Genomic DNA, 72,089 nt, shown 5'->3' on the forward strand with positions numbered 1-72,089 from the left:
ATCTACCACAATTATTATGAATAAATAACAAACATAGTCCCACGTTTTTGGACTTTTGGAATAAGAAAAAAAGAATAGTGTCACTGAGTATTTGTGAGTCTCTGCACTTTGAGAAAAAAAACAGAACATTGAATTTTTTTTTACTTTATTTAGGAATGGCATAAAATGCTAGAAGAAACTTTATGTGCCTTTAAAATAATGAATATATATATATCAACAAACTTATTTATCTAAAAAATAGCAAACACATTGGTACATTTCAATTTTTTTTTAAACTAACCATTACACTTTAACCATATGCCCTGTGTTAAAATTTATCGACTTATGTGCCGAAAACTAAAATTTAGTGTGGACACTATGGAGAGGATAGAAATATGCCATATCCAGATGTGTAGAACAAAAATTTTCTACCACAATATGTATACAGCAAGATGAAAGTGGTTTCTCTTGGGTGTTGAATTTGTGAGAGAAACATGCATCTTCATTTTATTTTCTGAAATGGGTCTTATTTTAAATTCGAAGGGAAGCTTGTACATGATGAAGGTGTTGATTATAAAGTTGGTTGTGTGGTTGGGATGGCTATCCTGTGTTGCTGTGGGGTAGCTTGAGGTGAGTGAAGCTGTGACTGGTTTCGTTAATTTTCTAGAGGTGGGAATATCTTCCATCAACAATTTAGCAGAGTTTATTACAAGTATCTCCAAAGGGAGGCTACATCTGGAAATGGGTGCCAGGGATGTTCTGGCCACCCTAAGAGGCCGAGAAGTCAAGAGCTTTCATGGTATTGGACTCACCACGTGTAAGAATAATAACAAAGTTTCTTATGTTGTAATTTTGTCATTTGACAATCCCAATTATTTGATGAAGTAATTCATGAAGTATGTGTCCAGTGCCCACAATGTGTAGTCCATCCTTTTGCAGTGCTTATCTTCAAAATATCTTGCATCCATTCCTGAGATATGTCATTGTAATGATGGATGAAAATTCATTGTAATTTCACAGCGGAAGAGGTTAGGAATTTTCTTGCTCGTCCGATGCCTGGAACACTAAAGTCACTTCCTGATTTCAAGTGCCTACTGCCCTCTCTGGGCTACCTGACAAATGGTTTCCATGGATGCAATGAGGGTATGTTGTATGTGGAGCGATCGGGAGGGGGTGAACCTGAGAAGACTGATGACTTTGAAAGCCTTACATTGAAAGAGGGTAACCCCAAGATAGGATTGCCTCCTCCAGTCTATGAAATACTTGAGCATTACGATACCCAGAAAGATAATTCTTGCATTTGCATTCCAGTGTGTCTACTAGAGAAAGATGACTCGAAAAAGTTGTTGAACACATCTTTTAGGACAAAAGATGATGAAGAAATAAGAGTCAGCGCGAGGGCTTTAGATTCCATGGAAAATTACACGGCTCAAGAAGTCAAGGACACTTGCATGGCTTGGAATAGAGGACAGGAGGAGCTGAGAAAAGGATTAATAGTAAGATTTAGCACTCCCTCCCTAATATTGCCAAGGTTAACAGAAATATTAATCAACCTTCTTCTAGTTGGATGGTTCAGGGTAGATGGTTTCTCTACTTCTATGGTGGCAAGAAAGGCAGTCAAAGTTTATGTTGTGGGCAGTAAAGAAAGTGGATTTGCTACCAATGCATTTCTAAGGACAACCCTGACTGAAGTCTAAGAATACCAAGTCTGATCATGATGATATCAACTCTACTAAAAATGACACCCATATTTTCCAAGTGCTAACCTTTCGAGGTCATCTTCTAGGTCCCAATGAGAAATCATGTTGCTGCTTACCTAGTTTGCCAAAAGGGAAAGCACATGGTCCTATGCTTGAATAGCAATCCATGCTCCATAATTCCTTAACCCCTAAATGATAAAACCCCTATTCTAGCCTCTTTAGACCATTGCAGAGTAGTAAGGTTTCTTCATCATAACACACCTTAGAATCCAAAGTCTTAGTGGTTCAAGCATTGTTCGTGTGTTATGAATAAAATATATATAAATAATATAAATATAAGTAACGAGGATAATTGTAATAATGATTAGTTAATAATAATTAGTAGTTAGGTTGAAGAGGCATGTGTAAATAGGACATTACTCTCCATGAAGAGACACTTGCTTGATATATAAGCAAGCCTCTCATTCTAATTGTAAATTAATATTATTCACACACTTTAATATAATATTTGTATCCTCATGGATATCTTTATATTCCAAGTCTTCTGGAGTAATTAATTTGTAGAAGGAACTTTGTTCGCTTCATTTTGTTTCAGAGCAGTCGACCCTTTAGCCACTTCACTGCTGCACAATTCTCGTTCTCCGAACACCAGCCCTTGGCCATCAATCGTCATTGTCACACGGAATCAGTCGACAGTGCGGACACAACCGACCTTCCTAGAAGTCTAAGACTTTCTAATGACAAACAAGACAAAAGAGAGCAATCCTTCTCTAAATATGCATTATAATATGAGAAATCAAGTGTTTAGCTCTTAACTTTAACCCAACGCTGTTGTCGTAGCCCAGCTTCGTTGATCCGGATGAGCTCCTCCTTCTCTTCAAAACCTGCATTCACCAACAGTCAAACCATTAAATAGCACCTCATTATAACATAAAACAAAGCATATTCAACATATAGACCAAGGAGTATATGAAACAACTCATAAATAACAAGTTATTGAGAAGAATGGACTAATTTGTATTAAAGGTAACAAAAGGAACCATTACAACCTCAGCCTTGGTGTTGTGCAAGCTCCTCCCAGGGTCCACAAGAGTCCTCCTTTACTCTGATCAGCTCACCCACCTCCGAATGGAAACAAGTAAATATGGTAATCTCTCCTCACAAGTTCTCACAAGGAAGTCCTAATTCCAGCAACATCTACCCTTAGGAATGTTCAGCTTTCAACCTCCTTCCCTCTGGCCCAATGCCTGTATTTATAGTGTTCTAGAGGAAGTTAATTAGCTCCACCATGGATGGGATAAGCGCCTCTTTCAATGGGATAGGCTCCCCTCTTCATGGGATAAGTTCCTCTTTCTTTGGGTACATGAACCATCTGGAGGCGCTTCATACACGTCAAACAAGCTTCTAGAATGCTCTAGAAATGACCACAAGTAAATTTTTTAAGATGAAACTCGCGCCTTTTGACCTTTATAGGGGTACGCACCCACCCCTTTACATACAGAGCGTACATGTACGCAGGTATTGTGAACTTGGGCTGCGTACCCGCAGGTAAGGCTAAGAGAAACTCTGTACTAGAGATAATTGACTTTAAATGACTTTTCTCTTCTTTCTGGAGTTTGACATGCAGAGCAGAGGCATAACACTTGCTAAGGAGGATAGTATGACAGTGGATGGAGCCGTACTAACTGCAGATAGTCATGGTGACATTTTTTAGTGTAACAGATTGCCCCCTAAAGTGCGAAGCCTGTAGTAGATTAGGGTTTCATATGATCTAGGAAGGGTGAAGTACTTTATCATTTCAAGGAGTATCTTGCGGAGAGCCTGGTCAGAACCTGCAATTATTCAACACAAAAGACATATATAAGATGATATCATCACTGAGGTAGGCATTCCCATACTCAGATTGAAAACTTTAACTAACAATCTAACTACTGCTCTGATACAAGAATGATTTTGCAGTACATTGTAATCATAGACTTTTGTAGACACAGTATGGACGCAGCCATCTGTTTATGATAAGTCTACTATATAATGAATACAAAACTCCTCGCAGCCTGGATGGCGGAAACTAGATCCAGGGTCTTCATCTCTACTTCTCGAATTGGTATGATTCTATCCATGCGAATAAATGAGTTGATGTCGAGCATGGTAGAAACCACTTGATTATCGATCAATGATGTAAACCGTTAACAAGTGTGAGAGAGACCACCAGTGATGTCAATGGTTCTCAAAGTACCCAGTACAATCCATGAAATGTTAATAAATGAGTTGATGTCGAACATGTCACGGAATCCCTTGATCGAAAGTCAATGATGTAAACCGTCGTCAAAGGCGAGAAACCTGCCATTGATGCATGCAGACTTCAAGGTACTGACGATTTCTAAGTCATCTTTCTAGATAATGTGCTGATGTCGATAGAAAGCGACCCGTTGCAGGCAAGCCCACAACACGAAATCATTGTTCAAGTTGAAGAAATGTTGCTGTAAGGACTGACTCAGGGATGGTCAAATGGATGACATGTGTTTTGCGTATGAATGGTTTATTTGCAGAGACCTCTTGAACACATAATGAAATGACAGATGGCTTGGAGACGATTGACCCAAAGTTAATACCCAAGAATGGTTGAAGACTTTCAAAGAGGTTTGATCAACTTTTAAGGCAAAGGATTTCCCAACCCAGGTGAATGAAAAGTGTCGTGTTCAAGAGCGGTGATAAGGTTCTTCTGTAGCAAAGGACAACAAATAGGTTCATTCTTCCCTCTTTTCCCCCATCATTTCTGGCAAGTACCTCTTTATTTTTTACAAGCTTGAGGAGGATAACATATGCTTGATTATAAGCTCATCCTTTGGATGACTCCAACTTAGTTTAGATTCGGACCCTAAGAAGGAGTGGTCCGTTCCTGTTTGTAATCGAACAGGTCCTTTACTGTGAAATTTTAACGAGTCTAGTATAGGAGAAACTCGGTGTTTTTCAATTTTAGAGAGTCTGAAAAAACTAAAGGAGACTCCAAGGTGAACTTTTTCGTCAATTTGTGTCTCTCAAGCCCGAAAAAGTATAAAATCATACCAGAGAGAACCGCTTGATGTTGCGACCAAGGAGTACTTTCATGTTTAGTGTCGTTGACCTGAAAAGTAAAAAGCGATCAAAGACACGTCGTTTTATTTCCAATATCGAGTTTGAAACGACAAAAACCCGGCAATCTTTTTGCGTTTTTACGGTCGGAAAAGGGCTATAAGAAGACCGTCTTTTAATTCCATTTTAACGAGTGTAAAAGAAACGCTCGGCAATCTTTTCATGTTTTAGGAGTCAGAAAAGGGCTTAAAAGATGACTCTGACGTGAAAAATGATAATTTACCCTAAAGCCCCTTTGTCCTGCACAAAAACAACACATTACTCATACCTGTTTAAGATGGGCAAAAATACATTGAAAAATATCCTTTCACGGTGAAAAATAAACAAATTTAGCATTCATTTATCCAAAAAACCTATAAAAAGACTTCTTACCATGTCATTTTTACCATTTTACTGTTGAGGTTGAGAAAAGGGCTTTTGGCAAGAAACTTCCCGTGGAGATTGCGGAGAATCCGACCGTCAGAATCGAACGCCGTTTCATCAGGTATTTTACAACATCCCTCTCTTAATTTCCATCCGTTTAGAATTCATTTTTAAGTTTTTATTTGATTTTTTGGGGGTCTTGGGGTTTCAAGATGCGCCCTTTGGGGTACGCAGGTCATGCACTGCTGACCTGCGTACCCCGATATTTTCTCAATGGGGAAAATACCGGGTGTACGCACCCGGCCTTAAGGGCAGCTGCGTACAGACGCTCTGTTCCTAAAGGCCGGGGTGCGTACCCCGCAAAACGCATTTTGAAACCCTCATACCTCCAAAATAGACCAAAATTTTAAAATTTTATGGACTCTAATAGATGTTTTATGATGTGCAGGGAGCACACCATGCTTGATTGGCATGAAAGAGAGCACGAGGACGTTGATTTAGCCACAATAAATCATCAACCCTCCATTGATGCTTTGAAGGCATGCGGACTATACAAATACTGGGCCATAGCTGGCATGAGGGCACAGGTGCCATTCTTAGAGTGGCTGGTTGAAAGGTGGAATGTCCAGGAACAATGCTTTTACATCGGAGAGCACCAGCTCGAGATAGAGCCCTCTGACATATACTTTCTCACTGGTTTGCCCAATAGGGGCGAGCAACTGACTCTCTCCGGGACTAGGCCGGGTGGCCAATCCCTTGCTAGCCTCCGGCTAGAGTGGTGCAACAATCAGAACCATGAGAAAGGGATAGAAATCAAATATATATCCGTGCCTGAACTTATAGTAATTTCCTTTTCAGTTACCAGACTCTACGCCGCAGCCGCCTTGCACATTGCCACCTGGTCCCAAATGCGGATAGCGATAGATTGCTACCGAGGCACCATTTTCAACTGGTGCGATGATGTGTTGGCCAACATGAAGGGCCAACTGACTAGGGTAAAGAACGGGCAACTAAAGACCTTTGGATATGGGCCTTTGGTTGTGAGCTTTGCCCTAGAGAGAGTTCCTATGTTGATCCCCCAGCAGCTTACTGTTCCAGTTGGGGCTCCTCGGGAGCCTAAGTTGACGAGATGGGTTGTGCTAATGGCCCGGCATCCTGACGAGGGCACGACAGTGGTTCTATTTCCTGATGGTTACTTTCACTGGCTAGAGGGCCAGGTCTTTGTGATTCAGGATTTTCCTTATGCCGGAATGGATTTTCGGAATGATCCGGACATGGTTCTTCCACAGGGAGAACAATGGGATGACAGAGGTACTTCATTTTTCACAAGTTTTTAAATTATCTATTTTTTTGTTTTTTATATATATCATCTCAAACTAACAGTAAAAATGTTCAAAATGCAGATGTAGGCCCACGGCGTCCAGCCAATCTCCGGGCTTTTGAGAGGAGACATCCAGCTGTACCGGCACCGGCCCCACAGGATGCGGCCGCAGAGACGCTAGCTGAGTTGGAGCAGGATCTAGAGCGTCTGACGGTGGATATACCGGAGACGACTATAGATGATATTCCTATCAGACTGCAGCGTTATGTAGTCGCAGTCCCGGGACCTTTTAGGAGATTTCTATGTAGGGTAGCCCGTGCAGTGGTGTCTTACAGGGAGCATCACCAGTGACTGGATGGTCACTTTTGTAGTCACATGTGACATTTTGACTTTTTGTACTTATCATTTTGCCGATCATAAGGTGTTTTAAACCTATGATCGAAGACGATGTATATTTTTTGACACACTCCTATCTATATATATCATTATTACCGGCTTATTTTGTTTAACATGTATGATGAAATGTTTATAAATTTGCATTTATGATTGTTACAAATGTCTATTTAACATTCGAGACGCCATTGCATCTGCTAATGTGTTTAAAGACCTTGGAATATGTTGATATTCAATGTAATCAAATTCACGTTCCAAGAGACGCACCCTCAAAAACAATCTCAGCAACACTGGATTCCTAATGGCATAGACTCTATTAAGCTGTAATACAACGAGTTCAGAATCTAACCTCACTATCAAACTCCGAATCCCAAATGAAATAGATTCAGATAATAATTCAATCACTGCACTGTATTCTGCAATGTTCTTTGCTGTTTGACCGAGGCTCACCCCATGCATAGAAACTAACTCGTCAGAGGGCGAATAGATAACCCAAGCTGCGGAAGAGATATTCCGTGTACTACGACAAGCACCATCAGCAAATCCAATGTACGTTTGGAGAGGCGTCGACATCTGCAATATCAAGAGCAAAACCAAGATAAGCCAGAATAATGACGAAAACACACTCTCTACATTAAAGCACATTGTCTAAACTAAGCACACAGTCTAAACTAAGCACACATACTGGCTAGAAAGAGAAAACTAAACTAACTAAGATCTCCATACCCATCATTTAAGCATAATACCTCTTTAGGTAAAGTCCATTTCTGGGTTTACCCAAAGAGTCCCCGTCAAAGTCTACCAGCTCATAGGCCCCTTTTGCTAGCTTTCGCTTAACAATGTAGGGCCCATGCCACATAGGAACGAATTTTCCAGCACCTAGCTTATCATTAGCTAGATCATATAACAACACTAGGTCTCCTTCCGAAAAACTTCGAGGGGTCATATTCCGGTCATACTGAGCTTTCATTCGCTTTGCGTGAGTCTCGATTGCTAAAGCAACTTCACGTCGAGTCTCATCTAATTTAGCTAAGTATAACAGACACTTCTCCTCTTCAGAAGTAGCTGGGAGTAATTCAATGGCCATTTGCAGTGACGGGATTTCGCATTCAATGTGCAGCATGGCTTCCAAACAATAAACTAGTTGGAAAGGAGTGAACCCTGTTGATGTTTTCACTGAGGTTCGGTATGCCCATAGCGCCGAAAATAACATGTTGTGCCAATTCGACCGATGAATACCAATGATCCGTCGGATCATGATAACTAGAACTTTGTTGATAGACTCAACCAGACCGTTCGCTTGGGGATAATAAGGAGTAGAACTATCATGACGTAAACCAAGCTGGCCTGTAAGTTCAGTCATCATAATGTTTCGAAAATGGCGCCCATGGTCAGTGATTATTGCTTGTGGGACACCAAACCTAGCTATAATGTGATTGAATACGAAAATTGCTACTGTCTTGCTGTCTACCTCGAATGTAGGCATCGCCTCGGCCCACTTAGTAAAATAATCAACCGCAAGGATGATATACGCATGCCCCCCGGCCGAGTGAGGGTTACAAGTAATAAATTCGATACCCCATTTGGTGAAAGGACCAACGGCAATTATAGGGTGGAGAGGAGTAGGTGGCGCACGCATCTTTCGATCAAACACCTGACAGTTGTGGCATTTTCGGACCGCAATAATACAGTCTTTAAATAAGGACGGCCAAAAATAACCAGCGCGCAATATCTTTTGGGCAGTGGCATACCCAGACATATGACCGCCACATGCTCCAGAGTGACAGTCATTCAAAACCCTCTCAGCTTCCTCATGAGTTAAGCAACGTCGAAAAATCAAGTCCGCCCCACGACGATAAAGAGTATCTCCAATGATTTTGTATTGTTGGGACTGGAACCGAATTTTCCGACGTTCTGACTTTGAGATTTCGGGCCGAAAGGATTGGGTCTGGAGATAGACAATTATATCCCCATACCACGGATCTAAAGTACTGATAAGAAACAAATATTCGTCCGCAATGGGCTCCTCTGCCACAGTCTCTGTATCAGCACGCGGGAAATCACACATCAACTCGGCAAAAACTAAGGATTTCTTAGACTTGGACTTCTCGAACTCCAAATCGAACTCCTGCAGGATAACGATCCATTTGGAGTACTTGCCCCCTAGCAATTGTTTAGTCAAAATATAGATCATAGGGTTGCAATCCGAAATCACTGTAGTTTTGCGGAGAAGAATGTAGTGACGAAAACGCTGGACAGCTTGAACGGCTGCCAGTGCCAACTTTTCCACATGTGAGTATTTTAACTCGGTTGGATTTAAGGTCCGACTAAGATAATATATCACATGTTCCGTTCCGAATTCATCTTCCTGAACTAAGACCATTCCAATGGTGGAGTGGGAGGCGGCGAGATACAAAAAGTAATCCTGGTTGTAGTTGGGAGGATGCAGCAACGGTGCATGGGTCAACGCGTGCTTAAGTGCATCAAAAGATTTCTGAGCTATCTCATCCCAAGAGAATTGAGCATTTTGTTTCAACAACCAGGTGAAACCCTTTGTAACCTCGGCGTAGTTAGGAATGAATCGACGTAAAAAGTTTGCTTTCCCTTGCAAACTTTGGAGTTGGTGCAAACTCGAAGGCGGAGGCAATTTGATGATAGCTTCTACCTTCGAGGGATCGACGTGGATACTGGCTTTTGAAACGACAAATCCTAGCAATCGTCCCACTTCTATGCAGAAGACACACTTGTGTGGGTTCAACCGAATTCGATAATGCCGACACCTCATAAAAATAGCTCGTAAGTGAACAGGGTGATCAGCTCGACGTAAAGAGTGAGCAGGAAAATCATCGAGATACGGTTGCACAATGTGCTTGATGTCGTGAAACGCGTAAGACATTTCCCGTTGGAAAGTGGCTCTGGCATTCTTAAGTCCAAAAGGTAATTTGCAATAAGCAAACGTCCCCCAAGGACAAATGAAAGCCGTTTTTGGTTGATCGGCAGGTAGAATATTGATTTGGTTGTAGCCGGAAAAACCGTCCATGAAGGAAAATATTTCACTCCCGGCACAATCATCAATTATTTGATCGATATAGGGCGTGGGATAGTTGTCTTTTGGACAAGCAAGATTTATATCCCTATAGTCGATGCATATTCTTATTGTTCCTTGTTTCTTGTTAACTGGAACAGTATTCGAAACCCTATCCGTTAACGAGATCGGATAAATGAAACCTGCTTTCAACAGCTTCTCGACTTCTGCTTTAATTGCAGCCGCTTTCCTAGGGTGTATCTGACGCAGACGTTGCCGAACGGGTTTAGCATCCGGGTAAGTCTTAATCTCATGAACAACAATGGAGGGATCAATTCCTGGCATCTCCTCATAAGACCAGGCAAACACGTCGCGGAACTCTTGGAATAGGGCCTTGTAGTTTTGAATTTCGTCATCTGTACACGAGGCACCTATATGAATGTTCTCAATAGTTCCGGTTTTGACTGAAATGTCAATGGCAATAGTTTGAGAAATGTTTGCCAAATTCAACTCTGAATCAGGATGTTTCATGGGATTCTGAGCGTCCTTGACATATTCAGCGGTAAAAATGGATGAAAAATCGTTTTCAAAGTCATCATTCTCAGGTAAAAACGAAGATCTGTGATGGAGATCTTCCCATGGTAGATCGTCTACACTTAGGATTTCGCGAAGTTGTTCGTCAGATGACACAACTTCAGGAAATGCTATCCGTTCCGAGGTTGATGTGAAAAGTGACTCTTCACCGACCACATTCATTTGGTCAATTTGGGTTGAACTCGAGTCGGAAAAAGACTGCACGGCTTCATAAGAAATTTCATATGGACTCAAAGGCATAGCATCACCAAATGAGTCTATCTCAGATTCAGATGGGACAATCCAAGGATCATCATAAATAATAGTGTCTGAAGTAATCATATGAATGAAAGCAAATGAAGGGTCTGCGTTGAGTGGAGGAAAGGGAAAAGTTACCAGTAAACCGGAATCTTTGACTAATCCTACACCAACATCCTTGTAAGGGATAGTCGTTTTACCGACATGCTGGATACTCTCTGAAGAGGCTGGGTCGGATGAAAAGTAAGCCAGCTGGTCTATGGTCACGATCTTACCATTATGTGGAAATTTTATAACTCTAAAGACCGATGACACGACCGCTGTCATAGCGTAAGACCAACTGCGACCCAAAAGAAGGTTGTATTCTAGAGGGGCATCAACCACTTCCACATCTAGACTAACGGTTTTTCCTTCAACCCCTATAGGCAAATCCTGTAGAATGCCAAACGGATGGAACCCACGGCCATCAAAGGACTTAAGAATCGTCGGGGATTGGTTCAATGAAGGAGAACCAAGTGATCTCCAACATTGAATCGACATAATACACGTAGAAGCTCCTTCATCAATTACAGTCCGATGAATGGGCCTGTTTTTGACTATCACTGGGATCTGGAAAGTCATTTGATGAGGGGGACGCGGTGTACTTTTTTCTAGATCGAAGATTATCAGGTTCGGGTCCTAAATATCAACAGCTCCTATAGCCGACAAAAGTAATTTGCGTTGTGCTGGACATGATTGCAGCACTTCTAAAGCCGACATTGCTGAGGGTGAAACAGCTAAATCCTCAACAATGTTATAATTCTGAGCTGCTCTCGCATGTGGATTGAAAGCAGACTTTCAAAGTATACCCTTAGCGGGCGGTTTGATTACTAAGTCTAGGTTAGGTTTCTCGATCTGTAGTGGATCAGAACTGGGAGCTGAAGTTGATGGATTAGAATGAGAAGATTCTGCTTCTTTACCATCAACAGGACCCTTACTACCATAATCTTGCGACCGAGTTGCAATCCGTACATGAGACATCATCAATATGGGTTCTTCACTGGCACTCGAGGAAGAACCTATCATCTTACTCTCCTGCTTTGGAAATGGATCTTTCAAAACAGCAGGAGTTGGGGAACCTTTAACGATCTTCACAACCTCCGCCCGTTGAGGGAAATCTCTTGTGAAATGATCTTCTTCACAAATTAAACAAGGATATCAAGGTTTGCGCTTCTCGTCATTAGATTCTGACTTCTCTTTTTTCTCCTTTGGAGCCTTATCTGCTTTCTCTTTCTTCTTACCTTTCTTCTTACCACCGTTTTTGGATTTAGCCGTAGATGACTCTACAACGTGAACTTCGGTGGTAATTTCAGGAGAAGATTCTCCTGTCGGGGAGTCTGGTAAGGTTATAATTGGAGAAGAATTCTTTGAGGATTTCTTCTTACTTTTAGTATTTACCGTACCAATCATGCCATCAGCAGCATGAGACCCCGAAGGAGCAGCAGCGATTTGATTCGACTTAGGAAGATCTGGGATCTTCTCGTGCAACGTACCCGACTGAGTGTAAACTAAGTCAAGGTACTGGGCTTGAGCAATGACTTTCTCCTCAGTAACTACTCCGGCCTTAGCTACGTCTTCAGTAATCTTCGGTAATAATGATTTTACAAACCATTCAGCTAAGATTTGGTCCAAGATAAAAACTTTCACTAAGCGTCTTCGACGTCGCCATTCATGAATATGGTCGGAAATATAAGTGGACGTCGATTGTTTTAATGAAGTTAATAACTCAGTACCGTTATCGTATCTGACCGGCAACTGAAAATGAGTAAGGAACGAGGTAGCTAACTGGCTGAAATTATAAAAAGAGGACCGTGGCAACTCAATGTACCACTTGGCCGCGAGACCAATGAGCGTACGCTGGAAAAGACGTAAACGGATCGAATCATCCGAGATAGAATTTGAAGCACACCAGAGGTGGTAAGTCATCACATGATTTGACGGATCCTCTCCAGACTTACCTTCGAACTTAGGTATATCACTGGGCAACTTATTTGGCATTGGCGGCCAAAACGGAAGATAATTGATTGGATCGTTCGTTAGGCACGTCAAGTCGGGTAAATCTAAAGTTGCAATAAATGGCAATTGCCGGTTAGGATCTCTAAAACTCTGGATCACAATACCAGTTCCAGGAGGAGGATATCCAGGATAACTAGGAATAGGAATCACATTCGGGATATTATATCCTCCCAGAAAACCAGGATTAACCGGACCGTACTGGGGCTGTTGAGGTTGTTGATAAGTATACCCAGGATACGGTTGATACTGGTAAACCGGTTGTTGGACAGCAGGACCGAGTTGATACTGCCCCTGGTACTGTTGGTACGTAAATTGAGGTTGACTTGTCACAACAGTACTTAAACCAGGCTGCCCTACAGGCATCTGGACCATGGTTTGAATCGTAGATCCAGACAACGGTAAAGATGTCTGAGGGGTGGTTGCAGAGACAGTAGAAACTGGAGCTGTCGATACTCCAGAAGTAAGTGCGGTAGACTGGACAGATGGTGCAGTAGTTGCAGCAGTCATTTGAGATGGAGTACGAGGTGCAATTGGCGACTGAGTAACTACCGAAGTTACAGGAGTTTGAATAGTTGATTGGATAGGTTGTGGTTGCTGGGGTGTACCAGAAACTACAGGTTGTCCAGTTTGAGGTAACAACTGTATACTTGGCTGCATCACCTGCTGACCTTGTGATGGATCCCACACTATCATTCCGGGGTATTGACTCGTAACAGGTTGAGGATACTGAGATCCGTAACCAGGTTGAGGGTAGGATTGATAATTGACAGGTACATTCCCTATACTTGGAACATAATTTTGACCTTGAGGTGGTAGATAACCTTGAGTCGAGTACTGACCCTGGGGTTGATACCCTTGGGGTAAATACTGATAGTGGGGTTGACCTTGACTCGAGTACTGACCTTGGGGTTGATACCCTTGAGGTAAGTACTGATACTGGGGTTGACCTTGAGGTACATATTGAGGCTGGGGTTGACCTTGAGGTAAGTATTGTACCATAGGTATATACTGTCCATGAGGTTGCCCCCCAGACACAATTTGCGTACCTTGAGGTTGCCCCCCAGGCATTACTTGAGGTTGGACCCCAGGCAGTAACTGCCCACCTTGAGGTTGAGAACTAGGAGTTGAACCTGACATCATATAGATGTCACCTACACCCAACGGCTTATTACCATTGTTTCCAGCTAATAACCCATGTTCAATGGGTTGAGGAGATGCTCCTGCAAAAGTACCAGAAAGTGACTGATACACAGTAGGAACAGAAGGACCGCCATGCAAAAATGATTCAGGTGATTGAGAGAAGATGGATGACTGACCAGACATATTTACAGGACTATATATACCTCTAGGTGGAAAAGGAGTACGAGGTGGAGAAAAACCGGTACCTGAGTTGTCTAGATAATTAGTTGACGAAAGATACCAAGTAGTACTCATAGGAGGACTGTAAAAGATAGATTCACGCTCTCTTAGATCAATGGTAGGTTGATCTTCAAGAACAGGGCCTACTTCTTCTTCTGGAACAAGTTCTTCAATAGCTATCAATCCAGAAGGAATATTTTCGGTTATGACTCTTTCTACCCTAGGTGAATCAGGAACACTAGAAGTTGGAGTAACAGGTTCAGATATTTCAGGTTCCTCGCCTATGTCACTAGCAGATGAAAAACTACCAGCAAGCTCAGAAACTGCAACAACGTCAGGATTATAACCTGTCTCTATACTTTGGTAATCTTGATGGACTACCAAGGAAGACTCTCCTTCTTCAGGTGAACCTACTCTACTGCCACTAGGAGGAGTTACAAGGACTTTCAAACCTTCGTAATAACTTGGAACCTCTTCGGGAGATAGGCCTCGAAGTCTACGAGACCTCCTCAACAAATCGGCTATGGTTACAGCCGCAGGAGACTTGCCCCGAGATTTAGGGGACTGTCTCGGTAATTCCGCCACAGTTAAAGATTTTTAACTACTGCACACGCAAACAAAGTAAAATCTCAAAGCAAACTTCCTAAAGTCTCTAAAGAACCAAACAAATTTGAAGCACACGCCTAAAGAATCTAGGGCATCAAACCAAGCACAAACAGTAGCCTTCCGGACCGAAAGTGCTAGTTGGTGATGAAGTCCAACATCGCCGGATTCAGTACAGAAGTGGCGGGTGGAACAATTACCCCGGCAACCTGCTTAATGAATAGACCGGCACAAGTTCCTCCACTTTAACCGTCTCGAGTGAAGTGAACCCCCCGGAAAATCCAAGTGAGTCTAGCCGACGTCTGCTCCAGGTACAGTGGGATCTTCCCTCCACCGTCACCTCGGTAGAATCCTAAAGATTATGGTCACTAAGGTTACCAACAGCAACAAGTACACCTGGGGGAACAGTCTACACTCCGACAGCACGCAAGGGCAGAGTATCAAGCTCAATCCCCTTGCCGGCTCCTTGACAATAATCCAAGGTTTACCGACAAGTGACCCCTGGCTCCTCGACAATGGTTAATCCGAGGTTTACCGTTTGTAATACGTGTGTGTCTGGCGTTGTTCCCAACGAGGGAGGATTGATCCCCTCACTGGTTCGGACACGAGCTCGTGCTTCTCCTTTAAGAGGAGCTTTCCCAGAGTATAAATGAAACAGCTGGATTTAATCTATCACAAGATAAGCTACTTGTTTGGTTTTGTTGTCTTGGAGAGTTTATTACTCTCCTACTCCAAGACACTAGCCTGATCTATATTGGTGTTTCAGAGCCCTAGTAAATAAAAGTTACTACGTTGATTTTACTTTAAGCGTTAATTTTATGGCTTCCTTAAGACAAAAGGTAGTGGAGATGAAACTGGTGGTGTGTAGACTCGACTCGCAACCACTACAAAGATGCACCTAAGATGATTTACACTACTTTTCTTTTTCAATGAATCTCTTAGCTAAGAGAGTTGAGAGAATGCAATTTTATAGAAAACAACTTTCTTAACAAAGACAATCAAAGAAACAATTCTCTTTTATCTTTTCAAAACATGCACTCATGACCACTAATTATTCACGAAATTTCCTTTTCTTCAAAAGACAACAAATGCTACCAAAGCAAACTTGATTCCAAAAGAATTTTGTATTTTTCCCTATATTAATCAAGCATATAAAACTATTTACCAAAAATCAATTTTAACAAATCTAAGGCAATCAAATCAAAATCACTCAAAAGCAAATTAAAGGGAAATTTACCTAAAAGCAACAAAATAAAGAGGACAAAAGCCTACAAGGATAATTCCCGGATGTTTTACTTAGTCAAAAAGCAACTAAGGATCAGTCTATGCAGAATCATAAACTAATCGAAAAACAAAATCGAAATCTTTTTGTTCTTTTTCACAAAAATGAAATTCAAAGCTTTAATCAACAAACTTTTCGAGATTTGCAAAGAGAAGATACAAAGGTAGATCTCTCACAAGGGTGATCTCTATGACAGGCCCGACTCCTAAGAGGGATGAACAAAACCAGGGAGATCCAAAGTTTGACAACCTCTAACGCCAAAGTCACTACAGGACCAGTTAAAAATCAAACCCTAAGGCAAAAACTCTATGAATTCCACCAAAAACTCTCGACACTAACGGAACAAGTTCAGGTGAAGATCTTTGATAGTAAACCAATGGATCTGGGCAGGAAAAACCAATTAAAAGAAAAATCTAAAGAGCAAAAAGCAAAAATTTGAAATTTTCTTAATTTTAACAGGGTACGCAGGCAACCTGTTAAGACAGGTGCGGGTACGCTCTGTGCACACAGTAACAGTGCGTACAAGTACACACTGTGCTGAACTCAGAGCCTGCGTACTTCGACCAAAACTAAGAAAAAAGAAAAACTAAATCAACCCTAAGCTAACCTACCCAAACACACAGTTCAACAGCCAAAAACCAGAAAACAAGCAGTGTTTCTCAGATCAAAATATGAAATCAAAAAGAACTCAAACAAATCCATGGTTTCCCCAGTGGAGTCGCCATTTTGTCACACGGAATCAGTCGACAGTGCGGACACAACCGACCTTCCTAGAAGTCTAAGACTTTCTAATGACAAACAAGACAAAAGAGAGCAATCCTTCTCTAAATATGCATTACAATATGAGAAATCAAGTGTTTAGCTCTTACCTTTAACCCAACGCTGTTGTCGTAGCCTAGCTTCGTTGATCCGGATGAGCTCCTCCTTCTCTTCAAAACCTGCATTCACCAACAGTCAAACCATTAAATAGCACCTGATTATAACATAAAACAAAGCATATTCAACATATAGACCAAGGAGTATATGAAACAACTCATAAATAACAAGTTATTGAGAAGAATGGACTAATTTGTATTAAAGGTAACAAAAGGAACCATTACAACCTGAGCCTTGGTGTTGTGCAAGCTCCTCCCAGGGTCCACAAGAGTCCTCCTTTACTCTGATCAGCTCACCCACCTCCCAATGGAAACAAGTAAAGATGGTAATCTCTCCTCACAAGTTCTCACAAGGAAGTCCTAATTCCAGCAGCATCTACCCTTAGGAATGTTCAGCTTTCAGCCTCCTTCCCTCTGGCCCAATGCCTGTATTTATAGTGTTCTAGAGGAAGTTAATTAGCTCCACCATGGATGGGATAAGCCCCTCTTTCAATGGGATAGGCTCCCCTCTTCATGGGATAAGTTCCTCTTTCTTTGGGTACATGAACCATCTGGAGGCGCTTCATACACGTCAAACAAGCTTCTAGAATGCTCTAGAAATGACCACAAGTAACTTTTTTAAGATGAAACTCGCGCCTTTTGACCTTTACAGGGGTACGCACCCACCCCTTTACATATAGAGCGTACATGTACGCAGGTACTGTGAACTTGGGCTGCGTACCCGCAGGTAAGGCTAAGAGAAACTGCGTACTAGAGATAATTGACTTTAAATGAATTTTCTCTTCTTTCTAGAGTTTGACATGCAGAGCAGAGGCATAAGACTTGCTAAGGAGGATAGTATGACAGTGGATGGAGCCATACTAACTGCAGATAGTCATGGTGACATTTTTTAGTGTAACAGTCATCAACCTTGTTGCTGTCATAATTGAAGCATTTCGTTAGACATTGGGAGATTCTCCATTTTTCAGGTCTTTGGCAACTTGCTAACAAAAAAAAAAAAAAAACATAGCACTTATGGATGGGTCATTGTCAGATATATTAAACAAATAATATATATTATTAAACAAAACAATTACCACCACTCTTCTTTTGTTTGCACAGCCCCACTGTCCCAGCGACAGCCACATTTTGTAGCCACAGCCACTTCCATTAGGGCTACTATTCAGAATTATTAACAATGGGCACAAGGTTGCACAGTCACCAAACCTACAACCCTGCTACCACCACAATTGTCTGTGAATCATTCCTCGTTGATCAGGCTACCGACAACCACCCAACCATCGAACATTACCACTTTCGCCTCTTGTCCTCCATAGACCACTGGCTCTGCACAATCATAGTTGTCAACTCCACTAATCAACGTCATTTGGTTGTCTTTAGCATAGTTTTAGACCACCATCACCTAGCCACCGCACCATCGCTACGTTTCGACCATACAACTCCGCCGCTGACAAGTTTAAATAAACTGTTTACAATTTGCAAGAACCGTGATGTCCGTCCCTAAAACACCCCGTAATTCACCTTTCGTCCCTTGAGTGGCCCTTCACCCTTTGGCCAAGCACATTCTCCCAAGTCGTTCATAGCCTGGGTACCTTCTCGTCCCACCTGCCACTGCAAGCGGCTAACATTTTTCTCCCTCACTGCAAAGTTGACCTTCTTGACATAGCCACTGTAACTTGCAGAGTACTGAGCCCTGCCAATGCTTCCTATCAACTACTTGATAGTCATCGTACCTTTCATATGGGGTTGTCCACCCACAAAGCCAGGAAGAACACTTCTCATTCCTGATTTTCCAAACATGGCAACCGCCATTTTTACCAAGCCATCTTTACAATAGGACTACATCCCTAAGATTTTATTAAAAAAGTGTAGTAAATAAACTGTGGAGTAGGGGACGTGACTATTGGTAAGAGATTAATAAATTACTAAGTAATAACTGCTAACTAAATAAAAAATAAAAAATATACGTAACGCTAAAGATTTATTAAGTAGCAAGATTTTAATAAAATAAGAGATATAGAAAGGAGCGGTATTAAAATAGTAAAAATTAAATTTATTATAAAGAAAAAAAGAAGAAGTGAAACTATTATTATTATAAGATGATAAAGTTTTTTCAAAAGGGGTCTTAATATAAAGAAAGACATACATATATAGAGGGAAAAAAGATAAAGGAATATTTTTTTAATAAGAAAAAGGTATTCAAGTTTTTAACAATCCACATTAAAGGAGAATATTTGAAAAATATATATAGAAAAAAAAGGGATTTATTTAAAAAAAAAAGTGATTTAAAAAGTATTTGATATTCAAAAATCAAAATGGAGTCTAATACAGAAATGAATTCCAAGAGATTCCCACAAACTTTACCCAGAGATGGTAATGTGCTATTTAACATTAAGGGAACTCTTGTAGGAAAAGATATTATTTCTATTTCTCTGGCAGAAGATTCAAATTATATAACACCTAAAATTGCAAACCAATTAGTGATCCCGGAGTCAGATATAACTGAAAAAATAGATTTTTTTGGCAATAAAATATATGACATAGCCAATTTACAGCTAAACATTGAAGATTATACATTTGTATCGCAATTCTCAGTTCACACCCTATGGAACAATCAAGGTGTAATTATTTTGGGATCACCCTGGATGGAAGCTCTAGGGTCCTTTATTCTAAATACAGAAAAGAAGTTTTTGACATTTTCCCACAAAAAGAAGAAAATAACACTCCAAGACATTACACTGAAACCAAATTCAATAACACCAAAATATATATCAGATATTTCAAAAGTAATTTCTCAAGAAGGTAAAAAAGTATTACAAAATATGCAAAATGAAATTGACAAAATCATTGTTGACAAAAATGAAGAATTTTCTCGACTTAAAAACCATAGTGAAAAATTATTGATGCAAATTAAGAAACTTAAGAAGGATAAAAAATTAGAAAACAAGGTACAACAACTTATCAAGAAGGAAGCATCAAATGTAGGAATTCAAGTTGATGACAAAACAACAGATATCGATCCAGTGAATGTCACAACTCAAGAAGAAGACAAGCAAGTTGAAGAAAAGACGTGCTTGGATGTTGCAGTTCAGATGATAAACACCCCAATTGAAGATTTGGTAACGAACTCAACAACATCATCCCGTGAAGTATATCAAAAAATTTCCACACACCTAATAAGGGAAAGTAAAGTCCCATATCGACATCCGAATCATGAGGGTAGACAACTCAACCATGCTACGTATTAGGACCATTCAGACCAGAAAGAACAAATTGATGTTTCAAAGAATAATGACATAAAATCAATCTCGTCTTATGCTAACAAGTCGTTACAAATTCCAATGATCAGAATATTCCATAGAAAACTAATCTAGGATGGTCTGATCCCTTCTCAGTGCGACAATTTTGTTTGTCACTTAGAAGATCATATCAACTTGTATTGACGAAGATGATTGTTCTGAGAGAGAAATTCATTTGAAGCTGGAAAATAGATCAAACCTTTTTCGACAAGCTTTGGGGACAAAGATTTTTGAGGAAGAAGGCAACATTACAGATAAAATGTACATAAATAATATAAATATAAGTAACAAGGATAATTGTAAGAATGAATAGTTAATAATAATTAGTAGTTTGGTTGAAGAGGCATGTCTAAATAGGACATGACTCTCCATGAAGAGACACTTGCTTGATATATAAGCAAGCCTCTCATTCTCATTGTAAATTAATCTTATTCACACACTTTAATATAATATTTGTATCGTCATGGATATCTTTATATTCCAAGTCTTCTGGAGTAATTAAAATTGTAGAAGGAACTCTGTTCGCTTCATCGTGCTTAGATAAGTGGCCCCAGTCAATTCTCTTTTTAACATGTCCATTCATAGGGTTAGGGACACTGATTCCACTAGTGATATCCTTATTCCATTAATCTCCAGCGTGACACCCATGATCCTAAGGTGGTGCTGCAAGGTAATTGACTGTGGGGCTCCTTCCACAGGGCACTAACTCACTCAAACATAGAAGAGATAAACCTCAAACCATCCTAAGGGTCGCAATGGGGGCACAACGGGCTTCTTCCTTAGAAGTGTACTGACCCTTAGGACTGTGGGTTGACCTTGGCCATGGACAACCTTGTTCTTTTTCTCATGCACATGCCCAGATAACCCTCATGCTAGTGATGAATCCACACCATTTTTCAACTTCGGCTAAATCTGACGCTACAAACATGATATTCTATGGAACTCTAATTAGTCAAGCGGGAAAGGTCCTATGAACCATTTTTAATTTAAAATAATTAAAAGATAAATAGTTGGGACAATTTGATCATTTTAAGAGGAAATGGTAATTTTTTCTTAAATGTCTTAAAAACCCCTTGGTATAGTAGTGAGTGGCATATTTGTCAAAAAGAGGATAGAATAAGAAATATGGAAGTTCCATGTAGTTTAAAGGTGCCCAATTTCTAAATTATTAATGAGGAATTGCATGTCATTGTCTAGTATAAGGCTTGCATCTTTCTTACTTTGTTCAATCTAGCAACATATTAGGAATATTATCCAAGTAAGTTGTATATGGTGGATGGAAGTTTGAGGGATTTTGTCGAGGAGACATAATTTTACTCATCTGTTGTTGAGGAGACATAGTTTTACTTATTTTTTGATCCAAACTAGGTGCATGAGTTTTTTTTCCTAGCTTTATAATATGCTCACAGTAAATGCCTACAACGTTGGTCCAAGAAAACAATGAATGCATCTTCTCTATGTTGTTTCCATTTTTTTAAAGATGGTTTATGTTCTTGTGGGGATTACTATTTATGGACAAAAAACAATAGTAAATCTATATTTGCATACAATCAATTTTGCACTCCCAGTGGTAGACAATGAGATACAAATGAAGAATGATGAAGTGTTATATAAGCTATATCATATGGTTACTTGAGTTGGTAGCACCATTATATAAAAGTGGATGGTAAACCATGTTGCATGGGTACATTTGAGTGTAGGTATGGGAATGTTGCACACTCTATAAATCATAGTTACCTGCCAACCTAGTAAGTTACTAAGAATTAGTAGAGAGAATGGATTTCCAGTACACACATTGGCATGTAAGCAAGTCGAGATATTGGTGTTTGGAAAAAAGTTGGCCTGTGATTATTGTTACAAGCTACAACCTCTTAAGGGATGCATGTGTAACTGTGGGGCTAGTAATTGTTGTGAAAGGTTGTACTAGGTGGTGAGTTAGTAGTTACAGGTTTATTTATGGCAGGTGTAAATGAACAATAGTGGTGGCTAGTTCAACTGTCTAAATAAGTATACATGCATATTCGTTAACTTGTTTGGACTCATGAAAAGTGCAAACAACATATATATGCAACAATGAAGGGGTATATCTAATCTAAAATGGATCCACATGATACCATTAAATGGTTATGCAAGGTTCTAGAGGATGCACAACATATATTAACAAAATATCGCAAAGAGATGTGGTTTCATGGAATATGATGCTTGCAACATTTCTAGTGTTCTTCAAGTAAGTGCAATGTTTGGGGTGTTAGAACTAGGAAAATAAGGGTAGGAGAACTTGAAAATGAAATTATATGGTACTAAAAATTGAAAACATCATCTTGCTTCAGAATAAGTATTAGGGCATTGAATTCTGCAAATACAACATATTTCTAAATAGAGGATAACCAATATTCTTCTTCAATAGATCAATGAAATGCTATGGTGAGTGGGGCAGGATAGAATGATGCAATTTCCATAGAAACTAGAGGCAATATTGGTAGTTGTAAGTGCATTGTTATATTATTTCAACAGTGGTCAAAATCTTCCAGTAGAAATATTTTAGATGGTGGTGTTCCCTTAATAGACAAGGAGGTAGATCAAATGTTTTAATCCATTTTTCACTGATTATGTGGAAGAGAAATGTTTGGTTGCTAGAAAGGAAATTTTATTTCAAAAGTGACAATAGCCACGGGCTGACAATCTGACTTGTTGTGATGTTACTTGTATCATACCTTGCAGTTTTTGCGGAATGTAATGCATGCATTGAAACTCAATGTTTCCACGAGCGATGCTCTTGGCTTACATATACAACACACTCTCGGCTCCTATGGTTTTATGGGGAGACTACCTACCTTGTGGGAAGCTTTTGGGATATCTCTAACAAGAGATATCTGCACAGAACACCCCTACTACTCTGAAAATGATCCTCATACTTATTATATTTATTTTATGTATAAATCTATTGGACATAATTTGAAGTTAACATCGTCAAGTTACATGGTCTGGTATTTTGGGAATTATGTAGGGGCTGAGTTTATCTGGGTAGAAAATCCAGGAATTCAATGGATAAGGTTTATTTGAGGTCGTGAGGGTTCCCATAGCCCATATTCAAGCACAATTTATTTTCAAGGTTTGCTTCCTATACAATTTGTGGATTTTTTAATTTTTTTATCTTCTATAGAAGAATTTGTGGTATCTGGGCGAGAAAAACCATTTACTTTAATGTTTGTTGATTGGTATATTCATCATTCCCAAGGTTCATTCTGAAGGGACTTATCACTTGTATTTGGCATTTTCTTAAAATTTAGGGTCTGACTATCAATCAAATCCAATTCATACGCCGAAGAAATCTATGTAATATCAGTCATCAATTTGATTTAAATGCCTTTTTTATGTCAAAAACTTGAGTTTACGAATTCTCATCTACTAAGTCATATACTAAGATGGTTTATAATAGGGTTGGCAAAGAATATGATGGTAGAGTGGATGATTGAGAATATGGTGGCTATATAAGAAGGAGAGAAGCTGATGGGAAATAAGATAGTGGATAGATAAGAATTTCTTCATGGGTAGACAAACCTATAGAGATTGGCACAGGATGTTCTTTATTAGTACTTCATCTCTTGATCAGTCAATACTTCATAAGAGCACGAGAGGATGTTTCCCTTTCCTGTGTTCTTTAAGAGTTGAAGCATAAGATGAATGATTCATAGATTGTATGATGGATAGCTCTATGCGGATTCCTAACAGACCCTTCCTAAGCCAAAGCCATTATTTTTAGCTATAGATGCAAATTAGAATTCCATTCTTGAAATGGAATTCCTCCCATCATTTCCTAAAATTCAATGAATAATCACCTATTGCAAGCATATAATTTCTTTCAGGGTGATGCTTTATGGAATTAGAGGAACTATAGAGATTCAACTATGAATTGGGATAAACCATAAATATTATAAATCCATTAGATAACACTAGGAAATGAGAATCTTACCATAGCTATCAAGATTCAACCCTTTTTCACTAGGAAATCCCTACCAATTTCTCTCACCTTCATGTTAGTGGATGCTCATCCATATGACAATTAGCAGTGCAAGTATATGAGTGTTACCCATTTGAGGATGGATAAATATGTTCCTATAATACATGGAAATCCTTGATTTCCCTCCATAACCTTGAACCCTCAGACAGTTGTAGTCCTTCCTTCCTCAAGGTGTCTGATTCACCATTTAATTCTTTGTAGACATTCAAAGCACTCTAAAATAAAAGCAGACATAAATTTTGAATTCATATTCTACTACTTTCATTCATCCAATTAATTACTAAAAACTCATTAAATTTAGTAACACTTGGTAAACAGATTCTTCTCCCACGGGAATCTAGCATAATTTGAATTTAAAGGCTAATCAAAACTGTAATATGAATCTTGTTTTAGCCTATAAACAAACATAGCTAGAAAACATACACAGAACATGTAGATCACTGTCGAGAACCCCTGTTAGTGCTATTCCATTATCATTGAATAAAAAACTAATAGAAAATTAGATATGTTGAATTTTTTGTAGCATAAATAAAAGTAAAACTCTCAAATATTGATTCAGATCTATTGATCTGGATTTAAACAGGAATGCAACAAATTACAGAGATAACCATAAACGCAGAGATAATGCTTCATTTCATTACCGTAAAATATTGAAATATGCTTTCAAATAGAAATGGAAATAAACTTGCTAGGACGAAGGTAGCTTATCTCTAAGAAGAGATGTGGTGGCTACATTCCTCTGAACTATGTTACAATGAGACTCGAAGGCCTATTTATTGTTGAGAAACAATGGAAATTCCTTAACATCCCAAAACATAACTGTAGAAGATGAAACGCCAAATTCTGGGCCCCGTTTTGGGTAAGTTGCTACGTCAACTTCCCGAGGTCGTAACTTCGGCACCCAATATTCATTTGACACGTACAATAGCTCGTTAGAAAGATCTATCCAGGCACTACAACTTTGGGAAGAGAAAGATCAATCTGTGGATCCATGTTGCTCCTAGATTTCCCAAAAAACGTCGTTTAGGGCCTCAAAACGGCTCCGGATGTTGACGACCCAAAAACTGCTAAAAATAGTGAATTGTGCTACATATAAGGAAACTTAAAAACTGAAAGAAACAGTTGTGGGGGTCCAAATGGGATAGGTGGGTGGCCACCAACATCCACTTGGATCATTCCTCCCCCCTTAGGAAGCAATGGTCCCCATTGCGTTGAGTTCCTCCATGAGATGATGAAACTTCTACTAAACTTGGTCCCTGGTGAGTTATTCTGTAACCGTTGTTGTGTCTAGTAATGGTGGGAAGCATGGTCAACAGTGGTCCATATTGAAAACTCGGTGCAAGTGAAGGAATGGGGGAATGTTGTTCTCTAAAGCATTGTTTCCCACAGCCTTGGTAATGGTGTAAGGACCATGTCAGAGTGGTCAGAGCTTCTGATGGGCTCTTGTAGGGCGTTCTTTCTACAGATGCTACCAGACTTTGTTGCCCACCTCAAACTTGTGTGGTACCCCTGTGGGTGAGGAGAAGTTGTTCTTGTGTTCTTTCATGACCGTATCCCTCTGTTTCTGCTGCCGTTGTGTGGAGGAACCCTTCGTTGGGGTCATGGATGTGGCAATGATCTTACTTTGGGAGCGAACCTGAAAGAAAATAAATTTCCTAGTCTGTGAGATGAGCTTGCTGCCTTTCTTAGCAGTGATCAAAGAGGTGGTGGTAGGAGGTGCTATCTTAGGTATCCTGTATAATGAATTATACAAATAAATAATGACAACAAGAGGCCTTGACTCATACACATCATGTCCCCTCCACGAGTATGGCTGACCTAATAATACATCACAAACATCCAGAGGTGTAACATCACACAATACCTCGTCTATGAAGGGTTTGATGCTGTAGGGAAGGCGACAATGCTTGCGAACTTGGAAATCTCGTCCTTAGTGAAGCCACCCGATACTGTATGGCTGCGGGTGTGGTGTAGTCGGTAGGCCCAACTGCTTCATGAACTCTACTAAAATGAGGTTCTTTTGGTTGCCACTGTTGACAATGAATTGTAGCGGTGAACCCTTCACCCACATTTGTGAGTGTAAAAGATGCTCCCCCTCCTCTGGATCTTCGGGCTCATTCTTTTGGATCTTGGTGGTGGAAACAATGGTGTTGGGCTCTGCATCGATGATCTGATTCTCTTTTCCATTCCCCTTGTCAGGTTTTGACTCAGGGTTGGAACATGCATTTGATTCAGAAGCCTTCAACTCGGCCACCAACTACTGCTTGGTCTGTCACACACTTGTGTTATGAGTGGGGCTATTATGGAACTCACACCACTTTACCATGTCCTTCTTCGACTTTGTGGTGTTGTTCTTTTCTTCTCGCTTTGACGGGTTGTCTTCGGTCACACCGCTTTGGATTTGTCCTTTGTTCTTTAGATTTGCAGATCCAAAGTCTTGTTTCTTTTGTTTCAACTTCTTCTCGATTTTAACAAGATATCTATACACTGTGCAGAGCAAGGAGATGTTCAAGAACTCCATCTCTTCCTGGATGTACGTTTGTAGGCAATCACGGTATTTGAGTACCAAATGAATCTCAGAGTCCTTGACACCCAACTATGTGTGAAGGGTATGAAAAATGTTTGTGAACTCTAGCACATCTTGGTCCCTTACCTATCACAGCATGGTCCACTTTATGTATTTATCCTCATAGTTTTTGACAGGGTGTACTACTCTTCATGGCATCCTAGAATGAATTACAAGTCGGTGTGGCTAAAAATAGTGAGCCTATACTTTCATCCTTCTGCTCACAGTAGGTTTCCCACTAGTCCTTGATGTGGGGGCTGCTTTGAGAAGAGCGAAAATAATCTTTTCCTGACTGGAAGAATTATGAATAGAAAAATACCATTCTAGCAGATTTAACCATTTATCTATGACATCTACGTCTATTTGACCCTTGAAGATGAGGATTTCAAAATTAACTTGTACCTTAAAGGGTGTGGCATTTCCATAGTCGTTGTTGGAAGTTGATGCATGGCCCTTGGGTAGCCGTTGAAGGATCTATGCAATGTTGTCCATCATCTCATTCCTTTGCCACTCAAGGGCTTCTTCGAGCAAGATTTTGATATGATCTCCTGCCCCCTCATCTCTCTTTTCATCCACCATGGGAGGCTGTCAGGATTTACGAGGCTGGTCTTGCAAGGGTTCGACCAGTTCAATCCCTAACTCCTTATTTTTGCACAAAATATTGTCACCATGACATTCTGCAATTGGTGTGAGTCTATCACCACTCATGCTTTCCTCCTTTGCAAGTCTTAAAGCTCAGTTCTTCATGTCAAGCCTTCAAAAATAAGAGAAAACCCTTAAAAGTCTCTAAAACTCCGGTTCTACACTTTCTCCTAGCGTTACATGCGGTCCCGCACCTACTGGTCATGTCCCCTGCATACTTGACCACTCTGTTTCTATGTAATGGGTGTGGACCCTTGTAAAAGTCAAAAGAGAACAAGTACATTTTTAAAAACTCACTTTGAGTCATTTCTGGAAGCTTCTAGAAGGAATCTTGAGGTGGCAAATTCGCTTCTTTAAGGTTCATGCATCCCATACCTTAAGGAGTTAACCCCTTGATGTGAGGAGCTTATCCCTTTGAAATAGGTCTCTATCCCTTCATAGGTGGACCTGTAACCTCCTTCCTTTGCACTATAAAATGAAGCATTTGGTTAGTTATTGAGGAGGTTGAAAGCTGAATATTTTTGAGGTGAAATGCTGTTGGAATTTAGTCTTCCTAATTGAGCTTGAGAGGAGAGATTACATACCTTTTTTGATCTCATTAGGAAGAGTGTGAGGCTTGTCAAAGTAGAGGAGATTCCTGTTTGGATCCTAGGAAGAGCTTGTACAACATCAAGGCAGCAAAGGTTGTAAAGTTCTTCTATTTTCAAAGTTAATACAATCAAGTTCATTTTTCTCAATAAGTTGTGCCTTATGGTTCATTTCATGGATTCCTTGATCACCATGATGAATATGATTTATTGTATTAGCTATGCAGGTGTTATTTGATGTGTGCTTGTTGGTGATTGCAAGTTCTCAAAGGGAAACTCATTCGGACGGTCAAAGTGTGGCTGCCACAAACTAGCGTTGGACTTAAGGTAGGGTCTAAAACACCTCTTAGTTTTTTATTAATGAATCGCAATATATTTAGAGAAAGGTATATTTACTTGTCTTGCTTGTTGCTAGATATCTGTTGATACTAGGGAGATTGGTCTTCTCCACAAGAACGATTTATCTGGCCAACAAATTGGCGACTCCACTGGGAATGGAATTTGGCTTTTTGCTTTTCCTTTTTCTTTGACTTGGGAAACTTTTTCTTGTTTCTGGTTTTTGCTTGATGTTTGTGGGATTGGGTAGTTTTTAGGATCTAGAGTATATTTTTTTTTTTCTGAAATTTTGAAGAGGACCACACTTTCTTTTACAAGACAATGCGGACATCCCCGCACTGTTCCTTTAGTGCACAGAGTAGTACCACATCTGGTTCTACTGGAAACCTGTATACCCTATCAAACTTTTTGAAAAACCCAAAATGTTTTCTTCCAGTTAAGCTTAGGATTTATTTACGCTTTTTAGTCTCTACCCAGATCTGCATGTGTCCTGTCAAAAATTTCTTGTAAGTAAGTTCCATTGGCATTTTGGTTTTAGGTGATTTTCTAGAAGTTTTGTGTGCCTGGATTGATTTTCACTTGGTCTTTGTAGTGACTCAGAGATTAGAAGCCTAAGAAACCTTAGATTACCCTAGTATTTTTGGCTTTTTTAATGAGTCTGACTAATTTGTGAAATCTGCCCTTGTTGAGAAATAGATTTCGTTTTCTCTTTGCAAAGCTTTGAACGAACTTGCTTGAAAGTTTTGAATTTCATTTTTATAAAAAGAAAACATAGCTGGGTGTTTTTTGATTAATTTGTTATTCTGAATGAATTAATCCTTAGTTTGTTGAATAACTAAGTAAAACGTCCTCAAAAGATTTGAAGCTTTTATTTCCATTAGGTTTTTAGAAGTTTTTAGATCTCAAGATTGATTTTTATAGTTTTGAGTGTTTTCTAGAAATTGTAGAATCTCTTTTGAAAGAATTTGTTTTTTGTAGTTTTTGAATGTTGAAAAAGAAAGGGATTTTTTTATGAGCATAATTAGTAGTCTCGTTTTGAGTTTATTGAAAAAGACAAAAAAATATTTTCTTTTCATTTACATGTTGAAAGAAAGAGTTGTTTTTCAAAGAATTGCATTCTCAACTCTTTCTTTTAGCTAGAAATTCATTGAAGAAAAAGAATTGTTTATCATCTTAGGTGCATTTTTAGTGTTTTTGGAGTCGAGTCTTCACACCATAAAGTTTCATCTCCATTCCTATTGACTTAAGAAACAACCCATAAAAATAACGCTTAAATTAAAATTGATCTAGCAATCTTTTTATTTCTAGGGCTCTTATCACCAATATAGCTTAGGCTAGTATCTTGGAGTAGGGAGTAATTAACTCTCCAAGATAGTTAAAACAAACAAGTAGCTATATCTTGCGGTAGGAAATAAATCCAATTGTAATTGATATAATCTGGGAAACTCCTCTTAAAGGAGTCAATCAAGAGATCATGTCTGAACCTTTGAGACAATCAAGTCTGTCTCATTGGGAAAGATAGAAGATTTGCGCGTATTTAAAACGGTAAACCTCGGATTAGCCATTGTCGAGGAACCTGGGGTCACTTGTTGGTAAACCTCGGATTGATCATGTCAAGGAGCCTTCAAGGGGATTGAGCTTTGTTACTCTGCCCTTGCGCATAGATCGGATAGTAGACTGTTCCCCTAGTTGTATTTGTTATTGCTGGTATCCTTAGTGACCATAATCTTAAGATTCTTTCCTAAGGTGATGGTGAAGGACGAATCTCACTGTACCTGGAGCAGACGTCGACTAGACTCACTTGGAATCTCTGGGGGGTTCTCTTCACTCGAGATGGTTTTGTGAAGAAACTTGTGCTAGTCTGTTTCATTAAGCAGGTTGTTGGGGTAATTGTTCCAACCGCCCTTTCTGTATTGAATTTTGCGATGTTGGATTTCATCACCAACTAGTGTTTTTGGTACGGAAAGTTACTGTTTGTGTGTGGTTTGAACTCTTAGATTTTTTAGGCATGTGATTCAATTGTTTGGTTCTTTAGAGACTTTAGGTAGTTTTATTGAGATTTTCTTTGTTTGCGTGTGAAGTAATTAAAATATTTAATCATGGCTAAATTACCGAGACAATCCCGTAGACTTCGGGGGCAACCTCCTGATTATACACCAAGCCAGATTGAAGGGCTATGAGCTCTTGTAACACCTAGTGATAGTAGAGTTGGGTCACCGGAGGATAGAGAATCTTCTTTAATTATTCATCCTAATTATCAAGTTCAAGCAATAGAGTATATTTCTGAACCAATTTCATTTTCCGAAGTTACTGATAGTATTTCTTCTACTAGTGAATTAGCTGAAGAACCTAAAATTTCTGAGCCTGAAACTGAACCTGCTGCTACTCCATCCTCAAGATTTGCTTCTCCAACTTCTAGTGGTCCTAGTTCACCCAGGGTAGGAAGGATCATTACCCAAAATCTTCCTTCGGGATTCATTTCTATTGAAGAACTTGTTAGTCTGGAAGAAGATATAACTTTCCCTGAAAATAAACCAACTTTAGAACTTAGGGAGCATGAATCAATTTTCTACAATCCACCTAGGAGGGACGCTTGGTACATCTCATTGACCAACTTTTTAGAAAATCTGGGTCTTAGTTTTTCACCACCTCGAATTCATTTTCATCCAACACCTAGAGGTTATTATCCTCCTTTGAATATGTTGAGACAGTCATCCATGTTTTCCCAATCACCGGAAACATTTTTATATGACGGTCCTCTATTCCTTCTGGGTATCAATCACTCACTGGTACTTTTTCAGGAGCATCTCCTGAACCCATTGAACATGGAATATCAACTGGTAATAACGGAACTCAATTGATGAGCGTAGAAGAAATTCTTATGATGTATGGTACTATTCCAAATCCAAAACCCCAAGGTAGTCAGTTACCGCCTGGGGGCAACCTCAAGGTACTCAATTACCACCTGGGCGGCAACCTCAAGGTAGTCAGTTACCACCTGGGGGAAAACCTCAAGGACAGTACATACCTTCGGAAAGTACATACCTCAAGGTCAACCCCAGACTCAGTACATACCTCAAGGTCAACCCCAATATCAATCTATACCTCAAGGTCAACCCCAATTTTAGTACGTCCCTCAAGGTTATCAACCTCAAGGTCTATACCCAACCCAAGGTTTCCAACCACCTTCTGGTCGATCATTCGTACAAGGAGCTGGAAATGTACCTTTTAATTATCAGCCCTATGCTCAATCAAGTTATGGTCCTCAATATGTTCAACCTTCTATGGGTCCATACCCCGGAATGAACATGGTGTGGGATCCATCTCAATCTCAAAAAATTTTGCAACCTAATGTGCAGTTTTCATCTCAATTTGGACAACCTTTGGTTTCTGGTTCAACCTAGCAACCTGTCCAACCTACTATTCAAACTTCTGCACCTGGTGTAGCTCATCAGTCTGGGCCTAGTTCACCTTGAACTCCACCTCAAATGACTGCTGCAACTACTGCAGCTTCTGTCCAATCTACCCCATCTACTTCTAGAGTATCAGCAGCCCCGGTTTCTACTATTCCTGCATCAACTCCTCAAGCCTCTTTACCTCAGTCGAGACCTACTTTTCAGACTTCGGTTCAGATGCCTATAGGACAACCTAGTCCAAGTATGGTTGTCACAAGTCAACCGCAATTCACTTATCAATCGTACCAGGGACAGTACCAATTCGGTCCTGTTGTGTAAAGCCCAGTTTACCAGTATCAACCGTACCCTGGATATACTTATCAGCAACCTCAACAACCCCAGTTTGGTTTGGTTAATCCTGGTTTTCTGGGAGGATACAATATTCCAAATGCAATTCCAACTCCAAGTTTTCCTGGATATCCTCCTCCTGGGGTTGGTCTTATGACCCAAGGTTTTCGTGACACTAACCATCAGTTACCGTTTATTGCAACTTTGGACTTGCCTGATTTGTCGTGCCTTATGAATGATTTGATTAATTATCTTCCGTTTTGGCTGCCAATGCCGAATAAGTTGCCCAGTGATATCCCAAAGTTTGAAGGTAAATCAGGAGAGGATCCTTCAAACCATGTGATTAATTATCACCTCTGGAGTGCATCTAATTCCATTATAGATGATTCAATTCGCTTACGTCTTTTTCAACGCACTTTAATTGGTCTTGCGACCAAGTGGTACATTGAGTTACTGCGAGCTTCCTTTTATAATTTTAGTCAGTTAGCCATTTCATTCTTAACTCATTTTCAGTTGCCTGTCAAATATGAAAATGGCATGGAATTATTAACTTCATTAAAACAGTCAACATCCACATATATTTCAGATCATATTCATGAATGGTGACGTAGACGGCGTTTAGCAAAAGTTTTTATTCCGGATCAAATTTTAGCAGAATGGTTTGTTAAATCATTGTTACCTAAAATCACTGAGGATGTAGTTAAGGCAGGAGTTATTACTGAAGAGCAAGTAATTGCTCAAACTCAGTACCTTGACCTCGTTTATACGTAGTTGGGTACTTTACACGAAAAAATCCCCGACCTTCGGAAACAAAATCAAATAACTGCAGCTCCTTCAGGGTCTCATGCCACTAATGGTATGATTGGTTCAGTTAGCACCAAAAGCAAGAAGAATTCTTCAAAGAATTATTCTCCTATTATAACTTTACCAGATTCCCTGATAGGAGACTCTTCGACTGGAATTCTTGCCGATATTTATGTCATAGAATCATCTACGGTGAAATCAAAATCCGGTGGTAAAAAGAAAGGGAAGAATAAAAATAAACAAAACTCTAAAGAGAAATCAGATAAAACTGAATCTACTTATGAGAAATGTTAACCTCGATATCCTTGTCTCATTTGTGACGAGAAGCATTTTACAAGAGATTGCCCACATCGAGCTGAGGTTGCAAAAATCGTCAAAGGTTCTCAGATGCCTACTGTCTTAAAGGATCCTTTTCCCAGTCAAGATAATAAGATGATTGGTTCTTCCTCAAATGCCTCAGAAGAACCCATAATGATGATGTCTCATGTCAGGATTGTGACGCAATCACAAGATTATGGGAGTAAAAGTCCTGTTGGTGGTAAGGAAGCAGAATCTTCTAATTCAAACCCATCAACTTCAACTCCTTCTGGTTCTGATCCGCTACAGATTGAGAAACCTAACCCGGACTTAGTAATCAAACTGCCTGCTAAAGGTATACTTCGGAAGTTAGCTTTCAATCCACATGTGAGAGCTACTCAGAATTATAATATTATTGAAGACTTAGCTATTTCCCCTTCAGTAATGTCGGCTTTGGAAGTGCTGCAATCATGTCTAGCACAGTGTAAATTACTTTTTTCGACTATAGGAGCTATTGATATTCAGGATTCAAACCTTATAATCTTCGATTTAGAGAATAGTACACCTCACCTACCTCATCAAATGGCTTTCCAGATTCTAGTGTTAGTAAAAAACAGACCTTGCTTTAGGACTGTAATTGATGACGGAGCTTCTATGTGTATTATGTCGATCCAGTGTTGGAGATCGCTTGGTTCTCCTACACTCAATCAATCCCCGACGATTCTAAAGGCTTTTGATGGCCGTGGGTTCCATCCTTTTGGCATTCTATAGGATTTACCTATAGGGGTTGAAGGCAAAAATGTTAATCTAGATGTGGAAATGGTTGATGCCCCTCTAGATTACAACCTTCTTTTGGGTCGAAGCTGGTCTTACGTTATGACTGCTATTGTTTCATTGGTCTTTCGGCTTATCAAGTTTCCTCATAATGGAAAGATCATAACCATAGACCAGCTGACTTATTTTTCATCCGACCTAGCCTCTTTTGAAAGTATCCAACATGTCGGTAAAACAACTATCCCTTACAAGGATGTTGGAGTAGGATTGGTTAAAGATTCTGGTTTACTAGGAACTTTTTCCTTTCCTCCTCCTAACATATCGCCTTCTACTGCAACTATTCATATGATTTTATCAAACACTATTGATTTTGATGATCCTTGGATCGTACCTTTTGAGTCTAAGGTGGATTCATTTGGTGATGTGATGCCTTTGAGTCCCTATGAAATTGCATATCAGGCTATACAGTTGTTTTCTGACCCTTGTTCAACCGAAATTGATCTAATGAATGTGGTCCATGGAGAATCACTTTCAATATCAACCTCAGATTCAACAAATTTTTCCGAGCTTGTTCATACTGATGAGCAGATTCATGAACTTTTGTCTGTTGATGATTTACCATGGGAAGATCTTCATCATTGATCTTCGTTTTTACCTGAGCTTGATCATTTTGAAAATGATTTTTCATCTATTTTTACTACTGATTATGTCAAAGAACCACAGAATCCATTGCAACATCCTGATTCTGAGTTAAATTTGGGAAATATTTCTCAAACAGTTCCTATTGACATTTCAGTTAAACCTGGAATTATTGAAAACATTCATATAGGTGCTTCCTGTACGGATAATGAACTCCAAACTTATAAAGCCCTATTTCAAGAATTCTGTGACATGTTTTCTTGGTCATATGAATAAATGCCAGGAATCGATCCATCAATTGTTGTCCATGAAATTAAAACTTACCCGGATGCTAAACCTGTCTGGCAATGTTTGCGTTAGATACATCTGCGAAAAGCTGCTGCTATTAAAGCTGAAGTTGAGAAATTACTTCGAGCAGGTTTCATTTATCCAATTCCCTTAACGGATTGGGTATCGAATATTGTTCCTGTTAACAAAAAGCAAGGAACGATAAGAATATGTATCGATTATAGGGATATTAATCGAGCTTGTCCTAAAGACAATTATCCAACCCCCTATATTGATCAAATAATTGATGATTGTGTCGGCAGTGAAATTTTCTCCTTTATGGATGGTTTTTCCGGTTACAATCAAATCAATGTACTCCCTGCTGATCAACCAAAAACAACTTTCATTTGTCCATGGGGGATGTTTGCTTACTGCAAATTGCCTTTTGGATTGAAGAACGCCGGAGCAACTTTTCAAAGGGCTATGTCTTACGCATTTCATGACATCAAGCACATTGTGCAGCCATATCTCAATGATTTACCTACCGATTCATTACTTAGAGCTGATCATCTCACTCATTTACGAGAAATCTTTATGAGATGTAGGCATTATCGAATTAGGCTGAATCCACACAAATGTGTTTTCTGCATAGAAACAGGTCGCTTACTGGGATTTGTTGTTTTGAAAGCTAGCATTCATGTCGATCCCTCGAAGGTTGAAGCTATTGTCAAATTGCCTCCTCCTCCGACTCTTCGCCAACTCCAAAGTTTGCAAGGGAAAGAAAACTTTTTACGTCGTTTCATTCCTAACTACGCCGAGATAAAAAAGGGTTTTACTAGGTTGTTGAAACAGAATACTCCATTCTTTTGGGATGAGATAGCTGACAAATCTTTTGTTGCACTTAAACACACGTTGACCCATGCACTGTTATTGCATCCTCCCAACTACAACCAAGATTACTTCTTGTACCTCGCTGCTTCTCATTCCACCATTGGGATGGTTTTAGTTCAGGAAGACTAATTCAGCAGTGAACATGTGATTTACTATCTTAGTCGAACTTTGAATCCAACTGAGCTTAAATATTCGCATGTGGAGAAATTGGCCTTGGCAGCTATTCAAGCTGTCCAAAGATTTCATCATTACATCTTACTATGCAAAACTATAGTAATTTTTGACTATAACCTATGATCTATATTTTGACGAAACAATTGCTAGGGGGCAAGTATTCCAAATGGATAGTTATCCTGCAAGAATTTGACCTGGAATTTGAAAAATCCAAGGCAAAGAAATCTTTGGTTTTTGTGGAATTGATGTGTGATTTCCTACATGCTAATATTGAAACTGGCGGAAGAGCCCATTGTGGACGAATCCTTATTTCTTATCAGTACTCTTGATCCATGGTATGGAGATATCATTGTTTATCTCCAAACCTAATCTTTTCGACCTGAAATTTCACAATCTCAGCGACGGAAAATACGTTTCCAATCCCAACAATACAAAATCATTAGAGATACACTCTATTGTCGTGGGGCGGATTCTATTTTCCAACATTGTTTAACTCGTGAAGAAGCTCAAAAGGTTCTAAATGACTCACTCTGGAGCATGTGGCGGTCATATGTCTGGGTATGCCACAACCCAAAAGATATTTCACGCTGGTTATTTTTGGCCGTATTTATTTAAAGATTGTATGTATGTGGTCCGAAAATGCCACAATTGTCAAATTTTTGATCGAAAGATGTGTGCTCCACCTGCTCCTCTCCACCCTATAATTGTCATCGGTCCTTTTGAAAAGTGGGGTATCGACTTTATTACATATAACCTTCACTCGGCCGGGGGGCATGCGTATATCATCCTTGCGGTAGATTATTTTACTAAGTGGGCCAAGGCGATGCCTACATTTTCGGCAGACGGCAAAACTGCTACAATTTTCATTTTCAATCATATAATTACTAGATTCGGTGTTCCTCAATCGCTCATGGGAGTCATTTTCGAAACATCATGATGACTAAACTAACAGATCAACTTGGTCTACGTCACATTAGTTCTACTCCATATTACCCACAAGCTAATGGTCTGGTTGAAGCTATCAACAAAGTTCTAGTCATTATGATCCGACGAATCATTGGCATTCATAGGTCGAATTGGCATAACATGTTATTTTCAGCACTTTGGGCGTATCAAACCTCAGTAAAAACATCAACTGGTTTCACTCCTTTTCAACTGGTTTACAGTTTGGAAGCTATGTTACCCATTGAATGCAAAATTCTGCCATTGCAAATACCCATAGAATTACTCCCATCTACTTCTGAAGAGGAGAAACGTTTGTTGTACTTAGCTCAGCTAGATGAGAATCGACGTGATGCTGCATTAGCAATCGAAACTCATGCCAAACGAATTAAAGCTCAATACGATCGAAATGTTACACCTCGTAATTTTTCGGAAGGAGACCTAGTCTTACTATACGATCAAGCAAACGATAAGCTAGGGGCTGGAAAATTTGTACCTATGTGGCATGGTCCTTATGTTGTTAAGCGAAAGCTGGCAAAAGGGGCCTATGAATTGGTAGATTTTGACAGTATCTCTTTGGGTAAACCCAGAAATGGTCTTTATCTAAAGAGATATTATGCTTAAATCTAGGTGTGGAGATTTTAGTTAGATTAGTTTCTTTCTAGCTGGTGTGTTTTAGATTAGAAAAGTGTGCCTAGTTTAGAGAGTGTTTTTATCATTATTCCTGCTTATCTTGATTTTACTCTTGATATTGCAGATGTCGATGTCTCTTCAAACATACATTGGTTTCGCTGATGGTGCTTGTCGTAATACACGGAACATTTCTTCTGCAGCTTGGGTTATCTATTCACCCTCTGATGAGTTGGTACCTATGCATGGGGTAAGCCTCGGTCAAACAATGAACAACATTGCAGATTATAGTGCAGTGATTGAGTTATTATCTGAATCTATCTCATTTGGGATTCGGAGTATGATTGTTAGGTTAGATTCTGAACTTGTTGTATTGCAGCTTAACAGAGTTTATGCCATTAGAAATCCAGTGTTATTAAGATTATTTTTGAGAGTTCGTCTATTGGAACGTGAATTTGACTATATTAAATATCAGCATATTCCAAGATATTTAAATACATTAGCAGATGCAATTGCTTCTCGAATGTTAAATAGACATTTGTAGTAATCAAACAGTAAATTTAAAAACATTCCATAACATGTTATATAAGATAGCCAGTAATAGTGATATAGCATAGCATAAAAGTGTGTCAAATATACATCGTCTTCGATCATAGGTTGAAAAACACCTTATGATCAGCAAAAATGATAGTACAAAAAGCAAAAATTTCATATGAGTCTACAAAGGCGATCATCCTATCACTGGTGATGATCACGATAAGAAACCATTGCTCGGGCCACCCTACAAAGGAACCTCTTGAAAGGTCCTGGGACCCCAATCACATAGTGTTGTAACCTAAGTGGGATATCATCTATGCTAGTCTCTGGAATATCTGCTGTCAAACGCTCTAGATGATTTTCCAATTCGGTCAGGGTCTTTGTAGATTCATCCTGTGGGGCTAGTACTGCTGCATCTGGGTGTCTCCTGTCATAGGGCCGGAGAGAGGCTGGTCACCATGGACCCACATCTGCATTTGCAACTTGTATTATCAGTTTTGGATGATTTAAAAAAAAAATAGTTAAAACTTATAAAATATTGAGAATGATTTTACCTGAAGCATCCCACTGCTCTCCTGGTGGAAGAGTCATGTTTGGGTCACCATGATAATCCATCCCAGCATATGGAAAATCCTGAATCACGAAAAGTTGGTTCTCCAACCAACGAAAATACTCAGGTGGAAATCGAACAACCTCTGAACCCTCCTCGGTATGACGGGCCATAACTGCAACCCAACGCGTTAGCTTAGGTTCTCGGGGAAGTCCAACTCCAATGGAAAGCTATTGTCGGACCAACATCGGAACCCTCTCTAGACCAAAGCTTACAACTAGGAAACCATATCCAAAGTTTTTTAGTTGTTTGTTCTTTACTCTAGTTAGTTGGCCTTTTACATTTGCCAACATAGCTTCGCACAAATTGAAGATGGTGCCTCGATAATTTTCTACTGCCATACGCATTTGGGATTTGATAGCTACATGCAGTGCTGCGCTTCCGCGGAGTCTAGTGACAGCAAATGCAATCACTTTAAGTTCAGGACAAGAGATAGTTTTGATATCGACCCCTCTGTCCTTTGTTTTGTCATTACAAAACTCTAGTCAGAGAGTATCGACAGACTGGCCACCTGGCCTAGTCCCAAATAGAGATAATCATTCACCTCTCTTGGGCAAACTAGTCAGGAAATAAATGTCCTCTAGCTCGATTTTGAGTCAGTGGCCACCAATAATGAAACATTGGTCCTGTATATTCCACCTGTCTACCAGCCATTGCAAAACGTCTACTTGGGCCCTCATGCCAGGTATGGCCCAGAATTTAAATAGTCTGCATGCTCTCAATGCATCCAATGAGGGTTGATGATTTATTGTGGCAAGTTCCACATCTTTGTGCTCCCGTTCCCGCCAAATGAGCATTTTGTATATCCTACATTGCAAAAACGGCGGTTTAGAACATTTTAGTTCAAAAATTTTTGGGCGGAAATGGAAAAAATTGAAGTTTTAAAACCTATTTCACGGGGTTCGCACCCGCTAGTTAGGGATAGGGAGTAGGTCCACACTCTTCCCAAGCAACAGGTGCAGAACTCTGGCTCTTTCCTTTGTAGAAAAAGGTCGGGGTCCACAGGTTTCGCATGTTGCGCCTTCGAACCCCTGCGAGCGGTTTTCTAAACTAATTTTTCCTAAAAATCAAAATGGAAACCTAAAAACGAAATGAAAATGGTTGAAATGCAAGATAAAGGTGATGTGGATTACCTGGAGCTGACGCTTTTCGATTCCAACAGACGGATTTTCCACAATCTTCACAGGAAGTTTCTTACCCAAAAGCTCTCTCTTCTCACTCTGAAGTCAAACGGTAAAAATGAATTTACAAAAGCCCTTTTTATAAGCTTTTTTGAATAAATTAATTTTCAATTTGTTTATTTTTCACTTTAAAAAGGTAACTTTTTGATGCATTTTTATTTATTTTAAACAGGTATGAGTAATGTTTGAGTTTTTGTGCAGAATATTAGATTTTTCAGGGAAAATTGATCATTTTCAACAGAGAACATTGGAGTTCTCTTTAAGCTCTTTTCTGACTTGTAAAATATGAAAAGATTGCCGAGTTTTTATTTTTAAGCTCATTAAAACGAAGTTAAAAGGACATTCTACTTACAGCTTTTTTCTGACCGTATAAACATGAAAAGATTGTCGGGCTTTTGTCGTTTCAAGTTCGATATTGGTTATAAAACGACGTGTCGTTGATCGCTTTTTTACTTTTTTAGATCAGAGACACTAATTATGAAAAAAACTCCTTGATCGTAATGGTTAAGTGGTTCTCTCAAGTATTATTTTATACTTTTTCGGGCTTGGGAGACACAAATTTAGGAAAAAGGACAACCATGGACTTTTCTTAAGTTTTTCTTCTGACTCCCTAAAATTGAAAAACACCGAGTTTCTCCTATACTGGACTCATTAGAATTTAACAGTAAAGGACCTGTTCAATTTTAAACAGGAATGAACCACTCCTTCTTGGGTTCGAATTTTAAACTAAGTTGGACTCATCCAAAGGATGAGCTTATAACCAAGCAAATGTTATCCTCCTCAAGCTTGTCAAAAATAAAGAGGTACTTTCCAGAAATGGTGGGGGAAAAGACAGAAAAATGAACTTGTTTGTTATACTTTGTATTTTAAAAGCAGTCAACCACTCTTGAACACGACACTTTTGTTCACCTGGGTGGGAAATCCTTTGCCTAACAGTTAATCAAACCATATTGAAAGTCTTCAGCTGGTTTCTGGGTATTAGCTTTGGGTCAATTGTCACCAAACCATCTGCAGTGTCGTTATGTGTTCAAGAGGTCAGTTCAAATAAACCATTCATCTACAAGATATATGTCATCCATCTTGACCATCCCTGAGTTAGTCCTTGCCAAATATATTTCTTCAAACTTGATCTATGATTTCGTATTGTGGGCTTGCCTACGACGGATCGCTTTCTATCGACTTCAGCTCATTATCTAGAAAGATGATCTAGAAATCGTCAATACCTTGGAATTTGCATGCCTCAATGGCAGGTTTCTTGCCTTCGACAATAGGTTGCATCATTGACCTTCGATCAAAGGATTCTATGACATGTTCGAAATCACCTCATCCATTCACATTTCATGGATTGTACTGAGTACTTTGAGAGCCATTGACATTACTGGTGGTTTCTCTCACACTTGTTAATAGTTCACATCATTGACTGGTAATCAAGTGGTTTCTACCATGTTCGACTTCGACACATTCATTCACATGGATAGAATCGTACTAGTTCAGGAATCATTCGTTTCGATCCATCGAAGGTTGAAGCTATTGTCAAATTGCCTCCTCCTTCGACTCTTCGCCAACTCCAAAGTTTGCAAGGGAAAGAAAACTTTTTACGCCGTTTCATTCCTAACTACGCCAAGATAACAAAGGGTTTTACCAGGTTGTTGAAATAGAATACTCCATTCTTTTGGGATGAGATAGCTCAAAAATCTTTTGATGCACTTAAACACGCGTTGACCCATGCACTGTTATTGCATCCTCACAACTACAACCAGGATTACTTCTTGTACCTCGCCACTTCTCATTCCACCATTGGGATGGTTTTAGTTCAGGAAGATGAATTCAACAGTGAACATGTGATTTACTATCTTAGTCGAATTTTGAATCCGACTGAGCTTAAATATTCGCATGTGTCGAAATTGGCCTTGGCATCTGTTCAAGCTGTCCAAAGATTTCGTCATTACATCTTACTACACAAAACTACAGTAATTTCTGACTGTAACCCTATGATCTATATTTTGACCAAACAATTGCTAGGGGGCAAGTATTCCAAATGGATAGTTATCCTGCAGGAATTTGACTTGGAATTTGAAAAATCCAAGGCAAAGAAATATTTGGTTTTTGCGGAATTGATGTGTGATTTCCCGCGTGCTAATACTGAAATTGTGGTGGAAGAGCCCATTGCGGACGAATCCTTGTTTCTTATCAGTACTCTTGATCCATGGTATGGATATATCATTGTTTATCTCCAAACCCAATCTTTTCGGCCTGAAATTTCATGATCTCAGCGACGGAAAATACGTTTCCAATCCCAACAATACAAAATCATTGGAGATACACTCTATCGTCGTGGGGTGGATTCTGTTTTTCGACGTTGTTTAACTCATGAAGAAGATGAAAAGGTTCTAAATGATTGTCACTCTGGAGCATGTGGCAGTCATATGTCTGCGTATGCCACAACCCAAAAGATATTGTGTGCTGGTTATTTCTGGCCATCTTTATTTAAAGATTGTATCTATGTGGTCCAAAAATGCCACAATTGTCAAATTTTTTATCGAAAAATGCATGCTACACCTGCTCCTCTCCACCCTATAATCGCTGTCGGTCCTTTTGCAAAGTGGGGTATCGACTTTATTACATGTAACCCTCACTCGGTCGGGGCGCATGCGTATATCATCCTTGCGGTATATTATTTTACTAAGTGGGTCGAGGTGATGCCTATATTTTGAGTAGACGGAAAAAATGCTGCAATTTTCGTTTTCAATCATATAATTACTAGATTTGGTGTTCCTCAAGCAATTATTATCATTGATCATGGGAGTCATTTTCGAAACATCATGATGACTGAAATAGAGATGACATTACACAGATTCGTGAACTTTTGTCTGTTGATGATTTACCATGGGAAGATCTTCATCAGCAATCTTCGTTTTTACCTGAGCGTGATCATTTTGAAAATGATTTTTCATCTATTTTTACTACTGATTATGTCAAAGAACCACAGAATCCATTGCAACATCCTGATCCTGAGTTAAATTTGGGAAATATTTCTCGAACGGTTCCTATTGACATTTTAGTTAAACCTAGAATTATTGAAAACATTCATATAGGTGCTTCCTGTACAGACAATGAACTCCAAACTTATAAAGCCCTATTTCAAGAATTCTGTGATGTGTTTGCTTGGTCATATGAAGAAATTCCAGGAATCGATGCATCAATTGTTGTCCATGAAATTAAAACTTACCCAAATGCTAAACCTATCCGGCAACGTTTGCGTCAGATACATCCGCGAAAAGTTGCTGCTATTAAAGCTGAAGTTGAGAAATTACTTCGAGCAGGTTTCATTAATCCAATTCCCTTAACGAATTGGGTATTGAATATTGTTCATGTTAACAAAAATAAAGGAACGATAAGAATATGTATCGATTATAGGCATATTATTCAAACTTGTCCTAAAGATAATTATCCAACCCCCTATATCGATCAAATAATTGATGATTGTGTCGGCAGTGAAATTTTCTCCTTTATGGATGGTTTTCTCGTTTACAATCAAATCAACATACTCCCTGCTGATCAACCAAAAACGGCTTTCATTTGTCCATGGGGGACGTTTGCTTACTGCAAATTGCCTTTTGGATTGAAGAACGCTGGAGCAACTTTTCAAAGGGCTATGTCTTACGTATTTCATGACATCAAGCACATTGTGCAGCCATATCTCGATGACTTACCTGCACATTCATTACGTAGAGCCAATCATCTCACTCATTTACGAGCAATCTTTATGAGATGTAGGCATTATCGAATTAGGCTGAATCCACACAAATGTGTTTTCTGCATAAAAACGGGTCGCTTACTGGGATTTGTTGTTTCGAAAGCAGGCATTCATGTCGATCCCTCGAAGGTTGAAGCTATTGTCAAATTTCCTCCTCCTTCGACTCTTCGCCAACTCCAAAGTTTGCAAGGGAAAGAAAACTTTTTACGTCGTTTCATTCCTAACTACGCTGAGATAACAAAGGGTTTTACCAGGTTGTTGAAACAGAATACTCGATTCTTTTGGGATGAGATAGCACACAAATCTTTTGATGCACTTAAACACGTGTTGACCCATGCACTGTTATTGCATCATCACAACTACAACCAAGATTACTTCTTGTACCTTGCCACTTCTCATTCCACCATTGGGATGGTTTTAGTTCAGGAAGAGGAATTCAACAGTGAACATGTGATTTACTATCTTAGTTGAACTCTGAATCCGACTGAGCTTAAATATTCGCATGTGTAGAAATTGGCCTTGGCATCTGTTCAAGCTGTCGAAAGATTTCGTCATTACATCTTACTACACAAAACTACAGTAATTTCTGACTGTAACCCTATGATCTATATTTTGACCAAACAATTGCTAGGGGGCAAGTATTCCTAATGGATAGTTATCCTGCAGGAATTTGACTTGGAATTTGAAAAATCCAAGGCAAAGAAATCTTTGGTTTTTGCAGAATTGATGTGTGATTTCCCACGTGCTGATACTGAAACTGTGGCGGAAGAGCCCATTGCGGATGAATCCTTGTTTCTTATTAGTACTCTTGATCCATGGTATGGATATATCATTGTTTATCTCCAAACCAAATCTTTTCGGCCTAAAATTTCATGATATCAGTGACGGAAAATACGTTTCCAATCCCAACAATACAAAATCATTGGATATACACTCTATCGTCGTGGGGTGGATTCTGTTTTCTGACGTTGTTTAACTCATGAAGACGCTGAAAAGGTTCTACATGACTGTCACTCTGGAGCATGTGGCGGTCATATGTCTGGGTATGCCACAACCCAAAAGATATTGCGTGCTGGTTATTTCTGGCCATCTTTATTTAAAGATTGTATCTATGTGGTCCGAAAATGCCACAATTATCAAATTTTTGATCGAAAGATGCATGCTTCACCTCCTCCTCTCCACCCTATAATCGCTGTCGATCCTTTTGCAAAGTGGGGTATTGACTTTGTTACATGTAACCCTCACTCGGCCGGGGCGCATGCGTATATCATCCTTGCGGTAGATTATTTTACTAAGTGGGCCGAGGTGATGCCTATATTTTGGGTAGACGGAAAAAATGCTGCAAATTTCATTTTCAATCATTTAATTACTAGATTCAGTGTTCCTCAAGCGATTATTATCGATCATGGGAGTCATTTTCGAAACATCATGATGATTGAACTAACAGATCAACTTGGCCTGCGTCACGATAGTTCTACTCCATATTACGCACAGGCTAATGGTCTGGTTGAAGATATCAACAAAGTTCTAGTCATTATGATCCGATGAATCATTGGCATTCATAGGTCCAATTGGCATAACATGTTATTTTCAGCACTTTGGGCGTATCCAACCTCAGTAAAAACATCAACTGGTTTCACTCCTTTTCAACTGGTTTATGGTTTGGAGGCTGTGTTACTCATTGAATGTGAAATTCCGTCATTGCAAATAGCCATAGAATTACTCCCAGCCACTTCCGAAGAGGAGAAACATTTGTTGTACTTAGCTCAGCTAGATGAGAATCAACGTGATGTTGCATTAGCAATCGAAACTCATGCCAAACGAATTAAAGCTTAGTATGATCGAAATGTTACACCTCGTAATTTTTCGAAAGGAGACCTAGTCTTACTATACGATCAAGCAACTGATAAGCTAGGGGTTGGAAAATTTGTACCTATGTGGCATGGTCCTTGTGTTGTTAAGCAAAAGCTGGCCAAAGGGGCCTATGAATTGGTAGATTTTGACAGTGTCTCTTTGGGTAAACCCAGAAATGGTCTTTATCTAAAGAGATATTATGCTTAAATCTAGGTGTGGAGATTTTAGTTGGATTAGTTTCTTTCTAGCTGGTGTGCTTTAGATTAGAAAAATGTGCCTAGTTTAGAGAGTGTTTTTATCATTATTCCTGCTTATCTTAATTTTACTCTTGATATTGCAGATGTTGACGTCTCTTCAAACATACATTGGTTTTGTTGATGGTGCTTGTCATAATACATGGAACATTTCTTCCACAACTTGGGTTATCTATTCACCCTCTAATGAGTTGGTATCTATGCATGGGGTAAGCCCCGGTCAAACAACGAACAACATTGCAGAGTATAGTGTAGTGATTGAGTTATTATCTGAATCCATCTCATTTGGCATTCAGAGTTTGATTGTTAGCTTAGATTCTGAACTCGTTGTATTGCAGCTTAACAGAGTTTATGCCATTAGAAATCCAGTGTTATTAAGATTATTTTTGATAGTTCATCTCTTGGAACGTGAATTTGACTATATCGAATATCAACATATTCCAAGATATTTAAATACATTAGCAGATGCAATTGCTTCTCGAATGTTAAATAAACATTTGTAATAATCAAATAGTAAATTTAAAAACATTCCATAACATGTTATACAAGATAGCTAGTAATAGTGATATAACATAGCATAGAAGTGCGTCAAATATACATTGTCTTCGATCATAGGTTGAAAAACACCTTATGATTGGCAAAAATGATAGTACAAAAAGCAAAAATGTCGTATGAGTCTACAAAGGCGATCATCCTATCACTAGTGATGATCACGATAAGAAACCATTGCTCGAGCCACCCTACAAAGGAACCTCATGAAAGGTTCTGGGACCCCAATCACATAGCGCTGTAACCTAAGTGGGATATCATCTATGCTAGTCTCTGGAATATCTGCTGTCAAATGCTCTAAATGATTTTCCAATTCGGTCAGGGTCTCTATAGATTCGTCTCATGGGGCCGGTATTGCTGCAGCTGGGTGTCTCCTCTCATAGGGCCGGAGAGAGGGTGGTCGTTGTGGACCCACATCTGCATCTGCAACTTGTATTATCAGTTTTGGACGATTTAAAAACAAAAAGAAAAAATTAGTTAAAACTTATAAAATATTGAGAATGATTTTACCTCAATCATCCCACTACTCTCTTGATGGAAGAGTCATGTCTGGGTCATCATGATAATCCATTCCAGCATATGGAAAATCCTGAATCGCGAAAATTTGGTTCTCCAACCAATGAAAATACTCAGGCGGAAATCGAACAACCTCTGAACCCTCCTCAGGATGACGGGCCATAACTGCAACCCAATGCATTAGCTTAGGTTCTCGAGGAAGTCCAACTCCAACGGAAAGCTGCTGTGGGACCAACATCGGAACCCTCTCTAGACCAAAGCTCACAACTAGGAAACCATATCCAAAGTTTTTTAGTTGTCCATTCTTTGCTCTAGTTAGTTGGCCTTTTACATTCGCCAACACAGCTTCGCACCAGTTGAAGATGGTGCCTCGATAATAGTCTACTCCCATACGCATTTGGGATCCGGTAGCTACATGCAATGTTGCGCTTTCGCAGAGTCTGGTGACAGTAAATGCAATCACTTTAAGTTCAGGATGGGAGATAGTTTTGATATCGATCCCTTTGTCCTTTGTTTGGTCATTACAAAACTCTAGTCAGAGACTATCGACAGACTTGCCACCTGACCTAGTCCCAAATAGAGATAATCGTTCACCTCTCTTGGGAAAACCAGTCAGGAAATAAATGTCCTCTAGCTTGATTTTGAGCCTATGGCCACCAATAATGAAACACTAGTCCTGTATATTCCACCTGTCTACTAGCCATTGCAAAAAATCTACTTGGGCCCTCATTCCAAGTATGGCCCAGAATTTAAATAGTCTGCATGCTCTCAATGCATCCAATGAGGGTTGATGATTTATTGTGGCAAGGTCCACATCTTTGTGCTTTCATTCCTGCCAAATGAGCATTTTGTATATCCTACATTGCAAAAACGACAGTTTAGAACATTTTAGTTCAAAAATTTTTGGGCGGAAATGGAAAAAATTGAAGTTTTAAAACCTATTTCGTGGGGTCCGCACCCGCTAGTTAGGGACAGTGCATAGGTCCACACTCTTCCCAAGCAATAGGTGCGGAACTCTGGCTCTTTCCTTTGTAGAAAAAAGTCGGGGTCCGCAGGTTCACATGTTGCGCCTGTGGACCCTCGCGAGCGGTTTTCTAAACTAATTTTTCCTAAAAATCAAAATGGAAGCCTAAAAACGAAATGAAAATGGTTGAAATGCAAGATAAAGATGATGTGGATTACCTAGAGCTGATGGTTTTCGATTCCAACAGATGGATTTTCTGCAATCTTCACAGGAAGTTTCTTACCCAAAATCTCTCTTCTCACTCTGAAGTCAAACGGTAAAAATGAATTTACAAAAGCCCTATTTATAAGCATTTTTGAATAATTGAATTTTCAATTTGTTTATTTTTCACTTTAAAAAGATAACTTTTTGATGCATTTTTATTTATTGTAACAGGTATGAGTAATGTTTGAATTTTTGTGCAGAATATTAGATTTTTCAGGGAAAATTGATCATTTTCAACAAAAAACATTGGAGCCCTCTTTAAGCTCTTTTCTAACTCGTAAAATATGAAAAGATTTCTGAGTTTTTCTTTTTAAGCTCATTAAAACAGAATTGAAAGGAGAGTCCACTTACATCTCTTTTCTGACCGTAGAAACATGAAAAGATTGCTGGGCTTTTGTCATTTCAAGTTCGATATTGGTTATAAAATGACGTGTCGTTGATCACTTTTTTACTTTTTCGGATCAGAGACACTAATTATGAAAAGTATTCCTTGATCGTAATGGTCAAGCGGTTCTCTCAAGTATTATTTTATACTTTTTCAGGCTTGGGAGACACAAATTTACGAAAAAGGACAACCATGGAGTTTTCTTAAGTTTTTCTTCTAACTCCCTAAAATTGAAAAACACCGAGTTTCTCCTATACTGGACTCATTAAAATTTAACAGTAAAGGACCTATTCAATTTTAAACAGGAATGAACCACTCCTTCTTAGGGTTCAAGTTTTAAACTAAGTTGGATTCATCTAAAGGATGAGCTTATAACCAAGCAAATGTTATCCTCCTCAGCTTGTCAAAAATAAAGAGGTACTTGCCAAAAATGGTGGTGGAAAAGAGAGAAAAATGAACTTGTTTGTTATACTTTGTATTTTAAAAGAAGTCAACCACTCTTGAACACGACACTTTTGTTCACCTGGGTTGGAAATCCTTTGCCTAACAGTTAATCAAACCATATTGAAAGTCTTTAGTCAGTTTATGGGTATTAGCTTTGGGTCAATTGTCACCAAATCATCTGCAGTGTTGTTATGTGTTCAAGAGGTCAGTTCAAATAAACCATTCATCTACAAAATATCTGTCATCCATCTTGACCATCCTTGAGTTAGTCCTTGCCAAATATATTTCTTCAAACTTGATCTATGATTTCGTATTGTGGGCTTGCCTACGACGGATCGCTTTCTATCGACTTCAGCTCATTATCTAGAAAGATGATCTAGAAAATGTCAATACCTTGGAATCTACATGCCTCAATGTTAGGTTTCTCACCTTCGACGACAGGTTGCATCATTGACCTTCGATCAAAGGATTCTATGACATGTTCGACATCAGCTCATCCATTCACATTTCATGGATTGTATTGAGTACTTTGAGAGCCATTGACATTACTGGTGGTTTCTCTCACACTTGTTAACAGTTCACATCATTGACTGGTAATCAAGTGGTTTCTACCATTTTCGACTTCGACACATTCATTCACATGGATAGAATCGTACTAGTTCGAGATGCAGAAATCAAGACCCTGGATCTAGTTTCCACCATCCAGGATACAAGGAATTTGGTTATTCATTATACAGTGGACTATTCATAAACAGATGGCTGCGCCCATACTGTGTCTACATATGTCTATACCTATGATGTATTACAAAATCATTCATATTCCTACCTCAGCGATGATATGTTCACATATATATATTTTGTATTGAATGTTTTTACAGGTTCCGACCAGGATGTCCACAGGATGATCCTTGAAATGATCAAGTACTTCACTCTTCTTAGATGACAAATGTTATCCTCATCTATTACAGACTTTGCACTTTAAGGGGTAATCTATTGCACAAAATATTGTCACCATGACATTTTGCAATTGGTGTGATTCTATCACCACTCATACTTTCCTCCTTTGCAAGTCCTAAACCTTAGTTCTTCATGTCAAGCCTTGAAAAATAAGAGAAATCTCTTAAAAGTCTCTAAAACTCTGGTTCCGCACTTTTTCCTAGCGTTACCTGCAGTCCCGCACCTACTGGTCATGTCCCCTACATACCTGACTGCTCCGTTTCTGTGTAATGGGTGTGGACCCCCGTAAAAGTAAAAAAGGCACAAGTACATTCTTAAAAACTCACTTTGAGTCATTTCTGGAAGCTTCTAGAAGGAATATTGAGGTGGCAAGTTCGCTCCTTTAAGGTTCATGCATTCCATACCTTAAGGAGCTAACCCCTTGATGTCAGGAGCTTATCCCTTTGAAGGAGGACTCTATCCCTTCATAGGTGGACATGTAACCTCCTTCCTTTGCACTATAAAATGAAGCATTGGGCTAGTTACTGAGGAGGTTGAAAGCTGAATATTTTTGAGGTGAAATGGTGTTGGAATTTAGTCTTCCTAATTGAGCTTGAGAAGAGAGATTAAATACCTCTTTTGATCTCATTAGGAAGAGTGTGAGGCTTGTCAAAGTAGAGGAGATTCCTGTTTGGACCCTAGGAAGAGCTTGTATAACATCAAGGCACCAAAGGTTGTAAAGTTCTTCTATTTTCAAAGTTAATACAATCAAGTTTATTTTTCTCAATAAGTTGTGCCTTATGGTTTATTTCATGGATTCCTTAATCACCATGACAAATATGATTTATTATATTAGCTATTGAGGTGTTATTTGATGTATGCTTGTTTGTGATTGCAAGTTCTCAAAAGGAAACTCGTTTAGATAGTCGAAGTGTGGCTGCCACAAACTAGTGTTGGACTTAAGGTAGGGTCTAAAACACCTCTTAGTTTTTTATTAATGAATTGCAATATATTTAGAGAAAGGTAGATTTTCTTGTCCTGCTTGTTGCTATATATATGTTGATACTAGGGAGATCGGTCTTGTCCGCAAGAACGATTTATCCGACCGACACCTATATCCCAACCTTGTTGGGGACATGCAAAGAAAAATAGAGAAAAACAAGACTGCTCTGATACCACTGATACATATTTAAACAAGAACACAAAAAATTACAGAGATAACCATAAATATAGAGATGTAGCAAAAATAATGCTTCATTTCATTACTGTAAAATACTGAAATATGCTTACAAATAGAAATGGAAATAACCTAGCTAGGGCGATGTTAGCTTATCTCTGAGAAGAGATGTGGTGGCTACATGCTTCTGAACTGTGTTACAATGATGCTTGAAGGCCTATTTATTATTGAGAAACAATGGAAAACCCTTAACATCCCAAAACCTAACCCTAGAAGATGAAATGCCAAATTGTGGACCCCATTTTGGGTAAGTTGGTACATCAACTTCCCGAGGTCGTAACTTTGGCACCCAATCTTCATTTGATGTGTACAATGGCTCATTAGAAAGATCTATCTAAGCATTACACGTTTGGGAAAAGCAACATTGGACCATGGACCCCTGTTGCTTTCAGATTTGCCAAAAAACGTCGTTTATGGCCTCAAAACAGCTCTGAAAGTTCAGGACACAAAAAAATGCTAAAAATAGTAAATTGTGCTACAAATAAGGAAATTGAAAAACTGAAAGAAACAGTTGTGGGGGTCCAAATGGGATAGGTGGGTGGCCACCAACATCCACCTAGATCATTTGTACCCTAAACGTTTCTCTTATAGATATTAGTATGTGTCTAGGTTTACAAAAATGTATCTATTTCTTAGATCTTGGGATCTCCATGTAAGAGATTGTGGTGCAGGCAAGAACTGTACTCTATTTACTGGATACAAAAACGAATTTACAAAGACTCTTAAAAATATAACAGAACTGCCTTATATAAATTTATCACCTTATATCTAAAATGAAGAGTAAGGATAAACTCATGTTATTCTATCTATAGTTGATTCATGCATGCACACTCACTACTGGAATAATAAAATTAGTAATATGCCCACAATGCATTTTCATGTTGCATCCTAGTATATTGATCAAATATGATCATTATGTTGTATGAAATTTACCATTGTATGGCTTTATGTAATGTTGTTGTAAAAAAAGGTGCTGATAATTTCCATTTGTGCTTCAACCTAGTAGAAGATGATCAGAAGAAGACTATTTAAGAGTCCCTCTTATCAAGAAAAGTGTTCTCCACCAATCCAAGACATCTTTAACTTCCCTTTGGCCAAAGGTTTAGTCAAAATACCAGGTACTTGCTGATATGTTGGAATGTGTTGAATAACCACAGCTCATTTATGAACTCTTTTCTCTAGTAAAATACTATTTGATCCTAGTGTGTGGGGATTGATCATGAAAAACTAGATTTTTAGAGAGTTTTATACAATTTTGATTGTTATAAAAATATCCAAATTTTGATTTGTCAACTATGTTAGTAACTTTCCAAAACTAGTTGTCTTCACAACCATATATTCTACTTATGCTCAATTGAGTGCTGCATAATTTTGTACTTTGTTAACTGTTGAACCTAGAAACCGTAGTTGAACTTAAACTGAAAGAGCGCCTTGAAGTGTTACTTGTGTCATGAGCACTATCTGCCCAATCAGAATTTTGGAAACCTTGTCATGCCACCTCTCCATCACTAATATATCTAACTGAAAAATGCACTTCCCCCTTTCAAGTATTAGAGATTGTGTTTTGTGGCAACCCAATGAACTTGCCTAGGCTACACCATGTATTGAAAGTGTTGATTGCAAAACAAATGTTAGGCCTTATGTTAACTAAGTACAAGAGGGAACCTATCAATTCCCTGTACACAGATGTTCATCAAATCTGAATTAGAATCAACAAAGTACAATAGATTTACTACCGTAGGGGAGTAGACGTGGGTTTGTAGTACATCATCTGAAATATCTTCAAAATTTCAATTGCATATTAGGGAACTAACCATGGTTTTGCAGTCCATCATTTGAAATATTCTAAGAATTTCAATTACATACTTATTCTATCCAAGGAACACTTCATCTGCACTTTTCTACACCCCTAGAGCCACCAAGTAATGCATCATGCCAATGTCTTTCATCGAAAATTGTCTTGCCAATTTTTCCCTTCACCATTTTGTGAATATCTTAGAACTTACTGTGAGTTTAATATTTTCTACATATAGGACTAAAACAAGAATATTTGAATGACAACCAAATAGTAAAAATTAGAATCTACACCTATCTTAGTGAAACCCAAATCTGAAAGTTACTCATTGATCTTGGAGTGCCATGCAAATGGTGGTTGTTTCAACCCATAAAAGTCTTTCAACTTGCAAATATGGGTTTCAAGTCTATTCACCTAAAAGCTTCTTTGTTGGTTTATTCATATACCTCCTCAACCAACCTATTAGGGAATGTTGTCTTTACATAAATTTGATATAAAATAAAATGGAAGGTTGTTGTGAAAGATATAGTAATCTGTTAGAGGTACATTTAGTAACAAGAGACAAAGTCTCCTCATAGCTCCTTTTTAATGGGAGGACCTTGTAGCAACAAGCCAAGCTTTGAAATTTTCTATGCTGCTATCTGTTGCAGCCTTATCCTTGTAAAACAACATAGAGTCAAACACTGACTTCCCCACTATTCTTGACACTATCTCCTACCCGTCATTCTTTAAGAGGAGATGTATTCCTCCATCATGGTATTTTGAAGTACTTTCTTCCTTACTACCTCTTTGTTACTAGAAGGTTTTGTTTCAATAATGGAAGACATCAGTGAAACATAACTAGGGAACGTTTTAGGAGGGTGGCTTACTTGAAAGGAAATAGTTGGAGCACCAACTTACTCTGTTCCCTCTGGTAATGTATAGATTATCCACCTAGGATTTCTAGTTGAACTTCAAGGTAAAGAGGCACCCCTTCCACCTCAGAAATCTTCCCAATCTAAATCTTCTTTTCATGATCTTTTTGATTTCAACATATCTATTTTTGGGATACCAAGCTCTTCCACCTCCATATTCATGATCCATCTTAACTCTATATCTATCAAGCATCAAGAGGGATTGAATATATTTAGTTGAAAACCTCTTTTAGAGTGAAAAATAGATTTGATCCCTCCAAGTGCTTGGTAGACCTAGAGTTACGATGGATCTCGGTTGGTTACCCGAGACTTCCTTGGGATGAAGTTAAGAGGGACCTTCCAAGGTGTCGTTGTATTTGAGATTGATTGTACCCATATTGCTGCATCATAATATCACCTAAACAAAACTTAAAATGGATTAGTAGCCTAACAAAGAACCTGACAAGTACCTGATCACAACTTCAGTGTGCTTTTCTCAAGCATGGATCACAAAATCTCACCCTCAGAGCCTTGTGATAACTCCCTTTCATAGAGAGCAATCCTACTATCTATTCAACGATTTTTAGAAGGTTTCAACAAACCTCTCTCATACCATTATGAATTTGTCTAATGCATTGTAAACAGATTCTTCTTCTAATGGAAACTAACATTGTCTAACTTTAAAGGCTAATCAAAACTACAATCTTAATGTCACTATAATCTATAAACACAGTTGGAATACATACATTGGAACACATAGATCAATGTCAAAATCCTTTGTTACTGCTATTCCAATACTCCTGAATAAAAATCTGCTAAAACTTTTGCTAGAAAGGATTTTTCTTAAGAACTAAATCTAACTCTATTACAGATCCATACTCTCACTCTCTCATATAAGTGACACCCATGGTTCATAAAAATAGATATATTTCTTACATATCTGGTTCTGCACTCTATCTAACTGATAAAAAATGAATTCAGAAAGACTGAAAAATAAAACAGAACTGCCTCATATAGCTTTAGCACCTTATCTTTAACATGAATTATAATGATAAACTTATCCTATACTATTTATGGTTGTTTCATACATGCATGCATGTGCCCTTACTGCTGGAATACTAAAATTTGTGATGTGCCCTTACTGTCTATTTGTTGAGATTGCCACAAGATGATGGAGCTTAGCGAAAAGAGTCGCCTTCACTAAGTGGGCCCGCAGGCTATTTTTGGCGCAAGTCTATTTTTAGACTATGTCTATTTTTAGACATATGGATCATGTCTATGGATTGCAGGTTGTTGTTTATGGATGATTGGTCAAGTTGGGAAAAATAGATGGACTTCTATTTTTGGTCATAGTGTGAGTGATCACAGTGTGAGTGATCAAAGTCTATTTTTAGACTGGCTGTCAAAAATAGAAAAGTCAAATATTATTATCTCATAATAATATTTGGACTATAAACTTGATCTTATTCTCTTGGAGCACTTCAGTTTGAGCTACAGAGGTGGCACATGTAGCTGTCAGAAGGAAATACTCTTTTCTTGTGAGTCAGTTGAGTTGTTGCATGCATGACTTCAGTTAGAACTCAATCAGTTGAGTTTGGTGGAGTTGATTGTGGAGTTGATGGAGTTGTGTTCAGTTTGACTTAGTTAAACTAGTTGTAATTAGTCTAACTGCAAATAGACTAATGATGAGTTGTTAAACTAATTATTAACTCATGATGCAACTAATGAATACATCAGTTAACTCAGTTGCATGTCAGTGCATGTTCAGTTCAACAGGGACAGGTGGTAGAGAATCAGATTGCTATTAGTTGTGACTATAGTTGTGCACCAGATCTTGCACAATCAAGGGATTGAGTATGCCAATGAGTTTTCTCACGTATTTTCCCAGTATTGTAGCTTGTGCTCACGTCCAACATTGTGTGAGTAACTATTTGCAGGTGAAAAACGAGTTTGGTAAGCCATTCTCATCAGTTCTTGAGCAGGTATTGAGCAGTGGAATAGATTTAGAGATCGGATCTGAGCTGTATTGTGTGTAACAGGTGGAGCTGGTACTAGATTGCTTGTGATAAGAATTGTACTTTGTGATGTTACATGTTCTCAATCATTAATATACAGATAGTTGGGGTTTTTAGCGAGATGCTTTCCCCGGGATACATACTGTGTTAATGTGTAATGCTCTTGATGTTTTATTGTTATTGATGCTGCTATATTGATGATCAACATAGAGGAGCTTATGTATTGTGTATGTATTCCGCAATAGTACATGATCAGGATAATCTCTGTTGAATATGTGTTAAATTATTCAAAAATTTCTACATGGTATCGGAGTTGTTGATCATCAGATCTACTATTCAGGAAGTGTTTACATTCTATTTCTCTAGGTAGAGCCTGTAATCGGGCCAGGTAGCCTCTGGATTCATCCTTCCTTTGGAAGGTGAAATATCCGGTAAAAGCCCATACAGTCAATCTCTGTACGAGAAATATTTTGTTCTCACGAATCTTAGATCCGAGGCAGTTGAGTTGGTGCTGGTGGAATTCGAATTTGCAACAGTGTTGTTGAAATGTCTTTCAACGGATTGCGAATGTTATTCCAAAGCAAGAGCAACCTGGCGCTCAAGGATAAACTTAGTAACAATAAGGATGAGAATGGATCTTCATCAAAGGTATCTGATGAAGTGAATTGTGCTTTGGCTACCAAAGCAAAGAAAGGGAAGAGCAAGAAAGCTTCTCAGTCTGGTGCAAAAGGTAAGAAGCAGGATATGTCCAAGGTGAAGTGTTTTCACTGTCACCAGCACGGACACTATGCCACAAATTGTCCGCAGAAGAAGAAGAACAAGCAAGCTGCTGGATCTGCAGGGGGAGAGGCCTTAGCTTCTCAGTTTGAGCTTGATTTTTCATTGATCGCATGCTTGGTTTCAAGTGTGATGGGATCAGTGTGGTTCTTGGACAGTGGTGCGTCTTTTCACATGACGGGAGATAGAGATTTGTTCTCTGATCTGGAGGACAAAGATCTTGGAGTGCACATCGAGATGGGCGATGATGGTAGATACAGTGTGACCGGTATCAGTACCATTTCCTTTGAGAGGTAGTCTGGTAAACCCTTTGTCTTGAAGGAAGTCATGCATGTTCCAGGATTGAAGAAGAATCTCATCTCAGTGGCGATGTTAGAAGACAAGGGGTATGATGTTGTTTTCAGCGAGGGAAAGGCCTTCCTGCGCAGCAAGACAACTGGTGAGACCCGAAAGATAGAGGTTTGAGTGAGGAACCTTTATCAGTTGCATGTAGATGGATGCGCAACAATGGCAGGCAAGGAAGAAGGATTGGTGAGCTGGGATGATGGCGAGTTGTGGCACAGGAGATTGGGTCACCTTCACCATGGAGCCTTGAAGATACTGCAGGAGATCACTACAGGGCTTCCTAAAGGCACACTTGCGCAGTCAGATCAGTGCAAGGGGTGTACTTTGGGGAAGTTTGTGAAAGCTACCTTTCACGAGAAGGATAGTCGCGCCACGACGATCCTTGAGAGAATTCACACAGACATGTGTGGACCTTTCTCAGTTGCTTCGACAGCAAAACACAGGTATTATGTGATTTTTGTTGATGATTTCTCTCGTAAGTGCTGGATCTTCTTCATGCAGAAGAAGAGCGAGACATATTCAAAGTTCTGTGAATTCAAAGCACTGGTCGAGAAGGAGTCGGGGAAGAAGGTGAAGGCTCTTAGGAGCGATAATGGTGTTGAATACATCTCGGACGAGTTCAAGGATTTCTGCAAGGCAGAAGGGATTCGTAGAGAGCTCATAGCTCCCCATAACCCACAGCAGAACGGGGTAGCTGAGCGGAAGAACAAAACGATCGTGGGTGTTGCACGGGAAATGTTGCATGATCAGGGCCTACCCTTTCAGTTGTGGGTGAAAGCATGCAATACAACAATTTATGTGCAGAACCGTTGTCCTCATAGGATACTTGGCATGAGCACACCCGAGGAGGCTTATTCTGGTAAGAAGCCTGATCTTTCTCATTTGAGGATTTTTGGTGCTAACGTTTACATGCATGTGACGAAGGATGCCAGGAAGAAGTTGGAGCCGACCGCAGAGGTTGGGATATTTTTGGGGTACACTGATACGCCCCACAACTATCATGTGTATTTGCGAGACAGTGGTAAAACTGTTGTGCGACGGGATATAAAATTTTAGGAGGAGAAAGCCATGAAGTGTTTTCTTGAGAGGGAGCTACACTTGCATGCAGATGAGGAGCTATTAGTTCCTAAGGATGAGCTTCAGCACGTGGATCAACCAGAGGACGAGGTTTATGGAGTGGAAGAGACCACTCATGCAGTGCCAACCATCAGAGGGCGAAAGTGCTTGACAAAAGCTGAGCGACTGGCTCAAGATGCAGAGAAAGTTGTAGGACCACCTAGAGCCCAACGCAGGCAAAGACAGTCACCTGATCGGTACACTAGATACATGGCTCTTATGAGCAAGTGTGTTGTGACTGAGCCATCCTCTTTCGAGGAAGCTGTGGAGGATCCCGCATGGGTAGACGCCATGGTGGAAGAGTATGATTCTATTGTCAGAAACAGTGCATGGGAGATTGTTCCTAGACCGGAAGAGAAATCAGTGGTGGGTTCGAGATGGATCTACAAAGTTAAGCAGGCAGCTGACGGGAGTGTGGAGAAGTACAAGGCAAGATTTGTTTCCCGAGGCTTTTCACAGATTAAGGGGATCGATTATGAGGAGACCTTTGCACCTGTCACAAGGTATTCTTCCATACGGACGATTCTTGCTCTCTCAGCGCAGATGGGATGGCACATTCATCAGATGGATGTGAAGACTGCATTCCTCAACGGAGTCATTGAGGAGGAGGTGTACATTGAGCAACCCGAAGGCTTTGAGGTCTTCAACCAAGAGAGCGCTGTATGGGTTGAAGCAAGCACCACGTGCTTGGTACACACGGATAGACAGCTATTTCACAGGACTTGGATTCTCCAAGAGCGAGGCGGATCCGAACATATACCAGATTGTGGTGGAGGGTAAGTTGCTTATCATTGTATTGTATGTTGATGATTTGATTCTAACGGGTGATGAGCTGTTGATACTGTCATGCAAGAAGGATCTTGCTACAGAGTTTGAGATGAAGGATTTGGGCCTCCTTCACTATTTCCTAGGATTGGAAATATGGCAGCGCAGTGGTGGACTGTTTGTTTCTCAGGGCAAGTATGCTTGGGAGATACTGGAGAAGTTCAACATGCATGGCTGCAAGCCTGTTGATACTCCTCTTCCTGGAGGTTGGAGGAAGGAGGATGCCACTTCGGGAGAAGAAGTGGATGCCACTGTTTACCGACAGTTGGTGGGGTCGCTGATGTATTTGGTCAATACACGACCCGATATATGCTATGCAGTTAACCAACTTTCACAAGCTATGGTTAAGCCTACCAAGCTCTTCTGGAAGGCTGGCAAGCATGTATTTCGCTACTTGAGAGGCACATCGGGATATGGTTTGTGGTACAGACAGGAGGATGAGGTGAAGCTATGTGGCTTCATGGATGCAGATTGGGTAGGGAGCCCAACGGACAGAAAGAGCACATCAGGAGGGGTCTTCAGTATCGGATCGACAACAGTTTCTTGGTACAGCAGGAAGCAGAGATCCGTGGCACTCAGTTCAGCGGAGGCCGAGTATATGGCAGCAAGTTTGGCTACATGCGAGGCTATATGGATGAGGAAGATCCTGGTTGGTTTGTTCGGTTCTCATTTGGATCCTACTGTGATTTACTGTGATAACCAGAGTTGCTTTAAACCCTCAGCTAATCCTGTATTTCATGAAAGATCTAAACATATTGACATCGGGTACCATCATATCAGATATTGTGTGCAGCGGAGGATCATGTTACTTTCGTACATTCCAACGGAGGTTCAGGATGTTGATATTCTGATGAAGGTTCTCACCAGGAGAAAATTCGAGTACCACCGAGGCAGGATAGGGGTTGCTGATAATCCATATCTTGTCGAGAGGGAGTGTTGAGATTGCAACAAGATGATGGAGCTTAGTGAAAAGAGTCGCCTTCACTAAGTGGGCCCGCAGGCTATTTTTGGCGCAAGTCTATTTTTAGACTATGTCTATTTTTAGACATATGGATCATGTCTATGGATTGCAGGTTGCTGTTTATGGATGATTGGTCAAGTTGGGAAAAATAGATGGACTTCTATTTTTGGTCATAGTGTGAGTGATCAAGTCTATTTTTAGACTGGCTGTCAAAAATAGAAAAGTCAAATATTATTATCTCATAATAATATTTGGATTATAAACTTGATCTTATTCTCTTGGAGCACTTCAGTTTGAGCTACAGAGGTGGAACACGCAGCTGTTAGAAGGAAATACGCTTTTCTTGTGAGTGAGTTGAGTTGTTGCATGCATGACTTCAGTTAGAACTCAATCAGTTGAGTTTGGTGGAGTTGATTGTGGAGTTGATGGAGTTGTGTTTAGTTTGACTTAGTTAAACTAGTTGTAATTAGTCTAACTGCAAATAGACTAATGATGAGTTGTTAAACTAATTATTAACTCATGATGCAACTAATGAATACATCAGTTAACTCAGTTGCATGTCAGTGCATGTTCAGTTCAACAGGGACAGGTGGTAGAGAATCAGATTGCTATCAGTTGTGACTATAGTTGTGCACCAGATCTTGCACAATCAAGGGATTGAGTATGCCAATGAGTTTGCTCACGTATTTGCCCAGTATTGTAGCTTGTGCTCACGTCCAACATTGTGTGAGTGACTATTTGCAGGTGAAAAACGAGTTTGGTAAGCCATTCTCATCAGTTCTTGAGCAGGTATTGAGCAGTGGAGGCAGGCAAGCAGTGGAATAGATTTGGAGATCAGATCTGAGCTGTATTGTGTGTAACAGGTGGAGCTGGTACTGGATTGCTTGTGATAAGCATTGTACTTTGTGATGTTACATGTTCTCAATCATTAATATACAGATAGTTGGGGTTTTTAGCGAGATGCTTTCCCCGGGATACATACTGTGTTAATGTGTGAATGCTCTTGATGTTTTATTGTTATTGATGCTGCTATATTGATGATCAATGTAGAGGAGCTTATGTATTGTGCATGTATTCCGCAATAGTACATGATCAGGATAATCTCTGTTGAATATGTGTTAAATTATTGAAAAATTTCTACACTATTTATTGTTGCATTCTCACCTACAGATCATTATGTTGTTTGGAATTTAACGTGGCATGGATTTGTGTAATGCTGTTGTAATGGAAGGTGCCCAAATCTGCCATGTGTGCTCCAACCTGGTATAATATGATCTCGTGTGTACTATCTAACAAAAATGTCGCCAAACACTTGTATTTTTTAATTGCTACTGTGGGATTCTAGTTTTAAGAGTATTGTTAGGGCAATAAGCTCGGTGTAGATATTTGATCCTCACCTAAATCTATTTTAAATTTGATACAATTAGAGTTATTGATAATTTGAGATAGGGAACACCTTTGGCTCTCATTTTTTCGGGTACTTTGACTAGATCCATCAAAGTAATCCCCATGTTCTAGATTTGTCCATAGGAATACGAATCAACTTTTTATGTGTAGTGGTTGATGAAAAAGATTCGAAGTTTCAGAAGATTGATTTTCCTTGGAAGGGACATTGAAAAGTATTTTGACATTTCTATCTTTCCAGATTCCCCATGATACTATTAGAGGAAGCCCTTTGAGATCTAAGCTTTTCTACCAATTTTTAAGGCACTCTTCAGCATAACCTCCTTGTCCATAGTCCTTTATCCTTGTCAAACCATCCATTTCAAGTCCAAATTTCCCTTTAGTAAGGATATAATATCAGTAAGTGGCCTATGTTCTTTTCACCTCTTTTACACATAGACACATTTTCTTGGACTTGATCCATTCATTCTCTAAATAAATTCCAATATGGGTGCTCTATTTAAGATTGCCAACTACATGTAAATAATGAAATTTTGAAAGCTTCTGATCCATATGTGCTTCCACCATGAGAGCGTGCATTCTGGTTTATCCATTCTTCTTTATTCCTTTTCCATGACAAAGGAAATGTCCATCATGGAATCTAATTTTATTTGGTTGCTAGTGAGATACATCAGAAGCTCCTGATTAAATAAACACTGAGGATAAATGTCGTGCTATTTATTCTACAATACTCATTTGGTTCTTTCAGCCTAGGGTAGATGGGTTTTACATTGTGATTGATTGTGACTTTCTGGTCAATCAAGTGTGATATGTTGGCACTTCATGAAAATGATGAATGTAGATATTTTCGAAGTTGCAGATTCTACACCAAAACTTATGAATAATTCGGTGCTGATGTCTGGATCATTTTCATCTATTATGTGATGATGTGTGAAATTTGTGAGGTTGTGATGCAAATTTACATTTGGAAATATAGCCATCATATTCTTCATGAATTAATATTATTTTATTTAGCTTATCTAGTGTCATCTACTACCTATATTTTTTCAAAATCTATCAAATATTTGTTACTAGACCTTGAAAGACCATCTTTGAAGATTAAGAGGCAATCTATGTGGGAAAATCTGTCAATTTGGCATTATGTAAGTGCTTTCTCTTTATCTTCTACTTTTGAGAGACATTTTGTTTACTAATTTTCATCTTCAATAATTCTTTATATGTCACAATGTTTTTCGAGTTTATGTCTTACAACGTCTCCTTTGCAATATCTGGTATAATTGCTAGTATATACTAGTGCAAGATATAAATCAAATGCATACTAAATGTTGATAGGAAGGAAAACACTTATTCCTTGATATATTAAAAATGTATTATTATTATTATTATTATTATTATTATTATTATTATTATGAAAATGAATCAAATAATATAAACATAAATACATGTAAAAGAACAAAATTATTAAAAATGGAGCTTCCCCCCACTTTATGATGAAGATCTTTAATATGTACATATGCTTAGTTAAAATACCATAAGACAATACAATACAATCGTTGATCAATACCACATGCTAAAAAACAATAACTCATTCCATATGATATTATTTTCCTTAATTAATCAATTTAATTGAAAAAGAAAAAACACATAACTACTTTGGAGATAAATTTTACCTTTTAATTTTTAAATACTACTAAAAATATTCTATGAAGATTGAATCTCTATCATCCAACTAATAATTATGGCTAATTAAATTAAAATTATGAAACTACTATTCAAAATAAACCTAATTTAAAATTCTTCTATAAATATATCCATAATGATTTATATATTTTCATCAAAAATAAAAATAAAATTAAAAATTAATACACGAGCCTATACAAACGTATCTATATATAAATGAGTTTTCATGTATCTCACTTTGATACGTATATTATATAATTGAAATTATATTGAATACGTTGCAAATATCGGCCATTAAAGGTCATTAAAGTTATGCCTAATATTTTGTCTCGATATGGAGATATGGAGGAAGTAAAAAAAATTAAGGCACATGCATTCAACCCATGACAGTCACCTCTCCCTTGGCTATAGGCTCCACACGGAGAGAGACTTGCGGATAAGAGATAAGAGTTTCCCTTTCATTGGTGTACACTTCAAAGTTTTTCTATACGTTTCCTCATTGTTAAATTTCATCAAGTTTAATATATTTAGTTCCCGCTTTTATATTTTAAAAAATTATAGTATATATTAAAATAATTGACATTGGTATGAAACAAAATAAGTGATTTCGTTTTTGAAATAGGTTTTTATTGGTTTAAGATTAAAATCACTTGGACACATGGGACCCGTTTGTAGTACGACAAAATCACCGTCGTGTCAGCAGCGTTCATATGTCAAAAGACCGACGCATCGCAGTTGGTTTAGATTAATTATGTTTATTGGAGTTGGTATTTAAAAAAAATATGTTTATTGGAATTAGCATATTTTCAAGAATTATGTTTGTCCGGTTTGCAAAAGTGATAGTTTAAATAAATTGAGATTGGACTTGGTCACAGTGAGGCAGCTATACGCGTTCAAGGGTCGCATCTTGCTCAGCCCCCCAAAATTCAGTGTTGTCCCCTTCATCTCGTGAAGTTACATTTAGTACTTTGTCTTTAGTAACTTGACTTGGCGTCATGCATCCAGCCCATGAAAGTCACCTCTCCCTTGGTTATAGGCTCCACACGGAGAGAGACTTGCGAATAAGAGAGAAGAGTTTCCCATGTTAATAAATTATAGTATATATGGAAATAATTGACATTGGTATGAAATCAAAATAACCGATTTCGTTTTTGAAATAGGTTTTTATTGGTTTAAGATTAAAATCACTTGGATACATGGAACCCGTTTGTAGTACGACAAAATCACCGTCGCGTGAATGCGTTCATATGTCAAAAGACCCCGGCATTGCAGTTAGTTTAGATTAGGTTTTTTTAATTATGTTTATTGGAGTTGGTATTTAAAAAAAATTATGTTTGTCCGGTTTGCAAAAGTGATAGTTTAAATAAATTTAGGTTGGACTTGGTCACAGTGAGGCAGCTATACGCGTTCAAGGGTCGCAACTTGGTGTTGAAAACATTTAAAAAAGAAAAAAACAGAACAGAGATGGGAAAGGTGACAAATGTCTACGTAGGCTGGACAGGCACTAGAAAATATGCAGTGGTAGGGTCTATCATAACACATTTATGCAGTGGGAAAGGTGACAATTTACTTACTCCATTGCACCACGTTCCTTCGTTTCCAAGGCTGTGTGAGGTGACGTTAAAGTTTAATACTTCTACGTTAATGTTTTATTTAATACCTTGGCTTGGACTTTAACAACATTTCAAATAAAAAGCAACATTGAGCACACTACTTGTGAGAAGCATGTCTCTGTCAAGTATCATTCTACTTGCTTGAAAAACGTGTTTTTTAAAAATAAATTAATTCATGTCGAATATATCGGCAGGGACTAGAAAATCGGCAGTGGGAAGCTATCTCCTAAGACATTTAATACTTCCACGTTAATGTTTTATTCAATACCTTGGCTTGGACTTTAACAACATTTAAAATAAAAAGCAACATTGAGCACACGAAAAGAGAAGCATGTCTCTGTCAAGTATCATTCTACTTGTTTAGTCCATTGATTGGACTTGAAAAACGTGTTTTTTTTAAATAAATTAATTCACGTCGAATATATATATATATATATATATACATATATCTTCTTTTTTGTCATCCATTTTATTAAAACGAACTTTTAAATTCAAAGTCCATTGCTTGATGTAGATGTATTTTCTATTATCTACTTGACTCTATTCAGATCTGTTTGTAGTGTAGCGAAATCACGGTACTAAAGCGTGGCTTTTTTTAAAGATTAAATCATATAAAAAGTTATTAATATTTATGGGGTTTTGCTTGATGTAAATGTATTATCTATTATCTACTTGACTCTATTGCATCCAGACCCATTTGTAGTGTAGCGAAATCACGGTACTAAAACGTGGCTTTCTTTAAACATTAAATCATATAAAAACGTTGTTAATATTTATGGAGTTTTGGTGTATGAAATTTATTTTCAAATAATTTTTTGGTATTTAAATTACTCAAAGCATTATTTATATATTTGTAGTGTAGGAAAGTAATGAAAGCATTATAGAAACAATATGAAAATAAGTGTCATCACCAATTTTATTATCTAAAATTTTAATATTTAGAATTAATTTAAAATTTTATTAATATATAAACAGTATATATTAATTCTTAAATCTAGTAAAATACAAAATGACATGTTACATTCAACATCTCTTTTACCAAATACATTTAACCTCTCTTTCACCAAGAGGATAGGGTTGGCAAATTTCAAGAGTCCAACCAGGATATTATACTAAATTAGGGCCTACCAAGGCAGATTAGGTCTACGGACCGAGCAAGGGAGCAAGTACCATCATATTTTGTGGTTTTGCTACACCCACAGAAAAACAAAACTCTTTCTTGGCCCCCGCATCACGGCCACCAACTTCTGTTTCCCTGCTATTTTCAAAATTGTATTTATTAATACCTTCATATGGATTTGTGTTCATTGTATTTATTAATACCTTCATATGGATTTGGAGAACACAGATGACACATTCAACACATGGGAAGATGACATTACACAGATGACGCATTCAACACATACGAAGATGACATTACACAGATGACGCATTCAACGCATGAATATAGGCTGGGCAGGCACTAGAATATATGCAGTGGTAGGGTCTATCATAAGACATTTAATACTTTGACGTTAAAGTTTTAATAACATTTAAAATAAAATGCATTGAGCACCGATATTTAAAATAAAAGACAGGATAGAGATGATGCATTGAGCACCGATATTTAAAATATAAAACAGGATAAAGATGATGCATTGAGCACACGAGAAACATGACTCCGTGGGGATTTGAATATGAAATATGATTCTACTTGTTTCCTTCGTTTCCACAATTTATGTGAGGTGATGTTAAAGTTTTAACTTTTTTAGAAAATGTAGGGTAGGCAGGGACTAGAAAATCGGCAGTGGGAAGCTATCTTCTAACACGTTTAACAACATTAACAACATTTAAAATAAGAGCGGCATGTCTCTGTCGGGCTGTGAATAAGAAGTATGATTCTACTTGTTTACCAGATGTGTCGCATTTACTTGATTCTACTGCTTTACTCCATTGCATCCAAAACCCGTTTCTAGCCAAAGTCCTTCGACTTGAAAAACGTGTTTTTTTTTTAAATAAATTAATTCACGTCGAATGAATATATATATATATATATATATATATATATATATATATATATTTCATCCATTATATTAAAACACATTTTTAAATTCAAGGTCCATTGCTTAATGTAAATGTATTATCTATTATTTACTTGACTCTATTGCATCCTGACCCGTTTGTAGTGTAGCGAAATCACGGTACTAAAACGTGGCTTTTTTTTTAAAGACTAAATCGTATAAAAAAGTTATTAATATTTGTATTTATTTGTTTAATTAATTTCTAATAATAAGTTTATGTAGACATTTAGTTACAATTAGAAATATTTAAAAGAATGAGTGGCCATTCTCAAACTTTGCTATAAAAATACATTATAACCTTTCAACCCACTGCGGAAATGAGAATTGTAAAATTTTCTCCTTTCACTCAATTCAAATTCTATTTTTACGCTACTATCACCTTTAGGTTATAAAGATATATTAAGATATTTTTGATGATGTAAATTTTATTATTATTTTTCTTTTTAGTTATTTATTTTATTATTTTGGCACAATTTTAAGTTTTATAAGTTCTTTGTTAACCTTAAAACCTCTTATTAAGCCATAGATATTGAATAATTACATTTCTATTGTTATGTTGGATAGAAACTTTCCTTATACCATTTTATTATAATTGTATCATTTATCTCTTAAATATATAATAAGGAGACCTCGCCTTAGAATCATCAAATATTTTCTTATACATTGTATTTATTGTAAAAGGAAGCTTCCCACTCAAAGTCAATTTTAATTATTGGTCTCTTATTATTTTTAAGGTGAAATTTTCATTAACATTTCGTTTAAGAGCTATGATCATAGAGCTTTATTACTTCAAACAAGTCATGTGGGCATTTTAGCTATAATTTATCTTTTTTACTATGAAATTTTGATTTGATTGAGAGGACATCTTATTTTCTTTTAAATTTGGATTTTTTTTTTATACTTTTAAAAGTATACCATGTGGCACCAAGGGTTTGTGAATGGTTCTGAAATCAATTTCATATGAGTGATCTTGGAATTTTTGATAAAATTATTTTTATAGGAATATTAATTCATTAAAATTTTGATCATATTGAAGAAATATCTCAAGGAACATCGGGTAAATTTTTTGTGCTATGGTTCACTATAACTTTTTAGATATACTTTTTAGAAGCTAGGGTTTATGAACATTCCTAAAAAACAAGTGATTATAGACTTTTCACTATAATTTGTTTTATAGGACACTTAAGATTATACAATTTTCATAGATCTAAGGGGACATACCAAATTACCTCTAGTGAAAATTTCATAATCAAATTTAAATAATTGGACGAGTGGCACACTAAACAAGTTTGCTCTTAGGAAACCACCAAAAATCAACAAGCTTTGGGAAATTTAACATAACTTTCACTTGTAACATCAAATTTTAGTGAGAAATGTAGAATGTAATGAACATATATCATAGCATTGTATGTCAAAATTTTAAATTTATAGGGGTTCAATTGTTATCCAAGGAGTCTACAAACTAGTGTTTTCAATGGTAATTAACTCACAATTGGTAAAAAATTGATTAGAAGATCTCTTTTTAGTTATCCAAAATTTGTGACAAAGAGGAGAAATAGAGGCATTATTATTTATTCGCGTGGCTCCTAAGGGTGATTAAAAATTCATTTCACGAATTAAACCTCAAAAAATATCATCCATGACTCATGAAGAAATATAAGATGACTAGTACTAGGTATCCAACTTGAGGATCAATTGTGATAGATGGGACAAAGGTTGAAGGAAGAAATGCAAATGTCATGGAAGAAATTAAGAAGAATCGGTGGAAAAGAAAGGAGAAAAGAAATACAAAATGTCAAAGAGGAAATATAGAAATCCATGACAAAAATGAAAAAATAAATTAAAAATTTACAAACCATGTTATTACATAAAAGGGATATAGATATCTAGGAAAATCATGAACATAAAGAAACGCTTGGTGTTGAAATTCAATCACAAGTATTTTATCACAACTTGAGAGAACAAATATTGAATCATATAACCATAATCATGACTTTTCTATCTAATATCCACAACATTAGGGCTTGAAGCCAATACCATTGAACTACTACATTCTAAAGATAATTATGAGAAAGTTTGATGGTAACGATATTATAACATGGATATTCCAAATGGAGAAATACTTCGATATACACCAATTGATACTTCGATATACACCAATTGATGACCTTACAAAAGGTAAATATAGGAGCCATCTATTTAGAAGAAGATCAGTTTATACAGTATCAATGCCTTTATGAAAGGAAAAAGGATTATATTGTATCTTAATCTACTTTTATGCCAAAATTGATAGAACTTTTTGGGGGTATTAAGAGAAATACATTTTCTAGTCAATTCATAAATATTCAGTAGAAATGTCCAATTACATAACACATTCAACAATCCCAAAAGTTAAGTCTTAGGTTAAGGAACATTTTATCGAATAATTTCTTATACCTCTTTATGTGAAATTTAAAGGATCACATCCAATATGAGGTGAGCATCTTTGAACCTAAATCCCTAGAGCATGCTTTTGTTCTAGCAAGGATAGGTGAAAGTAAAAATATAACTACTAGAAAGTTGGGCACTAATAAGTATAGAGAACATAATGCCCCCCTTCCTAAACTGACATGGTTGAAACCTTAGCATATGGATGAAATAAGAGCATAGGGACTATGTTTCAATCGTGAAAGAAAGTATAGTAAGGGCCATAAATGTCGTGAAAATAAATTATTCTACACAAACTGTGAAGATGAAGAAGATCAAGAATTCAAGCCATCATATCTAGAACTAGAAGAGACTACAACAATATCTTGTCATATATAGGTTACTATTAGTACTCCACAAACCATCAAGATGTAAGGATATATCTAAAAGAAACAGGTAATAATGTTCATTAATTTAGTTAGCATACATAACTTCATCAATTTCAAATTGGAAAAACTTCTTAAATACTTAGTATATCTGACACCAAAATTTCATGTAATGAATGCAAGTGGAGGCACCATAAAATGTTTACGGAAGAACTAGAAGAGACTACAACAATATCTTGTCATATATAAGTTAGTATTAGTATTCCACAAACCCTCAAAATGTAAGGATATATCTAAAACAAACAGGTAATAATGTTCATTAATTTAGTTAGCATACATAACTTCATCAATTTCAAATTGGAAAAACTTCTTAAATACTTAGTATATCCGACACCAAAATTTCATGTAATGAATGCTAATGGAGCCACCATAAAATGTTTAGGGAATTGCCATAGTTTTAAGCTAAATATGGGGGATTATTTACTATATAATCCCATGATTGGAATGAAAAATAGTAGTGCTAATGTAATATAAGTTTCCAATAGTTTCAATTATTGAGAACAATGGTCCTTAAATTTTAGGATATTTTTAAGGGATTTTGTCAAAAGGAAAGGAAATTGAGCTTGTAGGCATCCAAGGGAAACCCTCTAAACTGATAAGCTTTAATAGCTTAACAAAATTGTTAAAAAAGCATACCTTAGTGTAATTACCCAATTATGTTCATTTGATATTCTAACATCTATATACCCTTCCCTACTGGATCTCAAAAAAATTAGTAGCAATTATTCCAAGGTATTTGTAGAGATGACTAAGCTTCCACCACCTACTCAAGATAATGACTATGGTATTCATTTGCCACCTGGAAGCATACCACCTAACATTAGGACTCATAGGTATTCGTATGCATAGAAGAGTGGGATTGAGTGTATGGTTTAATAAATGTTAGAGGATGGCATCATTCAACCTAGAAAAAGTGATTTTTCTTCACGAGGGGTGATGGTTATAAAAATAAAAGGTTCATGGCATATGTGCCTATATTACAAACAAGTCAATAAAACGACTAAAAAAGTCATTATTGATGAATTATTAGGTGAATTTCATGGGCCGAGTTTCTTTATGAATTTGGATCTCCATTTTGGATATCATCAAATCAAAATTAGGTAAGAAGACCTTCCCGAAAAAACCTTTACAACACATGTGTTGGGTATAATATATGGTATATTATTGTACCAACATTTAATTTTCAATGTGGGATCCATGGAGTCCCTTTGAGATGCAGCACTGGAAATGCTAGAAAGACTTTCGAAACTTGCAAAACAAAACCCTAATTTGTATAGAAATTGTTCACTCCTTGAATTCTTGCACCTTACTCTAATTGATCTGAAAATGGGGCACTTAGGCTTCTTGTCTAACTTACAAGAACCTCTCCCACTTCCAAAGATTGAATATTTCCCAAGTATTTATGATTAAACAATACAGAATTAAATATGTGCTTGAAAATAAGGTGTATGCTAGTTTGTTTCAAATTGTTTATGTGCTTTAAGTTGATGTGCCTATGTTGATATAAAAATACATATAACAGTAAATAATGAAGCCATAAAACAAACACATCAGACAACAATTTAATTAGGACTTCACCCAAAACTCTTGGGCTATGTCTCCGTGAGCTCTAGTCAACTCGACTAGGCTCTCTAAGATTATGGTATAAGTCCTTTTATAAGCTCCTGGATCAACTCCATTGGTTTACACAGAACACAATGGGTTTAGACACCATCATATCCCTAGATCTTGAAGCTCTTGGCTTTCCGTCTCTGTGCTCTCGCTCTGGCTCTCGGCTCCAGCTCTGGCTCTGGCTCTAGCTCTTGGCTCTGGCTCTGGCTCTTCGGCTCTGGTTCTAGCTCTGGCTCTTCAGCTCTGGATTCTCTGACTTCTCAGCTGTCCTCCAGCTCCCTCGGCAACCTTCAGCTCTCTGGAATTATGCTCGACCTCCAAGCAACTCCGAAAACCTCCCTAAGCTGCTCTGCGCTTTAGCTTTTGCTTGCCTTCCTTCTCTCTTTGCTTCTAACTACTCTCAATTGAGCTCTCTACCTCCTTTGAGGTAGTTTTTCAGCTTTTTGGATACCCCAACCATTTCTTTGCATATCATCATCTTTTTGTGCCTCTACGACTTTCCTGCTCCTTATCAGTTCGACTGGCGATCTAGCTCTGCGGCTCCATGGCTTCAAAATGCATCATTGCCTATAAAAATGCTCGCTTGTGCCGTGGCATGAGGGTCTGGAGTGGTTACAGAGGTTTTCGGGGCCTTCTCTTAGGCAAAAACCTAAAAATTGAGAAAATACCATTACACAAAGAATGTCTGCAAAATACATTATCGGGTGTTATTTTCGGACTTGAAATCCCATTCAATCACCCCTAAAACCCCTATCAGGTCCACCATTATGCGTCATATCACATCACATAAGTGTTTTGGGTAAAATCCAAAATACACAGGAAATATGTGAAAAACCCGACAAAGTGCCTTCTATCGGACTTCAAAATTTATCGCATCTGCCCTATAATCACATCGAGTCTGCCTTTGGCCACTAGCGCAAGCCCCACTGTCAATCTACGGGATCTCTAATCCAATGATCATTATGCGGTTTCGGGCGGCTTAATGGTAGGGAGGTTACCCACCTGAAAAGGCGGTTTTCCTCTCTCCTGTGCCAGCCACGCGTCGTTCACTGTATGGGATCTAGCGGAGCTGGCCCAATACAATTTACCACTTGAAGCCCACCCAAAATCCCTCTTATGGAACT

The 72,089-nt window shown here is 38.3% G+C and overlaps 1 pseudogene; it reads right to left on the minus strand.

Moving 5' to 3' along the window:
• Nucleotides 1-1,754: 1,754 nt before the first annotated feature.
• Nucleotides 1,755-43,583, minus strand: LOC149243070 (uncharacterized protein At1g01500-like; annotated as a pseudogene).
• Nucleotides 43,584-72,089: the final 28,506 nt, after the last annotated feature.

This window comes from Pinus tabuliformis, chromosome 8 (assembly GCF_031772625.1).
Source record: "Pinus tabuliformis cultivar Carrire ecotype Pingquan chromosome 8, CPIR1, whole genome shotgun sequence".
In the NCBI taxonomy this organism is placed as follows: domain Eukaryota; kingdom Viridiplantae; phylum Streptophyta; class Pinopsida; order Pinales; family Pinaceae; genus Pinus; species Pinus tabuliformis.